Source organism: Rutidosis leptorrhynchoides, chromosome 5, assembly GCF_046630445.1.
Source record: "Rutidosis leptorrhynchoides isolate AG116_Rl617_1_P2 chromosome 5, CSIRO_AGI_Rlap_v1, whole genome shotgun sequence".
NCBI lineage: Eukaryota > Viridiplantae > Streptophyta > Magnoliopsida > Asterales > Asteraceae > Rutidosis > Rutidosis leptorrhynchoides.
This window is the reverse complement of record NC_092337.1, coordinates 7,709,786-7,781,874: the sequence shown is the minus strand read 5'-3', so window position 1 is coordinate 7,781,874 and position 72,089 is coordinate 7,709,786.

Genomic DNA, 72,089 nt, shown 5'->3' with positions numbered 1-72,089 from the left:
CCCCAGTTAGGGCCTGGGCGAAATGTGACTTAATATCAAATAAACCAACATATTATAATATACGAGAACAATACTAAATGATAAAATAAACTTTATTGAGAGTACACAGTGGAAAATGAAATGTCGTTACAATGATGGAAGTAACAATAATGTAAATGTTCAAATGCAAAAGTAAATAATGTGATATCTCTTGATCCTATGTTCAAGTAGCATCACATAAGTAGTAAGTAAGAAAGCTTGAATCAATCAGCACCTGAGACAAAACATGCTAAAGTGTCAACCAAAAAGGTTGAGTGAAGTTCATAGGTTTAACAAATAAGTTTGACCGTTGTTTTAGACCACAAGATTTAGTTTGTAAAGTTGATCTCCCGCAGGATCAAACAGTAGATCTCGTAGATCCAAAAGTTATGCCAGTGCGTGATATTTAGACTAAACGTTCAAGTTTGCCCTAAAGACAAGTTGTGTTTATACTTGTCGGTTTAATTTCATTATTAAGTAATACAATGACTTGGTCAAATGTATCGGGGACGTTACTCCCGATAGGCCTACCCCCAATAACTAAGAATGCATTTAACGAGCAATTAAAAATATCACTGTAGGGACTTAGTCGGACATATCCAGGTATAGCATAGTTTAGTTGGTACTTGTGTCTAAATTGTAAAATGTAAAAGTAGCATGTGTCTCACCCCAATAAAAGTTAAATAAGTTTGCTAGCAATAAAGAGTGGGGCTATGAATTCACCTTAGTATGTAGAGAGAGAGTTATTCCTCGAAATAGAAAGTTGGATGAGTGAGCAGAAAAGTCAACCTATTGACATTTAAGAGTAATAAGTGTTTTTGCCCAAGTTTAAGTAGATGTTTAAGTATGATAGTGTTGTAAGTATAGTTCGTTTTACTAAGTTTCCTTTCCTAGTAAGTTTCTATTTTTAGAAAGTTTCCACTTTTAGTAGATTTCTTATCTTAGTAAGTTTCTATAACTAGAAAGTTTCTACTTTAAGAGTGTTTTCCATTTTAGGATACTTGCCGTATTAGATAAGCTTCCAATCACCCATTTCCCTTCGAATGGCCATTTCAGGTCTAGGGGCTTGAGCTATAGGATCCTTTAAATCGGAAATCCAAACCCTTCCGTCTAGAGTTTCGTAGAAACCATTCGTCAAGAAAGTTCGAAGATCTATACATCTCTAATACATATCCCAAAATGTTTTTATGTGTTATAATATAAGTAGTAGGTTATAGGTGTTAGTAATAGTAATAGTGTATACATGTTAATTAATAGTATAAGTAGTATTAGGGTTTCATTAATTAGGGTTAGTTAATTAAAGTAGTATTTTAATGATTAGGGTTTAGGGTTTTAAGGATCTAAATAATATGAATGTTAAGATCATGCACGAATATGATTATGAATATAAACATGAATTGAAAGAAAGATTTAAAAGTTTTAAGATTTTGGATCATACCTTGTTAATGATGATGAAGATTAATAAGAAACAAGAAGAAAACTTGGTGATGAAGATCAAATAACCCAAATAATAAAGAACACGCTTGAAAATCTTGATGAACACGAAGAACAAGCTTGAAGATCCGAATACCACAAGAGAGGGAGAGGGAGAGATTGTTTTTGAGAGAGGATTTTGGTGTGATTTGTGAATGAGAAACTAGGAGTCTAGGGGTGTTTATATAGTGCAAGTATTAGAGTGTTAGTCAACATAAGGATGTTCTAATTAATGATTTTATTTTATTTTATAATTTTTAGTCAACAATAGGTGGTACTAGTTTATATATATATATTTTATTTTATTTTTTAGTCAACATAATGATGTAATTGTTTAATATTCTTTAGTCTCATTATTATTATTATTATTATTATTATATTATTATTATTATTATTATTATTATTATTATTATTATTATTATTATTATTATTATTATTATTATTATTATTATTATTATTATTATTATTATTATTATTATTATTATTATTATTATTTTTACATTTACTACATGATAAGTATTATTTTCTTTTTACTAATTCATGACTTGTATATATATATATTTTTTATTTAGTTCCCAATTGTTTTATCATTTATATAAATGTCACTTTTTATTTATTACTTATAGGTTATTAGTTATAATATTACATAAATGCATAAATTTTAATTAGCAGTGAGTGTCGACTAACAGTTTATTATTTTCATCTTTTATTAACTTGTCAATTATTGCACAAAGTTAATTAATATGTTTTATAACTCTTAACACTTAACAATTGTTGATTAAAGTTTAATCATTAAGTTTTAATTATATTGCTTGGGCATTTAATATTGGAAAAATATAGAACGGAAAAATGAGGGTCGTTATAGTACCTCCCCGTTATTAGAAACTTCGTCCCGAAGTTTTAAGTAGATTTCTAGTTTACATCAGCAGTTGAGAAGAGATGGGGATATTTCCGTATCATTTGGTCTTTGCGTTCCCAGGTATATTCGGGGCCTCTACGCGAATTCCAACGGACTTTAATGATAGGTATGTTGCTTTTACGCCTTTTTTGACCTCTCCTTCCATGATTTCTATAGGTTCTTCAACGAAGTGCATTTGTTCATCAATGCGGGTATTATCCAAAGGAATAACAAGTGTGTCATCAGCAAGACACCTTTTAAGATTCGAGACATGAAACACATCATGTACTTGGTAAGTTCAGTTGGTAGTTCTAATCGGTACGCCACGGGACCGACTCTTTGAGTGATCGTGAAAGGTCCAACATATCGTGGACTGAGTTTGCTTCGTTTTCCAAAACGGATAACACCTTTCCAAGGGGATACTTTCAACATATCGTGGACTGAGTTTGCTTCGTTTACCGAAACGGATAACACCTTTCCAAGGGGATACTTTCCAACTTGGTATTCTATATCCTTTCGTTTCTTATCGGCATAGCTCTTTTGTCGGCTACGGGTAGTGTCTAATCGTTGCTTAATCTGAGCGATCTTTTCGGTAGTTTCATGAATGATTTCGGGACCAGTTAAATGTCTGTCCTCGAGTTCGTCCCAACACAAAGGGGATCTACATTTCCGTCCATATAAAGCTTCAAAAGGTGCAGCTTTAATGCTGGAGTGATAACTGTTGTTGTAAGAATATTCGACCAAAGGTAGATGTCTATCCCAACCTTTGCCGAAATCGATTGCACAAGCACGTAGCATATCCTCCATGGTTTGGATAGTTCATTCACTCTGACCATCAGTTTGTGGATGATAGGCTGTACTCATGTCGAGTTGAGTTCCAAGAGCAGATTGTAAAGTTTTCCAGAATCTTGAAACGAATCGACTGTCGCGATCAGAAATAATCGAGATAGGAACTCCATGACGTGAGACAATTTCTTTAATATAAAGCTGTGATAATTTCTCCATCTTGTCGGTTTCCTTGATCGGTATGAAATGTGCAGATTTAGTAAGATAATCAACTATGACCCAAATAGTATCGTTACCTTTCGAAGTCTTAGGTAACTTAGTAACGAAGTCCATAGTGATGCACTCCCACTTCCACTGCGGAATACCAGGTTGTGTCAACTGACCAGAAGACTTTTGATGTTTGGCCTTGACTTTCAAACAAGTGAGACACTTGCTAACATAAGTAGCAATGTCGGCTTTCATATTAGGCCACCAGTAGAATTGCTTCACATCGTGATACATCTTACTGGAACCGGGATGAATAGAGTACCTATTCTTATGTGCTTCATCCGAGACTAGTTCGTGGAGATTTCCGAAGCGAGGAACCCAAATTCTGTTGCCAAAGTACCGTATACCATTAGCTTTCACTTGAAGTTGGTTCTCAAAACCTATAGGTCCTTCACCTTCGATAAGTGTCGGTTTAATAGCTTCCAATTGAGCTTCACAGATTCGTGATATAATATTCGATTTGATTTTCAGATTTAGAGCACGAACGCGTTTAACATCATCTGTTCGACTAAGAACATCGGAAACTACATTTGCCTTGTCGGGATGATATTTTAGCTCACAGTGATAATCGTTCAGTAATTCGAGCCATCAGCTTTGCCTCATATTCAGCTGTTTTTGATCAAAGATGTGTCGAAGACTTTTATGGTCATTGTACACCGTAAAGTGAGTGCCATATAGATAATGTCTCCATATCTTCAATTCAAATACCAAGACACCTAACTCAAGGTCATATGTGGTATAGTTCTCTTCATGTTTCTTCAACTGTCTAGATGCGTAGGCAATAACCTTTTCACGTTGCATTAAAACACAACCAAAGCCTTGCTTTGAGGCATCGCAGTAAATAACGAAGTCGTCAGTACCTTCAGGTAAAGATAGAATTGGGGCTGTGGTCAATTTTCCTTCAGAATCTTGAAAGCAGATTCCTGTTCTTCGGACGACTCAAATTTCTTCCCTTTTTGAGTCAGCTTTGTAAGAGGTTTAGCAATGAGATAAAAATCTTTTATGAACCTTCGATAGTAACCGGCAAGTCCCAAAAATTGACGAATATGCTTCGCAGTCTTTGGTATCTCCAAGTTCTGAATAGCTGAAATCTTAGCTGGATCGACATGTATTCCGTTTCTATCAACAACATATCTAAGAAATTGTATGGTTTTGAGCCAAAACTCGCACTTAGAAAATTTAACATAAAGTTTGATCCTTTCGTAAGAGTTCAAGAATCATGCGTAAATGTTGCTCATGCTCTTTCTCACTCTTCGAATAGATCAAGATGTCGTCAATGAACACGATGACAAATTTGTCAAGATACGGTTTGCAAACACGATTCATGAGATCCATGAACACGGCAGGAGCATTAGTTAAACCAAAAGGCATAACACAGAATTCATAGTGCCCATAACGAGTGCAACAAGTAGTCTTAGGAATATCGGATTCCTTGACTTTAAGTTGGTGATAACCTGACCTTAAATCAATCTTTGAATAAACACTTGACCCTTGAAGTTGGTCAAATAGATCATCAATACGTGGCAATGGATAACGGTTCTTGATAGTAAACTTGTTAAGTTCGCGGTAATCAATGCACATCCTTAACGTACTATCCTTCTTTTTAACAAACAAAATAGGAGCTCCCCATGGGGACGAGCTTGGACGAATGAAATCTTTATCCAATAGTTCTTGGAGCTGATTGGAAAGTTCCTTCATTTTGAAAGGTGCTAAACGGTATGGTACTTTAGCAACAGGAGCTGCACAGGGAGCTAAATCAATTTGGAATTCAACTTGTCGAGGAGGTGGAAGACCAGGAAGATCTTTGGGAAACACATCGGGAAAATCTTTAACCACTGGTACATCTTCAATACACTTCTCTTTCAATTCCATCATCTTAACGTGGGCTAGAATAGCTGGATAACCTTTCATAAGGTATTTGCAGGTCTTAATACAGGAGATAATGTTGAGATTTGAACCACTCTTTTCACCTTGGATAATAAGAGTCTCTCCATTTCCCAATGGAACATGAACGGTTTTATCCTAACACATGATTGCAGCTCTTAATGGACATAACCAATCCATTCCAACTACGACATCGAAAGTTCCTAGCTCGACCAGCAAAAGGTCTATCTTAAATTCTTTGTTGGCTAAGATTAGGTTGTAGTTTTTATAGATTTTATCGACTTTCATGATCTTTCCATTGGCTACTTCTACTAATCATTTAGTTTCTAAGGGTTGAGGCTTTTTCAGTAAATAGGGTACAAAATTCATTAGACACGTAACTTCAGTCGGCACCAGTATCGAATAAAATAGTTGCGTAACTGATGTTTGCAGCGGGGTATACGAAATAGCTTATATTTTTACAGGAAATACTATTAAATACGATACAATTTTACACAAGATATTTATTTATTTAGAGAATGGATATACTTAAACCTTGCTACAACACTTATAGGTAGTGTACCTAATCGTACAGTAGTGTAGTTTTTAGTAAGTCCGGTTCGTTCCACATGGAATCTTTTTAAACAAAGCTTAACGCTATATTAGTTTACTTTTATAAAAATACGAATATATATATATAAGTAATATTATTATTATAAAGGGGGGTTTTTACCGTTTAATGACCGGTTTGTCGATTTTAAAACTTTAGTTGCAGTTAAAACCAAATGTAAAATAATAAATAAATACAAGACTTAAATTAAAGCGTAAAGTAAATAACGATAATGAAATTTCGAATAATAAAAGTGCGATAAAATAAACTTGCGATAATTAAAAAGTAAGATAATTAAAAGTGCAATTAAATACAATAACAATAAAAATGCGATAATTAGAAGTGCAATTAAATATAAAATAAAGGAAATTAAATATGAAATAAAAGAATTATGCTTATTTAAACTTCCGTAATCATGATGTTTGACGTGTTGATTTTAGTTTTATGCCCATGATTTAATTGTCCTTTGTCCTGGATTATTTAATATGTCCATACGGATTTTGTCCATAATAGTCCATCAGTCATAAATATAAAGTGCGAGTGTCCTCGTCAAATTATTCTTATTCCCGAAGTCAAATATTCCAACTAATTGGGGATTCGAATTGTAACAAGGTTTTAATACTTTGTTTAATGAATACACCAGGTTATCGACTGCGTGTAAACCAAGGTTTTACTACTTTGTTAACAATTACACCAATTACCCTTGAATGTAATTCACCCATGTTTCAACAAGTCTATTAACTATTAATCCAGTTCCGTATCCGGTAAAATGAATAATTATTGGTATTTATAGATATCCCGCCCACCGTACCCAGTAAAGCGTATGTGGTTATATATAAATACGTCAAATTATAAGTTTGTATATTAAATTAACAAGGTATTGTTTAGTTAATATAAAACCCATTAATAGCCCATAGTCTAATTTCCACAAGTGTCGTTCTTTTGTCCAAACCCCAATTATGGTACAAAGCCCAATTACCCAATTTTAGTAATTAACCCAACATCATGATTACTTCGGATTAAATAAGCATAATAATAACTTAGCTACGAAACATTAAATTAAAAAGGTTGAACATAACTTACAATGATTAAAAATAGCGTAGCGTTACACGGACAGAATTTCGACTTACACCCTTACAACATTCGCTAACATACCCTTATTATTAAGATTAAAAATAAAATTAAAATTAAAATTAAAATATAAATATAAATATATACGATATAGATAGAGAGATGGATATTTTTGGTGATTTTTGCGATCAGAATTCGGTTGCTTTTATAGGGAGTTTCAGAAATTGGGGCTCCGCGACAAGCGGCCCTTTTGGCCTTCAAACTCCGCGAGTCGCGGAGATTGAAATCACAGCTCAGTCCCTTTTGGAGTCTTTCTTGCCGACGGTTTTAAATATTAATATAATATATATATAATTTTTAACAATTATTTATATATTATATTATATTTATGTGCATAGTTGACTTGTAATTTTTAGTCCGTTACGTCGAGCGTTGAGAGTTGACTCTGGTCCCGGTTCCGGATTTTCGAACGTCCTTGCGTACAATTTAATATCTTGTACTTTGCGTTTTGAATCTTGTACTCTTGTAATTTCGAGACGTTTCTTATCAATAATTGGAACCTCTTTGATTGTATTTTGTACTTTTGAGCTTTTTGGTCGTTTGCGTCTTCAATTCGTCGAATCTGTCTTTTGTCTTCACCTTTTATTATTTAAACGAATATCACTTGTAAATAGAACAATTACAACTAAAAGCTTGTCTTTCTTGAGGAATAATGCTATGAAATATATGTTCGTTTTTAGCATTATCAAATATTCCCACACTTGAGCGTTGCTTGTCCTCAAGCAATATCGTCTTGAAATACTAGAATCACTTCTTTATTCTTCACACTTTGTACATCAGTGATTTCTATACGGCGGTATAAACAATGGTAGTAACGATATGGTTTACAGTCCCACATGACTATAAAAATTTAGATCCATTAAGGAAATTGGATCTTTATGAAAACATTTGATCCTTTGAAAATTAAATCTAGTTTTTACCCTAGATAAGTTTTCCGGAATAACCCTTTACCGGTGTTTGCAAAATATTTTTGTGGGTTTGGTGGGTTTCAGATTTGAAAATTTTAGCTCAAAATTTATGGTTTTGTGTCACCCACTTGCTAACCTTGTATTTGGAAAGCAACACATCCAGTTTACTTGTCCCGTATATTACCTTTCGGTAAACTACCGTCCGGTTGTAAAGGAAAGCGTTGAACAAGCAACTGTTAAGGCAATGTCCCCTGACATGCTTTTAATTATGGTCTATAATGTGTCGGACGCAATTACTATCCTTGGTAGGAGCAATAGTAAAGCTCACCCTTATGATTTTTTGGTCTGGCACAAGGTCCTGTCTTTGACCATGCTATGCAACCACCGTTCTTACGGTTGACACCCGATTTAGTTCAGGTGACCTAATGAATTCCAGGTGAATTCCTAGGATTTTACGTTCAATGGTAATGAACGCATTGAAAATAGGGTTTTCAGAAAACAAATCGGTTTGTAATTTTGATCAAAATATTTTCTCGTTCAAGCTCGAGTTTAGATATCATTGAATTTCATGAGTTTGTAATTCTCAATCTTTAAGGTCAATCTCAAGGATTGAGTAATATCAGGCTTAAAAGCTGATTTTTGATCTTTTAAGGAGATTATCCTTTCTGGGGATCTGATTCATTAGTCTTATCAAGCTAATTTGCACGGTGCCCCCCCATTGTACGAGATAAATCCTTCTCGTGGTTAGGATAAATCTGACCACTTGGCGACCCTGTTTAATGCGGAGGTCCGTGGATTTCCTGCTGATTTTAGTGATGACTTTTCTAGATTTTTCGTCAACCTACAGCTGGTCTGGACGACAACTTCTTGACCTAAATCAAGAAGTGCGCGTCTTTTTCGGAAGACTTTACTTCCTTTTAATGATGGAATTGATTCATCGTGTAGATCCATCTCTTATTTTCTTTCTTCGGGTAAAACAGTTTAGTTTAGTCCAAAATAAAAGTATTTTCAGTTATTTGTTACAGATATATGTGACATATGTTTTGGATAACTTGGTAAATTTTCCCACACTTGGCTTTTATTTTCCTTTTTATCGTCCTCTATTCCATTTTAAATGAATTTTAACATTTTAGTTTGTTTCTCAATTTATGTCCTTTCCGAGGTTACAATAATTTCGGTGTTAAAACCTAGTTTTATCGTTCATAAATATGTATAAACATGATTTTGTGTTCATTTAATTGAAAATTTGTAAAAATTTTACTAGAATTGGGTAGTCAGTATATAAGACTAGGGCTGTTCTTTATTATCAGAGAGTACTAGATTCTAATACAACTACTGCTTTACTAGTATTTTTAATGGTAACCAAGTGTTTAAGATTAAAATTTTAAAATCCGAAAGAATTTAACCCCTTCCCACACTTAAGATCTTGCAATGCCCTCATTTGCAAGAAATCAGTAACAATTTAAATTATTGAGGGTGATTTGTGTGAAAATGATTAAATTTTACCAAAGTTTCCAAATATATTGGCGTTTGTTTGCTGAATGATAAATGGTGCACATCATTTGTTCATTCCGTCTTGTTGTTATTTCACATATATTTTGCCTCTTGTCGTCAAAATTAGTTGCTTTTGCTGAACTTAATGCCAGTCTTTGAAAATGCGTTGTTTTACCCTGTTGTGTGCATAAGATAAACTGCAAACATATATACATATTTTTGAAGTTTGGTATATTACCCCACATTCAAAAATTATTAAAATCTAAGAATAAAAGTTAGAAAATTATAAAAACTATTACAATATTAACATAAGTATTAAACGTATCAACATTACAAATTACAAAATAAATAAAACTAAGTAGACTAGGGATGATACTGGTACCAATAGGGGTTCCAGGCATAACCATAGGTGCTATAGAATGCTTCGGTAGGGTTATACGTAGGATACGGTGGTTGCATCTCTATAGACCAGGGAGGGAATATGGGTTTTGGTGTAGGAATATAGTTTCTACCTATATGTTGGCAATGAGCTATGATTTGGTTCTGATGAACTTGCCAATCTTCAAATGCTCTCTGTCTAGCATTTTCGTACTCCTGTGAAGCTATAAACCTTTGCATTTCTTGCATATCATTTCCCCCTCCTACATTACCTTGCTGTTGGTTTCTCTCAACCTGTGGATGTCTACCATGGTATTGTACTACGGCGTTATTTCGCCTCTTCAAAACTTTCGCACCATGGTATACATTTAAACCTATAGTATCGCGGGGTTCTGGTTCTTCGACTAATAATCCCCCCGACTTATATCCACACCGAGATATTCAGCAATCAAAGTAATAAAAATACCACCTCCTATTATGCTATGCGGTCTCATCCCCCTAACCATAGCTGATAAATAATAACCCACACAATAAGGTATACTTACAGCGCTTTGTGGGTCTCGAATACACATATGGTAAAACAAATCCTGTTCATTTACCTTTTCCTTGTTCTTACCTCTTTGTGTAATCGAATTAGCTAAAAACCTATGAATCACTCTTAATTCAGCTCTATCTATATCCAAATAAGAGTAATTTCCCCCTTTGAATCGGTGATGGCTTGTCATTTGACTCCACACACCGTGTGTATCAAAATTTTCATCTATCTTTCTACCATTTAGTATCAACCCTCTACAATCGGCAGATGCTAACTCCTCAGGCGTATATATACGTAAAGCCTGAGCCATGTCTAGTAAAGACATGTGGCGCATCGAACCTCCTAACAAAAATCTAATAAAAGATCGATCGGTTAAACTAGCTACCCGATCATTCAACTCTATACTACACAACAATTCTTCACACCATACTTTATATACAGGTCTACGCATGGTGAATAAACGTACCCAGTCATTAAAAGTAGAATTACCATACCTCTGTACAAGTAATTCTCTAATTGGCCCGGCCAATTCTACAGCTTCTAAGGGTCCCCATTCTATGACCCTAGGTACCTCAACAACTTTAGAATGAAGAGTATGCAAACCCCTTTGGTATTTTGGATAATCTATCCAAAGTCTGTCAAATCTCAGGTTCGGGTGCAACTCTTCCAAGTGCATATCAGAAAATGTCATGACTGGATGAGGTATATCTTGCTTGTAGTAGTTATCCACCTCCTGTTGTTCCGCATTCTCAGCAGGAGCATTGCGAGCTTGGGATGAAGATTCACCCCTTTCAGTCTGCAAAAACACATCAAACACAATTTTTGTGCATCCAAATATGCATTAGTGTCAGCAAAATCATCAATCAAAATAATTACAATGACATGATCAACTTATATCAAACTTAAGCTCATTTTCACATTTTTATCAAATCTACATTTTTTTCAAATAAGCATATACGAAAATGTACGCCAAGTTTATAAGCATTCAACTCAAATAACATGTCAAAATAATCATTACTAGCAATTAAACAAGTTTCAAATGGCATTATCTTTCAAAAATCAAGCTCATGAATTTTAGACATTGAAAAAGTCCACTTTAATTCTCAAAATCATGTTTAGGCTCAAAGTTTGGATCATTTAACTACCTAAACATGTTACACTACTTAATTTAGCAACAATTCATGACAAAAATCGGCCATAACCTGTTTATATCAAAAAGCCCCAAATTTGCTCAAGAACACAAACCCTAGATTACTCAAAATTTGAAGTTTAAGGCTTCTAATCATGTTAAATAGCATCAATCTAGGTTATACAAGCATAATACATAAAAAATTTAAGCATAATTACACTAAAAAGCATCAAAATCAAATTGGGAAAAAAATTGCTCAAGAACACTAATTTTCGAATTAAATGGTGTTTAGGTGTAGAAATTTACCATTTTTCTTGAGTAATTCCTCGATAGCATCCTTCTCAACATGATTTTAGTAAAAGATTTGATGATTAACGGTTAAAAATTGTGATTTTGGGGTGTATTTTTCGGGTTTTTCGTGCAGTATTTTTCGCAGTTTTCTTGTTTGAGGTGTGCAACTGAGCTGTTACAGCTCTTATATTTTTTTCTGTAATTCGATCTTCCCGCGAGTCGCGGCATTTAAGCCTTCAAACTCCGCGAGTCGCGGAGTTTGTTTTTGTTTTTATATATAAAATCATTAACTTATAAAACAATTAAGTAATTAATTTTTAAAATTTTGTTTTCCTTGTTATTTAGGACGAGGTCGTTTCGGATCAATATCCTAGTCCGTCCCTCGACAAAATTTTAAAATTTTTCTTTTTGTAGCGATTGTTTTAAAAGCTAAGATTTTTGGGTTTTTTAATGTTTTTGGCATACTTTGATTCAATAAGATTAAAAATAATGATAATAAAAGTTCTCGTCTCTCCCTCGGGTAAAGCAATTTCGGTTCAAAGACCTAGTCTTCAACTTACGACGAATTTTTAAAAATCATATTTTTAACTTAATGAGATAAAGTAAATTTTTGTTTTTAAATTCACGCAATTTAAATATAAAATTCAAAATTAATATTAAAAATTCACACCAAACTTAATTTAAAAATTCATATTATAAATTCACACCAAACTTATATTAATTTTTCAAATATTTACAATTTTAAAAATATTGTTTTTACAAAGTTTACAATATTAATTTAAGATTTAAATATTAATTTTAAAAACATGGTAAAAATAAAATTAAAAATCTTTTTGGCTTTTTATCCCACTTTAATCAATCAAATATTATCAAAAATATGCGCCCCTCTTTTCGGTAAAGTAATTTCGGTTCCAAGACCTAATTTAACTCATGACGAATTTTTGAAATATTTTGGGTGATTGATTAAAGATATTTATACCTTAAGAATAAACGTTAAATTTCGCAGTGATGTAATAAATTTTTGAATGATATCAATAATTTCGGTCGCCAAACCTAATTTTATTCAATACCAATTTAATACTTTATAGCGAACAAATTAGCGTTTATTATCAAAAGGTTAAAAAAAAAAAAAAAAAAAAAAACTGTACAGACTTACCTGTGAAATAGATTTCTTAGTTATATGATCTATCCCATTCATAAGATAGTCGGTTTAATTGGTTTTCCATAGCTACATAGGCGTAACCTCGAGCATTCAGTGTCTTTTCTTCTAAACATATGAACGGTCCGTCTCTGCATAAAGTAACAAATTCGGTGTTTGAATAGGTTTGATTATTTGAACATTTACCTCCATGTGACCATTTTCCGCATTTGTGACATCTTTCTAGGTGTCGTGCTCTTCTTTTTGCTGCGGATTTTGATTTTCCTTTACCAAATTGTAACTTATTATCTTCGCATCTGGATTCTTTTCTAACTCCGTCCATTCTTTCTCTGATTACTGATACTATTTCACTCGGTAGTGTGTCATTATTATGTTTAGTGATCAAAGCGTGTAGCATTAGACCATAGTTTAATTCACAGGCAGTCTTCATTTCGTAAAAACCTAAAAAAAAATAAAAATTCAGAATGGGGGGAGAAGACTAGTTCTTTAGGGTCTGCTAGGGAAAGACCATTCGGGTTCCATTTTTAAGAACTACACGAAAACAGACAATCTAACTCTAACAGAAATACATAAACCCCTTTAAAGACTTGATTCTCCCCACACTTAGTTAGCTGTGGTGTCGAAATTGTGATTAACTTCGTTGTCGACTTCCATCGGACCATGTATGTAATGTTTAACTCTGTGATCATTAACTTTAAATTCAATCCCATTTGAATTTATTAATTCTATCGTTCCGTATGGGAAAACTCTTTTAACTATGAATGGTCCAGACCATCTTGATTTCAATTTTCCAGGAAATAGCTTGAATCGTGAATTGAAAAGAAGAACTCTGTCTCCTTCCTTAAATTCTTTTGAACTTCTGATTCTTTTATCATGCCATTTCTTCGCTCTTTCTTTATAGATTAACGAATTTTCGTATGCTTCATGTCTTAATTCTTCTAATTCGTTTATTTGACTTAATCGTAGACGTCCGGCTTCATGTCAATCAAGATTACATGTCTTCAAAGCCCAAAATGCTTTGTGTTCAATTTCTACTGGAAGATGACATGCTTTTCCTTAAATAAGTCTAAAAGGTGTGGTTCCAATTGGAGTTTTGTAGGCTGTTCTAAAAGCCCAGAGTGCATCCTCCAATTTAATGGACCATTCCTTCGGATTTGATCCTACGGTTTTCTCTAGAATACGTTTTAAAGCTCGGTTGGTATTTTCAACTTGTCCACTTGTTTGTGGATGATATGCGGTGGAGATTTTATGAGTTACTTCATATCTTTTAAGAACTTTCTCAAGTTGATTATTACAGAAATGAGTACCCCGATCACTTATTAAAGCTTTCGGTGTTCCAAACCTTGCAAAAAGACGTTTTAAAAAGTTGATTACAACTCGTGCATCGTTAGTTGGGAGAGCTTGTGCTTCCACCCATTTAGATACATAATCAATGGCTACGAGTATATATAGATTATTATGAGATTTTGGAAATGGACCCATAAAGTCAATACCCCAAATGTCAAATACTTCACATACTTGGATGACATTTTGTGGCATTTCATCACGTTGACTTATTTTTCCGGCCCTTTGACAAGCATCACAGGATTTGCAAAGAAGGTGTGCGTCTTTATAAATTGTAGGCCAATAGAATCCAGCATCATAAACTTTTCTTGCTGTTAGTTGAGGCCCATAATGCCCTCCTGTTGGTCCTGTGTGACAATGGTTTAATATTTTACTAGCTTCATCTCCAAATACACATCGGCGTATTATTCCATCGGGACAACTTTTAAACAGATGTGGATCTTCCCAAAAATAGTGTTTTATATCACTGAAGAATTTCTTTCGTTTTTGGTACGATAATCCTTTTTCAAGGAATCCACAAACTAAGTAGTTTGCATAGTCTGCAAACCATGGAATTTCTTTATAATCTATCTTCAATAGATATTCATCAGGAAAGTTGTCTTGTATGGCCGATTCATTTAGAACTTCTAATTCGGGATTTTCAAGACGAGAAAGATGATCAGCGGCGAGATTTTCTGCTCCTCTTTTATCTCGGATTTCAATATCAAACTCTTGTAAGAGTAAGATCCAACGGATTAATCTTGGTTTAGCATCTTGTTTCGAAAATAGGTATCTAAGAGCAGAATGGTCGGTATAGACCATCGTTTTTGCTAGAACGAGATATGATCGAAATTTGTCAAAAGCAAAGACAATAGCAAGGAGTTCTTTTTCAGTAGTTGTATAGTTCGTTTGTGCTCCTTGTAATGTCTTACTAGCATAATATATAGGTTGAAATCGTTTTTCAATCCTTTGTCCTAAAACGGCTCCCATTGCAAAATCACTTGCATCGCACATTAATTCAAATGGTAGATTCCAATTTGGTGTTATCATGATCGGCGCATTAGTGAGTTTCTCTTTAAGAATATTAAAAGATTTGATACACTCATCTGAAAAGATGAATGGACCATCCTTTTCTAGGAGTTTATTCATAGGAGTGGCAATTTTAGAAAAATATTTTATGAAACGTCGGTAAAAACCGGCATGCCCTAGAAAACTCCTAATTCCTCTAACATTGGTGGGATGTGGAAGTTTAGCAATTACATCTACTTTAGCTCTATCCACTTCAATTCCTTCTTTTGAAATTTTATGTCCAAGAACGATGCCTTCTTTAACCATGAAATGGCATTTCTCCCAATTAAGTACTAGATTTGATTGTTCGCATCTAATAAGCATTCGTTCCAGATTAACTAGACATGATTCAAATGTATCACCGAAGACTGAAAAGTCATCCATGAAAACTTCCATGCATTCTTCTATCATGTCATGAAAAATCGCCATCATACACCTTTGAAAGGTTGCAGGGGCGTTGCAAAGTCCAAATGGCATGCGTTTGTAAGCAAAAGTACCATAAGGGCACGTGAATGTGGTTTTCTCTTGATCTTCGGGTGCTATTGGAATTTGAAAATATCCGGAAAATCCATCTAGAAAACAATAGTAACTATTTCCGGCTAATCTTTCCAACATTTGATCAATGAAAGGTAAGGGAAAGTGATCTTTTCTGGTGGCGTCATTTAATTTTCTATAATCAATACACACACGCCATCCTGTTACAGTCCTAGTAGGAATAAGCTCATTTTTCTCATTTGTAATGACAGTCATGCCACCCTTCTTAGGCACGCATTGAACTGGGCTTACCCATGGACTATCAGAGATTGGATAAATTAAACCTGCATCTAGCAGTTTAATAATCTCTTTCTTAACTACATCTTGCATATTAGGATTTAGTCTTCGTTGGCGTTGCACATACGTTTTATGACCTTCTTCCATAAGGATTTTATGTGTGCAATACGAAGGACTTATTCCTTTAATATCATGAATCTTCCATGCAATGGCTGGTTTATGAGATTTCAACACAGAAATGAGTTGTGATTTCTCATTTTCAGTAAGAGAAGACGATATTATTACAGGTAATTCAGATTCACCATGTAAATAAGCGTATTCCAAATGGTTTGGAAGTGGCTTTAACTCTAATTTCGGAGGTTCTTCTATCGATGATTTGTATCGATATCTGTCTTCTTCTTTTAGCATTTGAATTTCTTCTGTTGTTGGTTCATATCCATTAGCTATAAGTGTAGCTAACATTTCAGTTTCATCAATTGGTTCATTACCTTCTCCTAAAGAACATTCTCCTGTTCCTTGTAATTCTGGAAATTCTTCTAATAATTCTGCATGTGCATCTATAGTTTGAATATAATAACATGTATCATCTGCAGATTGTGGTTGTTGCATTGCTCTATCAACTGAAAAGGTAACACTCTCATCCTCTATACTTAGGGTCAATTTCTTACCGAACACGTCTATCATTGCTTTAGCCGTGTTTAAGAATGGTCTTCCTAATATGAGAGGAACTTGAGAATCTTCTTCCATGTCCAGAACAACAAAATCTACTGGAAATACTAAAGTACCAACTTTAACTAGCATGTTCTCCATTATCCCTCTAGGATATTTTATTGATCTATCGGCTAGTTGTATGCTTATTCTGGTTGGTTTCAATTCTCCAAGGTGTAGTTTAGCGTATAGTGAATACGGCATTAGATTTATACTAGCACCTAAGTCTGCCAATGCTTCTATTGAACTAAGACTACCCATAAAACATGGAATTGTGAAACTTCCTGGATCAGATAATTTTTCTGGTATCTTATTCAACAGTACTGCTGAACAATTAGCATTCATAGTAACAGCCGAGAGTTCTTCCATTTTCTTTCTATTTGAGATTAGATCTTTCAAGAATTTAGCATATCTAGGCATTCCTGAAATCACATCAATGAAAGGAAGATTTACATTTATCTGTTTAAACATATCCAAGAATTTGGATTGCTCGACTTCAAGTTTCTCTTTCTTCATTTTACTCGGGTAAGGAAGTGGTGGTTGGTATGGTTTAACATAAGGTTTATCCTTAGCTGTGTTATCTTCATTAACCTTTTCAACTACCGGTTCTTTTTCCTTATCTTGATCAGGTTGTGGTTCTTGTGGAGTAGGAATAGCTTCATCAGAAGTTACAGGTATTTCAGGTGGTTTAAGTGTTGTACCACTTCTTGTGGTAATGGCTTTAGCTGTTTCATTCCGGGGGTTAGCATTTGTATCACTAGGTAGACTTCCCGGTTTTCTTTCACCTATTAACCTTGCTAGGTTACTTACTTCTTGTTCCAAATTTTGAATAGAAGCTTGTTGATTTCTAAATGCTTGAGCATTTTGTTCATTGGTTTGTTTTTGAGATGTGAAAAATTGCGTTTGAGTTTCAACTAGCTTCGTCATCATATCTTCTAAATTCGGCTTTTTATCATCGGTTTGTTGTGGTGGTTTGTTTTGAAAATTAGGTCTTTGCTGATTGTAAGTATTATTGGATACTTGTTGATTGCTAGGACCTTGTTGGTTGTTGTATGGAATATTTCTGTTATAATTCTGGTTTTGATTGTAAATCGGTCTTGGCGGTTGATAATTATTTCCAGGCCTTTGGTTTATGTATGAAATATTCTCTCTTTGTTCCATTGTTAATTCAATACTGAGACAATCTTTTGTCAAATGTGGTCCTCTAAACTGCTCACAACTAATTCGTATTGAGTGAATATCTTTAGTCATCTTTTCCATTCGTCTCTCCACAGCATCTATCTTTGCGGAAATGGAATCTAAGTCATGGCTAGAATCGGCTCTAGCTGCTTTAGATGATCTAACGATATCTTTTTCTTGGTGCCACTCATGTGAGTGGGAAGCAGTGTTATCAATAATTTTGTAAGCATCAGTTTCGGTTTTCTTCATAATAGAACCACCAGCTGCTATATCTATGTCTTTCCTTGTAGTGATGTCGCATCCTTGGTAGAATATTTGTACTATTTGACAGGTGTCTAAACCATGTTGCGGACATCCTCTTAATAACTTTCCATATCTAGTCCATGCCTCATATAGAGTTTCATTCGGCTTCTGTGTGAACGTAACAATTTCTGCTTGAAGTCTTACGGCTTTAGATGCAGGAAAGAATTGTTTAAGAAATTTTTCAACTAAAACGTCCCATGTATCAATCGCCCCTTCAGGTAACGATTCCAACCAATCTTTGGCTTCTCCCTTTAAAGTCCAGGAAAATAACATGAGATATATCTGTTCATCCTCCACTTCTCTTATTTTAAATAGTGTGCAGATCCTATTAAAGGTACGTAGATGTTCATTTGGATCTTCCTTCGGCGCACCACTAAATTGGCATTGATTAGTCACCATGTGTAGAATTTGTCCTTTGATTTCATAATCTGGCGCATTAATGTCTGGATGAGTAATTGCGTGACCTTGGCCAGTGCGTTTAGCTCTCATTCGGTCTTCCATACTTAAAGGTTCCAGATTCTCCATGATTGAATTTGTTGAATCGGAATCACTAGAGGATTCTGATTTAATTGTTCGTTCCTCAACAATCTATGTTTGAATGATTGGTGGTTCCGGAGGAAAGTTTAGTGGTTCAGGATCTACGAATCGTTCCTGAATATTCTCCGGATTCTCAATTGTGAGGTCGGGTTCAAAAAATGGATTATCGGAAATTTGAACTGGAGTACTTGGTCGACTGGATGACGATTCTAAAGAAAAATCAACGGCAATAATATTTGCTAAATATCTTGATCTAGTTACAGGTGGTAAACGTACAAAAGGGGGTGAACGTCTTGCTCGGTGCATTCACTGAATATCCTATTAGTTTTTAAAAGAAAAGAAAAATTATAATAAGTTATCCAATCAATAGACTTTTCTGATTTTGCCCACGTTTCGAATAGCCAAAAGATGCAGCAGAGGGGCAGGATTCGTTTGGTCTCAATATAATTGAGGACTGTTTGGCTCCAATAACCCGGTCCACGTACAAATCCAACTATTACTACGAACCAGAAAATTTTGATGTCTATCAATTTAACCACTTAAAATAGATTTTCGTAATTTTAAGAAATTTAGATAAGAAGTAGAATAAAAATCTATGTCCTAAAAACTAGAATAGCGAGAAATAAGAAAGAAAAAGAGTTCGTCGGAAAAAGGTCGAAAAAGAAAAATGGTTGAAAAATAAAAGGTGACGGAAAAATAAAAGAAACTTATAAAACTTAAAAATACTTGACTAACCTATCCTTATTACTACAATAACTTAAAATTATAATCGCAAATTGAAATTACTAATTGGAATGATAATTGATACATAGGTAAAAGTCGTCTAAAAATATTAAAGCTTACAGGAAAAACTAAATCCCAAATGGAAATAACTTAAAAAGAAACTAAAATTTAAAAAGGCGTCGCAAAATTCTAAAGCACCTAAATCTTAGTCTAAAGAAAAAGCACTTAAGGAATTCTACGGCAAAGCCTAAAAATCTAGAAATAAAAATAACTATGGCAAAAACTAAGTTTAAAACTAAATATGAGCGAAAAAATACAAATATTACGCTAAAACAATTAAAAAGGGATAAAATATAAAAATACACAAAAAGTTGTAAAAAGTACAATTTTTATAAAAATATTATTTTATATTATTTATTTAATAAAACTACTAATTTTACAATTTAATTAAACTAATTTAACTAAATATACAAATAATAAATAAAAAGTAAAACTAATTATAATAAAACTAATTATAATAATAATAATAATTAGGGTTAAATAATAATAATAATAATTAATTACCCGTAATTAATGCCTGATTAGGGCTTCTGTCGGCGTGTCAGGTTAGCTCCGCGACTTGCGGTATTCCAAGCAGCAAACCCCGCGACTCGCGGGGTTCTAAAATTCAACTGACAGGTTTAAAATTCGACGCGTTTTTAATTTTTTTTTATTTTCTATTTTCTATTTTTTTATTTTCTGTTTTAAAATCTAATTAAAATATTTATATAATTTAAATAAAACTTATCTTTAATAACTAAGATAAAAATAAAATACTTTATAACAATCTAAAAAAAAATAGATTTATATATATTTATATTATTTTTTTCGGTCTTTTATATTTATAAAATATATTTATAAAATAAATTAAATAAAACTTATATTTTTACAAACTAAAATAAAAATAAAAAAAACTTATAAAACTTTTAACAAACTCTTAAAAATATATAAATTTTTGTTTTTGTTTTTATATTTTCGAATATTTAAAACGTACTTTTATAAAAACGAATTTCAATAAAAGTAAACTAAAAATCTTTTTTTTTATATATTAGCATTGCGCTTCCGGCTTTTAAGCGAGTCACCGGCAGCAGCGCCAAAAATACTTGATGTTTGCAGCGGGGTATACGAAATAGCTTATATTTTTACAGGAAATACTATTAAATACGATACAATTTTACACAAGATATTTATTTATTTAGAGAATGGATATACTTAAACCTTGCTACAACACTTATAGGCAGTGTACCTAATCGTACAGTAGTGTAGTTTTTAGTAAGTCCGGTTCGTTCCACAGGGAATCTTTTTAAACAAAGCTTAACGCTATATTAGTTTACTTTTATAAAAATACAAATATATATATAAGTAATATTATTATTATAAAGGGGAGTTTTTACCGTTTAATGACCGGTTTGTCGATTTTAAAACTTTAGTCGCAGTTAAAACCAAATGTAAAATAATAAATAAATACAAGACTTAAATTAAAGCGTAAAGTAAATAACGAAAATGAAATTTCGAATAATAAAAGTGCGATAAAATAAACTTGCGATAATTAAAAAGTACGATAATTAAAAGTGCAATTAAATACAATAACAATAAAAATGCGATAATTAGAAGTGCAATTAAATATAAAATAAAGGAAATTAAATATGAAATAAAAGAATTATGCTTATTTAAACTTCCGTAATCATGATGTTTGACGTGTTGATTTTAGTTTTATGCCCATGGGTTAATTGTCCTTTGTCCTGGATTATTTGATATGTCCATACGGATTTTGTCCATAATAGTCCATCAGTCATAAATATAAAGTGCGAGTGTCCTCGTCAAATTATTCTTATTCCCGAAGTCAAATATTCCAACTAATTGGGGATTCGAATTGTAACAAGGTTTTAATACTTTGTTTAATGAATACACCAGGTTATCGACTGCGTGTAAACCAAGGTTTTACTACTTTGTTAACAATTACACCAATTACCCTTGATTGTAATTCACCCTTGTTTCAACAAGTCTATTAACTATTAATCCAGTTCCGTATCCGGTAAAATGAATAATTATTGGTATTTATAGATATCCCGCCCACCGTACCCAGTAAAGCGTATGTGGTTATATATAAATACGTCAAATTATAAGTTTGTATATTAAATTAACAAGGTATTGTTTAGTTAATATAAAACCCATTAATAGCCCATAGTCTAATTTCCACAAGTGTCGTTCTTTTGTCCAAACCCCAATTATGGTACAAAGCCCAATTACCCAATTTTAGTAATTAACCCAACATCATGATTACTTCGGATTAAATAAGCATAATAATAACTTAGCTACGAGACATTAAATTAAAAAGGTTGAACATAACTTATAATGATTAAAAATAGCGTAGCGTTACACGAACAGAATTTCGACTTACACCCTTACAACATTCGCTAACATACCCTTATTATTAAGATTAAGATTAAAATTAAAATTAAAATTAAAATTAAAATATAAATATAAATATATACGATATAGATAGAGAGATGGATATTTTTGGTGATTTTTGCGATCAGAATTCGGTTGCTTTTATAGGGAGTTTCAGAAATTGGGGCTCCGCGACTCGCGGCCCTTTTGGCCTTCAAACTCCGCGAGTCGCGGAGATTGAAATTACAGCTCAGTCCCTTTTGGAGTCTTTCTTGCCGACGGTTTTAAATATTAATATAATATATATATAATTTTTAAGAATTATTTATATATTATATTATATTTATGTGCATAGTTGACTTGTAATTTTTAGTCCGTTACGTCGAGCGTTGAGAGTTGACTCTGGTCCCGGTTCTGGATTTTCGAACGTCCTTGCGTACAATTTAATATCTTGTACTTTGCGTTTTGAATCTTGTACTCTTGTAATTTCGAGACGTTTCTTATCAATAATTGGAACCTCTTTGATTGTATTTTGTACTTTTGAGCTTTTTGGTCGTTTGCGTCTTCAATTCGTCGAATCTGTCTTTTGTCTTCACCTTTTATTATTTAAACGAATATCACTTGTAAATAGAACAATTGCAACTAAAAGCTTGTCTTTCTTGAGGAATAATGCTATGAAATATATGTTCGTTTTTAGCATTATCAGTAACAATTATTGACAAGATACGTACCCATGATGACCTCATCTTCATCTCGGGCTTTAGCAGCAGTAATAACAAATGCACGACCCTTTGCAGCAGTAGTATTGGCTCCAGTAGTGGGATTATCTCTCTTCTTAGGACAATTTGGGCTAATGTGTCTCTATTCCCCACAAGTATAACAAGTAGGAGGAGCTTTGGCAGGAACAATAGCTTTATCCTTTAGAGGAGTCTTACACGTCTTAGCTACGTGTCCCACTTTCTTACACAACAAACAAGTGGCAGTACACTTCCCCTGGTGATGCCTCTCACAACGAACACAGAAAGGATAGGTACCCTTATAATTCGACCTTGTACTATCCGTAGGCTTCTTACTAACATTCTGAGTTGAACCTTGAGACGGCTTAAACTTCCTTTTACCTTCATTACTCATAGTATCAATCTGCTTACTAGCCGACACTCTTCTTCTCTTGGCCAACATCAGATTTTGTGCCATGAGAATCACAGCATCAAGAGTAACATTCTCGACAGCAATAACATTCCCCTGAACATCCTCGGGGAGACCTTCAATATATCTTTCAATCCTTCTAGCTTCGGTAGGAAACATCTCGGGACACAAAGTAGTAAGCTCAAGAAAACGGTTGGTGTAGTTTTCAATATCAGTACCCTTCACCTTGAGCTTCCAGAACTCAGCTTCAAGTTTCTGAACTTGACTTCGAGGGCAGAATTTATTAATCATCATGCTTTTGAGTTCGTCCCATGGAATTGCATTAGCATTGTCAATCCCTACGGACTTGGCATGAGCAGACCACCAAGTTAAAGCATTACCACCTAATGAGCTAGTGGCATACTTTACTCGATCGTCATCACCACAGTTGCAAATACGAAAAATGGACTCCATCTTCTCGAACCAATGAAATAGTTCGACAGCTTCTTCATTTCCCTTGAATGTGGGAGGGTGACAGTTTGTAAAGTCCTTGTATGAATAAGGTTTCAGTTGAGAATTAACATTATTAACTTGAGCGTTGCCTTGTGCGGCAGTGAGTAACTGTTGTAATTGCTCAGTGGTCAACACTATGTTGTTAACGGTAGGTGCAGCTGGACGACCCATGATGTCACTACATAGAAGTGAACATAAGTTTGATAAGTTGACAAGTTACATGTTTGACCAATTTCAAGTATGAATAAAGTATTGATATCACATGATATAAATGAAGCACTCGATATTATTAGAAATGAGGCATTAAATAAGCCTTTATTACACGAGAATGAAAAAAGGAAATAGTTTAAGGCATAGCCTTTACATCGATGGAAAATGGAAAAATAACTAAGAAATATTAAGATTGAAGTAGTCTTCATATTTCTTCTTCTCGTCCTCAAACTGCTTCATCACTTTTTCCATATTATCCTTCACAAGTTTCTCTAGCCTTTCAGTTTGAGAGTCGAGAGACTCTTTCATAAACTTCTCATATCGCTCGTTCTTTTCTTTTTGCTTTTCGTAGAGGTACTCGAGATTGTCGTAAAGGTTGGTAACACGACTGTTAACGGTATTGGTGTCGTACTCTCTTAAAGCAAGCTGTTTGTCGACTCGACTTGTCTCCGTTTTCATTCAGACGTCAATATCCTCCTTGAGGTAAGCAATGGATTGCTTCCCCCAACGGGCGTTGCGTTCTTCTTCACACCTTAGCATCATTAACTCTTTTCTTAGCTTGACATTTTCTTCCATAAGTTTCTCCATTTTAACCTCCACTCTCACCACGTGGCGAAGCAAACCTCCAATGTTCCTCTCGGTATCATTTCGTAGAGTCATGATTTTATACTTAGCACCATCATAAAAAGGAGATCGGGCTCTCTTTCTTGACGGACCAACCTCTTCATGACGTTTTCCTTTATCTTCGATTCTCGAAGTTGGGTAGTATTGAGGATACCCATTAGGAATAATATTTGGGCTATAGTTTGGTGACGGTGAGGCAGGACTGTAGAAAGGACTTCGAACAGGTCTCGAAGTTGAAGAGTGTCCAACACCTACTTCGGTGGTAGGGTTGTGAGTTGCCTTGTTTGCCTTGTTAACACTTGAGCTTGACATCCTATCATTAGGAAAGAGACTTTGATTAGAATCTTTAAGTCAAGTTTAGTAAAGCATAAGTGTTAAGATTATAGGGCAATCCTAAGTGCTTTAAGTCTAAGGCAGGAAAGGTTATAGTTTCTTAGATTGCTAAGGCACCCTAGCTAACAAGTAAGGCACACATAAAAATGCAATCCTGGTTCTCTATAATAGCCTGGTTATGCTCTGATACCGATCTATCACACCCCCAGTTAGGGCCTGAGCGAAATGTGACTTAATATCAAATAAACCAACATATTATAATATACGAGAACAATACTAAATGATAAAGTAAACTTTATTGAGAGTACGCAGCGGAAAATGAAATGTCGTTACAATGATGGAAGTAACAATAATGTAAATGTTCAAATGCAAAAGTAAATAATGTGATATCTCTTGATCCTATGTCCAAGTAGCATCACATAAGTAGTAAGTAAGAAAGCTTGAATCAATCAGCATCTGAGACAAAACATGCTAAAATGTCAACCAAAAAGGTTGAGTGAAGTTCATAGGTTTAACAAATAAGTTTGACCGTTGTTTTAGACCACATGATTTAGTTTGTAAAGTTGATCTCCCGCAGGATCAAAAAGTAGACCTCGCAGATCCAAAAGTTATGCCAGTGCGTGATATTTAGACTAAACGTTCAAGTTTGCCCCAAAGACAAGTTGTGTTTATACTTGTCAGTTTAAATTTATTATTAAGTAATACAATGACTTGGTCAAATGTATCGGGGACGTTACTCCCGATAGGTCTACCCCCAATAACTAAGAATGCATTTAACGAGTAATTAAAAATATCACTGTAGGGACTTAGTCGGACATAGCCGGGTATAGCATGGTTTAGTTGGTACTTGTGTCTAAATTGTAAAATGTAAAAGTAGCATGTATCTCACCCCAATAAAAGTTAAATAAGTTTGCTAGCAATAAAGAGTGGGGCTATGAATTCACCTTAATAAGTAGAGAGAGAGAGAGAGAGAGAGAGAGAGAGTTATTCCTCGGAATAGAAAGTTGGATGAGTGAGCAGAACAGTCAACCTATTGACATTTAAGAGTAGTAAGTGTTTTTGCCCAAATTTAAGTAGATGTTTAAGTATGATAGTGTTGTAAGTATAGTTCGTTTTACAAAGTTTCCTTTCCTAGTAAGTTTCTATTTTTAGAAAGTTTCCACTTTTAGTAGATTTCTTATCTTAGTAAGTTTCTATAACTAGAAAGTTTCTACTTTAAGTGTGTTTTCCATTTTAGGATACTTGCCGTATTAGATAAGCTTCCAATCACCCATTTCCCTTCGAATGGCCATTTCAGGTCTAGGGGCTTGAGCTATAGGATCCTTTAAATCGGAAATCCAAACCCTTCCATCTAAAGTTTTGTAGAAACTATTCGTCAAGAAAGTTCGAAGATCTATACATCTCTAATACATATCCCAAAATGTTTTTATATGTTATAATATAAGTAGTAGGTTATAGGTGTTAGTAATAGTAATAGTGTATACATGTTAATTAATAGTATAAGTAGTATTAGGGTTTCATTAATTAGGATTAGTTAATTAAAGTAGTATTTTAATGATTAGGGTTTAGGGTTTTGAGGATCTAAATAATATGAATGTTAAGATCATGCACGAATATGATTATGAATATAAATATGAATTGAAAGAAAGATTTAAAAGTTTTAAGATTTTGGATCATACCTTGTTAATGATGATGAAGATTAACAAGAAACAAGAAGAAAACTTGGTGATGAAGATCAAATAACCCAAATAATGAAGAACACGCTTGAAAATCTTGATGAACACGAAGAACAAGCTTGAAGATCTGAATACCACAAGAGAGGGAGAGGGAGAGATTGTTTTTGAGAGAGGATTTTGGTGTGATTTGTGAATGAGAAACTAGGAGTCTAGGGGTGTTTATATAGTGCAAGTATTAGAGTGTTAGTCAACATAAGGATGTTCTAATTAATGATTTTATTTTATTTTATAATTTTTAGTCAACAATAGGTGGTACTAGTTTATATATATATTTTATTTTATTTTTTAGTCAACATAAGGATGTAATTGTTTAATATTCTTTAGTCTCATTATTATTATTATTATTATTATTATTATTATTATTATTATTATTATTATTATTATTATTATTATTATTATTAATATTATTATTATTATTATTATTATTATTTTTTACATTTACTACATGATAAGTATTATTTTCTTTTTACTAATTCATGACTTGTATATATATATATATATATATATATATATATATATATATATATATATATATATATATATATATATATTTATTTAGTTCCCAATTGTTTTATTATTTATATAAATGTCACTTTTTATTTATTACTTATAGGTTATTAGTTATAATATTACATAAATGCATAAATTTTAATTAGCAGTGAGTGTCGACTAACAGTTTATTATTTTCAACTTTAATTAACTTGTCAATTATTGCACAAAGTTAATTAATATGTTTTATAACTCTTAACACTTAACAATTGTTGATTAAAGTTTAGTCATTAAGTTTTAATTATATTGTTTGGGCATTTAATATTGGAAAAATATAGAATGGAAAAATGAGGGTCGTTATAACTTTATATTATTGACCTCAATGATGCACCCTCACATGCAACCATGTGTTTGGTTACTCGTTCAACAAAGGAAAATTCATGGTTATGGCATCACCGGATGTTACACCTTAATTATAAGGGTATTAATCGATTGGTCTCTAAAGACTTAGTTGATGGTATTCCATGCTTTCAATATGATAAGCATCATGTGTCCATCATGTGCGATGGGTAAGCTGAAATGGACTAATCATCCACTTAAGTAAAACCCCAGTACTTCATCGTCCTTGCAATTATTACATATGGACTTATGTGGACCCATGCGTATTTCTAGCCTTGGTGGCCGAAAACATGTGCTTGTCATTGTAGATGACTATACCCGATTTACATGGATTTTCCTTCTAAGGACTAAGTCAGAAACCCCCGTCATTATCATTGAGTTCATCAAAAAGACTCAACGCTCTTTTAACAAACATGTTAAGAGTATACGAACTGATAATGGGACGGAATTTAAGAATGACCTGCTTGATAGTTATTTGAAAGACCAAGGCATTGAACATTAGTTCTCTGCTGCACGAACCCCTCAACAGAATGGAGTAGTCGAATGACGTAATTGTATGTTGTGTGAAGCAGCTCGAACGATGCTTTCTTACTCCAAACTACCTCCGAAAATGTAGGGGGAGGCCATTTCCACTGCATTTTCAAAGTCAAACTTTCTCTCACTTTACTCTAATTGCATACCGAATCTGAACTAATCTACCGAGTCTACCTAATCTATCGAATCCGTCTCTCTGTATCTTCAAATCTTTGGTATATTCTTGTTTTAATCAAATTTAAGTATCACATGTTGTAGATCTGAGATGATTTAACATTTGTAAACTAGAAAATAATGCAAATAACATGATTGTGACACTTAATTTTGAAAAAGTGTTGATTATACCGAATCTGAGTCGAGTTTCTTAATTCTTAGATTAAACTCATCTGATTTGGTTAATTAACATAAATTCTTGTCAAATCTATGTTAAATTAGTTGATCTACCAATTGACCGAGTCTGATTACATGTTTAATTGAGTATTTGATAGATTCTGTACATACCGAATGTGTTCTTGCTACAGTACCGAGTCTGTGCAAATGATTAACTAGGGATGGCACCCGCGGGCGACGGCCACGGATCCTTGGTACCCATGACCCGCCCGTCAGGATTTTTTTTTACCTGCGGGTACCCGTTTACCCGCCAACGGGTAAACTTTTCTGCCCGTACCTGCAACCCGCGGGTACCCGTGACCCGCGAGTTTACAAAATGTACACTTTAATTAATTTTTACTTAAGCTTCAACCCATATCAGGTGCAAATTATTAATTATTTATACTACCTAATGATTTTAATAAGAGCACAACGATTGAGGCTCTCACTCAAATAGAAGTACAAATTACTCAACTCTCCTACCTTTTTTTTTAAGGCTTTCTTTTCTAATGTAAATCTTACTCCCATTATGAAGTGATACTGTATGTAAATAAGAAAATATACAATATTTATTAATTAATCAATAAACATTTAGCTTAAATTATGGTCCCATTGATGATCTGCAACTGCTATTTTTCTTCATTTTTGTAGTTCCCTTAGGTTTCATGTGGATAGTTTCTTGTCAGTGGGCTATTAAGCCTTTTTCGTCGGCTCATTTACACCCCTAATTTTAGTAACGGATACCCATTACCCGCGAGTTTTACCCGCGAATAATTATAAAAATACATTAAAAAATTAATTTATATAATATATAATCAAGTATATGTATAAGGGTAAACGGGTATACCCGCGGGTAGCTCAAACGGGCAACACGGATTCACGGGTCGGGTTTTACTCGCAGCGGGTATGAAATACCCGCGAACCGCCCGCAACCCGCCCGCAACCTGCCAACAGGTAAAAATTTTTACCCGACCTGTGCCCGCGGGTACATTTTTTCATAAATACCCGCCCGTCACGGGCACGGGTACCCGCGGGTCACGGGTTTTTTCCCGCCCATTGCCATCCCTATGATTAACATGTTTTTTTGCTTTGATTGAGTTGTTAATTGGTTATGATCATATTTTTACATGATAGAAGACTGAATATGCATGTTTGGATGATTATGTGTGATTTTTGAAGATACCGAATCTGTTCTTGGCATTTTACCGAGTCTGTAATTACTTTAAAAATAATGTGTTTTTCAACTTGATAAATCTTGCATGCTTTATTTAAGTCTTTGGTATGAAAACTCAAGCTTATTTGGTTACAGAATTTCAAGTTTTCATGACTACCGAATCTGCTTGATTTGTGCTTAAATATGACTAAGTGTTGTTCTGATTCTTTGTGTTATATAATTGGCTTTGCATGATGATTTTTTACTGTAATGAATATCATATGAATGTCATGTTTGTCAATCACTTGTTCATATTTGGAATAAATGATTTTTATAACTTAGAAAAACCATAAAAATTATAAAACTTGAGAAATACAAAGGATTTCAAAAGGCAAATAAGAATAGAGATATGTGCTTTATGTTAAGCATCTTGTGGTCTTTTATTTCTCATTTATACAGCTAAATGGCGAACAATCACTTTATCAACTCTGAAACCAACATTCCCTGCAATTACTGGACTGCAATACTAGAGAGGCATACACTGTGGCCTGCTGTAAGCTTGTGACGACCCGGAAATTTTTGACCAAATTTAAACTTTATCTTTAAATGATTTAATGTTTCTAACATGATAAGCAAAGTCTGTAATGTTGAAATCTCAAAATCTTTGAACTGTGTCCATGTATTCATTTACCCTTCGAATGTTCTCGACGATTCACGAACAATAATGTGTAAATAGATATATATGTATGTATATATATATATATATATATATATATATATATATATATATATATATATATATATATATATATATATATAATATTTTGAATTAGTTAAGTGAACGATAGTAACACGTGTTTATTGATTCGACTGATAATTAAATATATTAATTAGAATGTTTGAGAAATTAAAATAAACATTGACGCATAAAGGAATTTTATCAATTTAAGCTTTAAAGTGTAAACGTGACGTGTTATAATAATTTCTATTATTTAAACGATTTTGAAATAAACTTTGAAATATAACTGATTTTGAAAAACTAAATATTATTATTAAATAAATATTTCAATCATATGTACAAATTTATTACTAAATGAAAATATATTTATATTTTATAAAGTGATAAAATATAATATTAACTTAGTCATAAAACGTTTGATTTAAAATAATATATTTTAGTAAACAACGAGACATTGATTTATAGAAGCAAATGATCAAAACACTCAAAAGTTCAAGATACACTTTGAGTAATATAGTTTATTGATAATTTAAGACTACATTTTGACAAAGGTACGAGTCACGAAACGTAAAGTACAAGTTTTCTAAGCGTACGAGATAACGTTCGAAAAACCAGAACCAGGACATAAGTTGAGTGACAACGTACGAGTCATCGGAACAAAAATTACAATTTAACTATGCACGTAAATATAATATAATATATAATTAATTATATAGATTAAATATTAATTTATATATAATAATAACTAATAAATATGTCGACGATGGAAAACAAAACTATGTTCCAATAATTCTAGTATCATGCGTTCGCATGATCATAGTTGGTGAGAAAAGTCTATAAAAGGCACTCATTTCTGGTTCTCTGATCAATCCATCTATCTTTCTCACGTATCTATATCTATATATATTTATATTATTATTATTATTATTATTATTATTATTATTATTATTATTATTATTATTATTATTATTATTATTATTATTATTATATTATTATTATTATTATTATTATTATTATTCTTAGTATTAGTATTAGTAGTATTAGGTATTATTAGTAATATTATACCTAAAATACTATGACGAGGTCATGATCGACTTATTTTCAAAACTGGTTTTTAAGAGGGATAGAGCTAAGGAAATTATGGGTTATAGCTATGGAGGTTATGGGTATGGTTCATGGGTATTGCTCATGAGGTCAATCTAGTTTTTATCATCTCCGTTGCGTCTACGTACTTTCCTACAATATTGAATCACAATATTGATATGTGAGCATTCATATCTTATCTTTTATATATTAATAGTGTATCCATGTTTAGTGCTCGAGTATATATGTTTATGCATGCTTGTATGCTTTAATTTTGTCGTTAGATAGTTTATGATGAATCACGAATTTGATACAGATGTTACAGATATAAAATATATGATATGCATGTTTTTGGAAAGCTGACGAAAAATTATTAACTTTTCATTTAGAAATCGCGTGATTTCGATGAACGGATTAAAAGATATGGTCAACTGAATTATGTTTGACGTTAATTGAAATTGTGTTTGAAACTGTAAATTAATATTTAAGCAACTTGTCTATGAGATTGATAAATTGGATTTTTAAATATTACTAATCGAGTAAATGAATTTCTATATAAAGCACGTCTCGCTTTTTTGAACAATTATTAAAGTTGACTGTCTTATCATGTTTTAAAGCTTTATAAACACTATAATCTGATTTTACAAGTATTCAAAAGCTATGTGAAATAATAAAATATTTTTGATTGCCATGATAATTCAAATATAATATAGCTCCTGAAATAAATAATATTTTGAGTTGATAAACTATAAATTCGTTCAATTATCAAGACTTATACTATGTTAATGAACATGTATAGATTTAAAGATCATATAGGGTCAGGTTGACTTTTGAGATAACTTTTATTAACTTTTGCATGTCGGTCTCGAGCATTAGGATTGTGATACACTATGACCCGACCAAGCTTGTTAAACATTTATTGACCAACATATGTTCTCTAGGTTGAGATCTACGATTACTTTGCATTCCGAGTTTCGGTCACATTTCGGTGAATGACCTAATGTGCTGCTAAGGTGACTTTCATTTGCTCCCTCTTTAAATGCTTTTGCAATATATATTTTTGGGCTGAGAATACATGCACTCTATTTTAAACAATGGACACAAGTACATACTAAATTCTATACTGAGTTTGAACCGAAAATCCCTTAGCTTTGGTAACTAGTAACTGCCGGTTATAAGAACTGGTGGGCGCAAGTAGTAGTATATGGATCCATAGGGCTTGATATCCCCGTTCGAGCTAGAGCACTAGCCTTTTAACGAACGTATGCTATTTGAGAAGCGTACACGTTGGTTTGCATGTATTATTAAGATGATTATACAAAGGGTATAAATTATATATACGTTAAGTTTAGTTACCAGGGTGCTCAATTTCGTAGAATATTTAGATAAACGTTTCTGGATGAAACAACTGAAAACTTGTGATCCACCTTTATATACTGATTATGCGCAACATTAAAACTATGAACTCACCAACCTTTGTGTTGACACTTTTAAGCATGTTTATTCTCAGGTTCCTAGAAGTCTTCCGCTGTTTGCTTATACGTTATACAAGCTATGTGCATGGAGTCATACATGCTTTATTCGAGAAAACTTTGCATTCACAAAATCATCACCATGTATCTTATTTAACTATATTTTCAACGGATGTATTGTTAAAAACTATTATATACGATGATTGTCTATACGTAGAAATCATCAGATGTCGAAAACCTTGGATTTATATATTCATTTATGGTGTACCTTTTCAAAAGAATGCAATGTTTACAAAACGTATCATATAGAGGTCAAAACCTCACTATGAAATAAATGAATGGTGTATTCGTCCAAGTGGATTCGGATGGGTCATCACAGTTGGCATCAGAGCTTGAGGTCATAGGGAACCAGAATTTACATTAGTGTGTTTAACTGGTAATTGTTAGGCTGCATTAGTGAGTCTGGACTATGACCGTATCTGTTTTTACCAAGTTTTACTTATTATTTCTTGTCAGAAATTACATGCTTATCATTCTTAAGCCTAGACACGTTTCCTGCATTTATTGCATACATAGTGTACAGACGAATTCGTATCTTAGCGTATCTATTACTGTAAACTTTGCTTGACATCTTCCGAAAATTCCTCCGTTATTTATGGAATTTTGGTATTATATATACATATGTAAATTATGTATTGAAGAGTACCAATCTAAATTCTATAATCTATTTCATATCAAAAATCATCTCCCTAATTATACAAGATGGATCCCGTATCTATTTCAAATTCCTTAAACTTCGACAGCTATTCCGATATGGATATTCACCTGAACTCCGAAGACAGTATAACGGGAATGGATCAACCAATCAGCCATCACCTATTCTGTATGAATTGGGGATGGGTTCGTAACCTACTTAGTCATTGGAGACAAGAAGAAGGTGATCCCTTCCATCCACCACATTCACCTCTTGGCGAAGAACCTGAAGCACTTACCGGCGAACCTGTTCATAATACCATTTTCTCTCTCATGTCCAGAGTATCTCGTCATGATTATATACTATCTACAATTCTGGATCTTATTCATTCGCTCGTTCGAACCGCCAATCATCCCGGTGTAGTAGAAGAAGTCAACGAGCTTCGCGCTCGGGTAGTAGCTTTGGAGAATATGGTGCAAAGATTACAAGCACCAGCAGCATCACCGGCATCAACAGTACCACCATCATCAACACCAACAATATCATTACCACCACCACCAACAACATCCGCATCCCACACCTCAACATCACAATCTGTACCTCGAACATCAACGTCATACGCACCATAGATACCAAGGAATACCAACAACAACAAACGATGAAGTATTGATTCATAACTTCATCGAAGAAATATTCTGCAGAGAATATGTAGTGTCTAAAAGTTTTAGAGATTACTTATTCTAGTTCTAATTGTAAACCAGATGAGTGAGCGAATAGAAATGATGAAATAAAACCCTGATCGGAATGGTGCACGATTTACAAGCTAGATCTGTTTTACCAGCAGCATCAACGGTACCGTCAGCATCACCAGCACCATCAGTACCATCAGCATCATCAGCATCAGCAGCATCTACAACATCACAAGCTCCGTCAGATCCATAATCACAGCAAACATCATCACTAATCAACAACGCGTATATTGTATCAACGAGTTATGAAGTATTAACTCATTCCCTCTGAAGAAATTATATGTATATTTTATATATATATATGAATTTTGAGATCATAATAAATCTTTTCGTACTAAGCTATTACGTGTGAATCTTAACTACTCAGTTAGTTCATGTTATTAATATGCTATGATGTACATCCTTCATTAATGACTTAACAATCGTTAACTATAATCTCTGCTTCGACTTAATAGATTCTATTTCATAATAAATCAAGTGTATTATTCAAATACATGTTTGATTTTACACTTTCATTTTCGATGTACTTGAAACTTTCAAGAAAACATCATTCGTACCTTGCGAAGTTAGCAAGAGTTCCATAAGCACCAACATGATTCACCGAGGAAATATCAATAAAACTGAATAACGAAGTATTGATCACATTAGTGAAATACTCCGAGAAGATTATGAAATCTTTAATGTTTTAGAGATTATTCATTTCTAATCCATCGAAAATCAAATGAGCTTAATATGATATTAACTCATTAAATCTGTATTACAACTGAAAAAAATATACATACATATATTTTCATAAAGATTGTAATAAAATTCTCTGGTACAAAATATTACTTGTGAAACTTTTAACGGGTAGGTAATACCCGAGAAATATATAAATTCACAATTAGTATGTTACATTCTTCGATTCTGATTCAGCAAGTCATCAATTATACTCACTACTTTCACAACGATATACATTCTTTCCTAAAAATCAAAACAACCATTCGCATCCAAATTTGATTACATATTCTGATTTTGAAAAATCAGAATCCAAGCAAGATTTAACAGAAAACATCACTCTTAGATTCTTACATCTTTCAAATGCCATACTTTGAATTCAAAACTGTACTAGAGCATCATATGTATACATATAACATTCATCTCTTAGAATTATGAGCTTTCATTCTAAAAATTTGAAAAGCAACCAGTCTACGAATCAATACTCTGAATGTTGAAAAAGCTGATGGAGCAGCAAAAACTGTAAACGACCTTAACAGTCAAAAGTTTGACGATAAAGAATAGCGTGTTGGCAAAACTCAGAAAAAGAGAAAATTTGGTACTGAAAAACGAATTGAGCAAACTATGAAGGAGGCTGTGGATAAATCACAAAGACTGAACCTGCCTTCAAAGAATCCAAATGATTCAGTGTCTGCTGAAGCCATTAACGAATACCTTGCTCCTGACTCTAAACCTTTACGGACAAATTTTCTTTATCATCTTTCGATATTATAAATTCAAAGATATCATCGTATCTTTCATTATAAATATCCTCGATATTTCTGAAGATATTTTCATAACTATTCTTATCTGAAATCATTTAACTCTTCGCGATATATGCGTTACATCATAAAGGAAACTATTTTAGTTTCTAATTTCTGAAAAATTCGAATTTAAAATATGAATGTTTTGAAGTAGTGTTGGGAACTGAAGTATGAGTTAGTATAATATAATGACACTTGATCAACGTGATTATATTACAATAAGTCATGCTGAGTTTCTAATGAGTCATCATGAACCATGTTACATAACTCTTTCATTCTATTTAACCTCTAAACATATTAAGAAAATATTTTTCTTTATGATTCGGTCTTTTCCGGATATTCTGGTAATTTGACAAATCAAATCGTGCTATTATCTTTCCTTTCTACTTTGTATATTATGATCATTCGAAGCTCCATACCTACGAATTCTGGACCATTATTCGCTTGACTTGAAGTCGGGAAGAAGAAGAAAACAAAAGCATGATGCTCCAAAATAGAAATGGGAGTATAAATCGCAGCAAATAGAAGAGAACATTAACTGTGGATGTCAATGATTATAGAAAGACAGAAGCAGAGACATTGAAATATAAGGGAAGATATAAAGCTTGACAACAACATAGAAATTACAAACCATGTATATCGATGCATATAGCAATATAAAGACACGGGAGAACTAAAAACACTATAAAACCAAGAGTATAGTAGAAGTAAATAGATTCTTCCGGCGGCAGATGAAAAAGAAAAATGACAGATATGAAAGTTAGGAGTATATCAAGAATCAGAACTGGATGGAGCATATTAACGAATACTTTAAAGTATGAATTGAGGGAGAAAGAATAGAAGATGTGAGCTGTGGAAATAACGAAACGAAGGGAGTGGATTTATAGTAAAATATCCGACAGAGCAATCGAAACAGATTATTGCATTTAACCAAAGAAGATCCTAATTTCCTTAATTACCGAAGAACTAAATCTTATTACCAAGATTTTCCTCTAAATCCCTTGAAATCCGGAAATCCACCGTGACTACGTCCAAAGTTAAATCTTTATCTCAACCTTTTGTGACAGCTTCACTCGTACTCTTCACATAATCGAATTGTTTTATCTATATTAGTCAACAATGACAAAACTCTATTTATCCACTCATATTCGTCATAAAAACATTTTTATTGTTAGCCATGACGACCTCACTCAAATTTCGAGACTAAATTTATTTAACGGGTAGGTACTGTGACGACCTGGAAATTTTTGACCAAATTTAAACATTATCTTTAAATGATTTAATGTTTCCAACACGATAAGCAAAGTCTGTAATGTTGAAATCTCAAAAACTTGAACTGTGTCCATGTATTCATTTACCCTTTGAATGTTCTCGACGATTCACGAACAATAATGTGTAAATAGATATGTATGTATGTATGTATATATATATATATATATATATATATATATATATATATATATATATAATATTTTGAATTAGTTAAGGGAACGATAGTAACACTTGTTTATTGATTCAACTGATAATTAAATATATTAATTAGAACGTTTGAGAAATTAAAATAAACATTGACGCATAAAGGAATTTTATCAATTTAAGCTTTAAAGTGTAAAAGTGACGTGTTATAATAATTTCTATTATTTAAACGATTTTGAAATAATCTTTGAAATATAACTGATTTTGAAAAACTAAATATTATTAAATAAATATTTCAATCATATGTATAAATTTATTACTAAATGAAAATATATTTATATTTTACAAAGTGATAAAATATAATATTAACTTAGTCATAAAATGTTTGATTTAAAATAATATATTTTAGTAAACAACGAGACTTTGATTTATAGAAGCAAATGACCAAAACACTCAAAAGTTCAAGATACACTTTGAGTAATATAGTTTATTGATAATTTAAGACTACATTTTGACAAAGGTACGAGTCACGAAACATAAAGTACAAGTTTTTTAAGCGTACGAGATAGCGTTCGAAAAACCAGAAGCATGACATAAGTTGAGTGACAACGTACGAGTCATCGGAACAAAAATTACAATTTAACTATGCACGTAAATATAATATAATATATAATTAATTATATAGATTAAATATTAATTTATATATAATAATAACTAATAAATATGTTGACGATGGAACACAAAACTATGTTCCAATAATTCTAGTATCATGCGTTCGCATGATCATAGTTGGTGAGAAAAGTCTATAAAAGGCACTCATTTCTGGTTCTCTGATCAATCCATCTATCTTTCTCACGTATCTATATCTATATTTATATTTATATTATTATTATTATTATTATTATTATTATTATTATTATTATTATTATTATTATTATTATTATTATTATTATTATTATTATTATTATATTATTATTATTATTATTATTATTATTATTATTATTATTATTATTATTATTATTATTAGTAGTAGTATTAGGTATTGTTAGTAATATTATACCTAAAATACTACGACGAGGTCATGATCAACTTATTTTCAAAACTGGTTTTTAAGAGGGATAGAGCTAAGAAAATTATGGGTTATAGTTATGGAGGTTATGGGTATTGTTCATGAGGTCAATCTAGTTTTTATCATCTTCGTTGCGTCTACGTACTTTCCTACAATATTGAATCACAATATTGATACATGAGCATTCACATCTTATATTTTATATATTAATAGTGTATCCATGTCTAGTGCTCGAGTATATATGTTTATACATGCTTGTATGCTTTAATTTTGTCGTTAGATAGTTTATGATGAATCACGAATTTGATACATATGTTACAGATATAAAATATATGATATGCATATTTTTGGAAAGCTGACGAAAAATTATTAACTTTTCATTTAGAAATCGCGTGATTTCGATGAACGGATTAAAAAATACGGTCAACTGAATTATGTTTGACGTTAATTGAAATTGTGTTTGAAACTGTAAATTAATATTTAAACAACTTGTCTATGAGATTGATAAATTGGATTTTTAAATATTACTAATCGAGTAAATGAATTTCTATATAAAGCACGTCTCGCTTTGTTGAACAATTGTCAAAGTTGACTGTCTTATCATGTTTTAAAGCTTTATAAACACTATAGTCTGATTTTACAAGTATTGGAAAGCTATGTGAAATAATAAAATATTTTTGATTGCCATGATAATTCAAATATAATATAGCTCCTGAAATAAATAATATTTTGAGTTGATAAACTATAAATTCGTTCAATTATCAAGAATTATACTATGTTAATGAACATGTATAGATTTAAAGATCATATAGGGTCAGGTTGACTTTTGAGATGACTTTATTAACTTTTACATGTCGGTCTCGAGCATTAGGATTGTGATACACTATGACCCGACCTAGCTTGTTAAACATTTATTGACCAAAATATGTTCTCTAGGTTGAGATCTATGATTACTTTGCATTCCGAGTTTCGGTCACATTTCGGTGAATGACCTTATGTGCTGCTAAGGTGAGTTTCATTTGCTCCCTTTTTAAATGCTTTTTCAATATATATTTTTGGGCTGAGAATACATGCACTTTATTTTAAACAATGGACACAAGTACATACTAAATTCTATACTGAGTTTGATCCGAAAATCCCTTAGCTTTGGTAACTAGTAACAGCCGGTTATAAGAACTGGTGGCAAGAGTAGTAGTATATGGATCCATAGGGCTTGATATCCCCGTCCGAGCTAGAGCACTAGCCTTTTAACGGGCGTATGCTATTTGAGAAGCGTACACGTTGGTTTGCGTGCATTATTAAGATGATTATACAAAGGGTATAAATTATATATACGTTAAGTTTAGTTACCAGGGTGCTCAATTTCGTAGAATATTTTGATAAACGTTTCTGGATGAAACAACTGAAAACTTGTGATCCACCTTTATATACAGATTATGCGCAACATTAAAACTATGAACTCACCAACCTTTGTGTTGACACTTTTAAGCATGTTTATTCTCAGGTTTCTAGAAGTCTTTTGCTGTTTGCTTATACGTTATACAAGCTATGTGCATGGAGTCATACATGCTTTATTCGAGAAAACTTTGCATTCACAAAATCATCACCATGTATCTTATTTAACTGTATTGTCAATGGATGTATTGTTAAAAACTATTATATACGGTGATTTTCTATACGTAGAAATCATCAGACGTAGAAAACCTTGGATTTATATATTCATTTATGGTGTACTTTTTCAAAAGAATGCAATGTTTACAAAACGTATCATATAGAGGTCAAAACCTCACTATGAAATCAATGAATGGTGTATTCGTCCAAGTGGATTCTGGTGGGTCATCACAAAGCTCCACTGTCAGTGTACCTGTAACAGATCTGGAGCTACTGAACAGAACTATTAGGTTTGTGGAAGCTACACAACCTACTGCTGCAAATCCAGAGGGTACACAAGCTCGATTTGAGTTTGAGCTAAGAGGAGTTCAAGGGATGAGGAGTATTACAATGACTGATTTCAGGAGGATCTTTCAGCTTCCTCTTGTTCAAAATGCTCCTGCTTTCCCTGCTACTCAGCAGATGATGTCTTCAATTTTTGATCTTGGTTATGTTAGAGCTACCAATGTTCCACCGGCTAAGTTTCAGAAGAAATACTTGCACTCAAGGTGGTATGTGATCTTCTCAATCATCAATAGATGCTTGTTGATGACAAGGAGTGGATCAGACAGCTTGATGGTGCCAATGCTGAGGCTGTTCTACTCATTCACAAGAGTAGAGACTCCTGACTATGCAGAGCTTCTATGGGATTTGGTTCAGGCCCAAGTTGATAAGCCAAGGGGTTCATACATCCCTTGTGAAAGGTTTTTCTATATCTTTATCCATGATGCTATAAATGCTTGCAGAAATGCAAATATATTTGTACCAGGTACACATGGATTACAGATGAAAAGATTTGGGGAGCTGAAGATGAATACCCCGATGGTATCTGACAATCAATTCACTGCGCTGATTCCAAATTGGCTTGTGAGGCTAGCTGCACCCAAGACGCTAGAATGCGTTCATATTTTGAGGCTGTAGGAATACCTCTTCCGAACCCGGTACAACAAGCACAAGTTGAACCCGCTGCGGTTCCAGCCCCAGAGGTTGTAGAGGAACCTGTAGTACAACCACCCGGGCCAGCTAATCCTTCACTTAGGGTGAACCTCAAAAGTTCTAGGGTAGCACAACATGCTTAACCCGTGAGGATCAGGGAACCTAGATCATCTAGGATTGAACCTACCCTTTCAACAACACCCGAAGAGAGCAGTGACACTGATTCTTCAGCAACTGAATCATCTCCTGAACATTTTCCTAAGAGAACTCGATTTATGCCTGATGAGATGATTCAGACTCCGCCAACCCAACGAGTAACTAGATCTAGAACTTCGACACCCATCGTCTGCCAAACAGTTACTCCAACCATTGGTGATACGGACTAAGACCTAGAGACGATTAGGTCACCCTCACCCATTTTCGTATCACATCCAATAATAACAGTAAGCCTTACGCTAAATAAAGCACAAGCTTCAGTAGGCAAGAGAGCTAAACGCACGGATGGTAAAAAGACCAATAAGCCCATCCAATCTAAACACGACTTAATAATAAATCCTACACAGCAAGATGCTTCGGCGTCTAAGGAAGTAAAGTCTTCCTCTGCAGTAAAGTCTGCGTTGACTCAATCGATTGAGGAAACTCAATCATTGAGTCCAGAACGGCCGAAGGGGAGCCGAAAAACTTGAAAAGGCACCCTGCGTATCGGCTAGAAATCCTCCTTTGCCTCAATGTACAACAGGGCCTCGAGGTCCGGCTTATCTTGATGAGGGAGATTTGCCACATCCCATGGAAACAAGTCAACATGACAATCCTTCGGGATATTTATCAGACTTCCAGCAGACTGATCCCTTGGTTCATGAAAGTGATCCATTGGTTCAAACCACTTCTCTTCCGGATTCTGAATCTCAGGGTCTGGAGGAAGAGTCGTTAACTGAAAGATATGTATCACCTCATGGTATATCAATGATTTCAAGAGTCGGAGATAGCAATATCTCTGCGAGATTTAAACCGACGGGTAGTTCTACTACTTTGTCAGAGTCCTATGAGACTAAAGTCATGGAGGCGGATGCTTAGAAAGAAACTTCGTCGGCGACAACTCCGGTTGTTGCCCAACCTCCATCAGAAGGGGATATCACGAATCTGACTAGTAGTATGTACATCCCTACATATAAGTATAATACCGCACGTATATCCTTACCTGGCCTCACGGCAAATCAAACACTTCCACCGACATCGCCTTCAACAGTTGCTGATGATGCTGATGTTGTTCATGGTTACACCGTTGTTTCACCAACTGGGTCACCTTCTCGGATTTTGAATAGATATGGATTAAGAAATCTCTCTGAAAATAAGGTGGATGAACTATATCTTGCTGAGTTTACTAAACGAACTGATCTTGATGAAGTTCGCAAGAGTATGATGATTTATCTTGAGCAAGCAAGGATAGTGTATCCTTTATCTCCATGCAAGTCACCTGGACCAATTCACATGCCTGATCATGATGATTTCGATCCAGACAATCTTCATGAGTAGGAGAATAGACAAAGTGGTTATCGGTCCTGCAGTTTTCAAAGATCAACTTATGAAACTGGTGCATCTAGTCAACATAAAGATCAAGATGTTGTTGATATATCTGATTCTGAAAGTGATGAAATTGAGGAAATCCAGTGTGAAAGTTTTCTAGATGAATCGGAAGGTCAGAGACAGGGTGAATCAGGGATGCTTATGATTATAGATTCAGCTGATCAAGTAGAGAATAAGTCAGCTCAAGTGGATAATCAAAACTTTGACAATATTGAAGATATTTTGAAGGGGTCGTCGAGTGTCGCCAATGAATTCAATGATCATCAATTTGTTAACTTGTCATCTCCAACTGCAATTTGTTAACTTGTCATCTCCAACTGATGAATTTAGGATACACTTTGAAAAGGAGATTTTCTCTAATGGCAAGGATGATACTACGACTCCTCCTGATCTGAATGTTCCATTTCAAATTGCAGAGATTGTTCTTGAGTGTAATGTTGATTTCCAACTAAGTGAGAAAGAAGAGAAGATAATTCTTCGTTCGCCATTTATTGAACAACAAGCGTATAGAATATATGGAGATTCTGATCTCGTATGTGATGCCCCGTATAAAACCATCGTGTACGAATCATCAACAACAGGATCATTACAAGGTTAAGTACTATATGCGATTTCAAAAAGAGTTTGCATTCATAAATAAAGTGATGTCTAAACCAACATCGAATGTTTTACAATCCAAAAGCATGCTTCACTAAGTGGAAGCAAATAATAAGTGTATGTGACCACAATGGTCGTTACAAGTCATAGTTCAAAAGTACGAATGTTTGAATGCAAAATAAAGTAGTTCATGCGATAGCAACTCTAAGCAGTTGGTGTCTACAGCACGACTAGTACACAGCGAAAGCTAACCTCAAGCACCTGAGAAAAACATGCTTGAAAACGTCAACACAAAGGTTGGTGAGCTATAGTTTAAGTATAACAGTATGTAAGGTAGGCCACGAGATTTCAGTGCTACAAAGAGCGTTTCAAAATAGTATGATAAAGTATATGTTAACCGTGGGCACTTGGTAACTAGCTTAACGTTTATACCCCCTGAAAGTAAACTTGGCGAGTATTTATGTCAACGAAGTATTAAACACTCGTTAAATACTAGCGCGACTAGCCCGAGTGGGGATGTCAAACCATATGGATCCATATCTAAGATTCGCGTTCACGGTTCAAAAACCAATGATTAAACGTTACAGAGCTAAAGGGAATGTTTATGCCGTTATATAACCCACACATATATAAGTTTAAGTACTCATGCCTAGTATGTAAAACATAAAATCCGCATGTATTCTCAGTTCCCAAAATAAGTTAAAGTAAAAAGGGAATGCTATAACTCACAATGATAATGTAGTCGTAAAGTCGGTTCGGAAAAGGTGTGCAAGTAATCGGTCCGAAGGTTCTTAACCTAAGGAAAATAGTACTAAGTCAGTAAATCATATTAATAGGTTTAAAAGTATGTAAATTAGGTCTTAAGGGTCATCATCATCATCATCAAACAAAAGGCGTAAAGTAGGTTTCGTTCATGAAAGTAGTTTAAACAAAAGCTGACTTTGATCAGTCACCACGGCCTCTACCCTTACTGAATTAAGGTGAGACTAGTGGCCATGGCTCTGTATATGAGTCCCTTAAGTGTGGTAAAATTTACAGAAGCAAAATCGTCTTGGTTTGACCGTGGCGACGGTCTAAGTGCGAGTAGGTCAGAAATTTCTGCACAACGTTAAAGGACATAGTGACGATCGGAGGGCCATAAATCCTAAACCGTAACTCGGATTAAAACGAGTCCTATATGAAAAGTTATCTACTCGAAAAGTTCTATCTAAAAATAATGGTCTCAGTAACCCAGGTCTAATGTTCTGTTACAGAAACAGCAGGTCAGTAGGGTTTGGACAGAAACAGTAAGTTTAAGTGAGTTCCGGTGGCCTTGGTGCTTGATGTTCATCATGGTTCTCATCCTTGATGCATATAGCTTCAAGTGTACAACTCATTGATGTGTCTACATCATCTCAACCAAATCTTGACCATCATAACACTAGTGCAAGTCTAAGACATGAAGCACAACTCACTTAAGAGTTGCATGTAGTTTGATGAACCAAAGTTACATCAAAGTCTTAGGTTTGACACTTACATGAACTATAAAAGAAATATTGAACTATAAACTTGAAAGTTAACTAACTAATCAAGATCATGAGTAGTAGAACATAGTTCTTAGTTAGATCTTGAAGATCCAAGACTCAAAAGTCTAGATCAAGCATAAGTATACAAAGTTATATTTAAAGAAAACTTATTTGTGTGTTCTTGAACTTTCAAGGTTGACTTTTAGTTCAAGATTAATGAGATCAAGGCTAACTTGTAGTTCTTGACCATTTAAACTAATTACATGAAATTAAAGTGCAAGAATGAAGAAGTAAACTAAGTAAACATGTAATTTGTTCATGGTTGTTCATACTTTAAAGATTCAAACCAAAGTTTGATCTTTAAAAAGTAAACTTTAAAGTTTACTTCATGAACTTCAAGTATGAGTTTAATCAACACATGAACTTGCAATCTTTTAAGAAAGTATATGTAGAATCATAACTAGTAAGCTATGTTCTTGAGTGTTCTTGTAATTACAAGATAAAAGAAGAATCTAACTAGAAAGTTGATTCTTGTAACAAGTAAAGAACAACTAACAACTAAAAACAAGTAACAATCAATCAAAGACAAGTGATGAATGATGATTAAAGTGTGGATATAATTCGGTTTTTGCAAAGAAAAGAGAAAGAAAAGAAGTCTTGTAACTTACAAAGTTTAGAGAGAAAAGAGAGAAAAAGTTTTGAGAGAAATTGCAGGTAAGGTGTGTGTGTGAAATGTAAATGAAACTAGTGAATGAAGTAATGAAAAATGAACATAAAAACACCCCTAAAAGGGTCTCCTAAACTGTGGCCAGCTGCAGCAATAGAGGGGAGGGATTTGTTCAAAGGTTACTTGCAAGTAAAGCTTCAAAAGTTGGTTAAAAGGATGGTTTACATGGGTATTAAGTGCCAACTAGATTCCAATTGTTAAAACTAACTAGTTACAAGGTCTAAGTACTACTTACATGTGGAAGAGTGGGCTAGTTGGTCCACTTAAAAGGTAGGGTGGGCTTGGAAGCCCAACATCAAGAGTTCATTACACTAATAAAGCCCAAGTTCAATTAATTCACAAGTTAAACCAATTAAAAGCCCAAGTAACTAACTAATAACCTTAGTTAATTAAAATGATTAATAAAACTAATCATGAATGTAAATAATATCTAAAAATATTATTTGTGAAAGTTCCGGGTGTCACAAAGACGTTTGGGGCAATTAAAGTCAAGTACGGGCAATTATGGCAACATGTAAATGTAATAACATACATTCGTTTTATCACACGTATTAATAATAATAATTATTAATAAATAAACGTTGGAAATTCCAGGATCGTTACATTACCCACCTGTTAAAGAAAATTTCGTCCCGAAATTTAAGCTGAGGTAGATGGAGAAGTTGGGAAAAGGTGAGGATACTTCCGCATCATTTGATCCTCTCGCTCCCAAGTAAACTCAGGTCCTCGTTTGGCATTCCATCGTACTCGAACGATCGGAATCTTGTTGCGTTTCAAAGTTTTGATCTCACGATCCATAATCTCAACTGGTTCTTCCACAAAGTGGAGTTTGTCGTCAATTGTAAGTTCTTCCAATGGTATGATAAGTTCCGGTGCCGCAAGGCACTTCTTCAAGTTCGACACGTGGAAGGTAGGATGAACTGAGCTCAATTGTGCTGGTAGATCCAAACGGTAAGCAACGGGTCCAACACGTTCTAAGATTTCAAAAGGACCAATATATCGTGGGTTTAACTTTCCACGTTTTCCAAAACGGATCACACCTTTCCAAGGCGCAACCTTCAACATTACACGATCACCAACGTTGAATTCAAAGTCTTTACATTTAAGATCGGCATAACTCTTTTGGCGATCGCGGGCAGTCTTAAGTCTCGCTTGTATCTGAGCAATCTTCTCCGTGGTTTCGTGGACTACCTCGGGTCCGGTGATTTGCTTCTTTCCTACTTCGGCCCAACAAATAGGAGATCGGCACTTACGGCCATACAATGCTTCAAAAGGTGCAGCATTAATGCTAGAGTGATAACTGTTGTTGTACGAGAATTCGGCTAGTGGCAAATGTCTTTCCCAGGCCTTTCCAAAATCAATGACACATGCGCGCAACATGTCCTCCAAGGTCTGAATTATTCGTTCACTTTGCCCGTCAGTCTGAGGGTGATAAGCAGTACTCATGTCGAGACGGGTTCCCATGGCTTCTTGTAAAGAACGCCAAAATCTAGAAGCAAAACGGGGGTCACGATCGGAGATGATCGATAAAGGTACACCATGTCGTGATACAACCTCCTTGATGTATAGATGATCAAGTCTTTCCATTGTATCAGTTTCCTTCATTGCTAGGAAGTGTGCAGATTTGGTAAGGCGGTCAACAATAACCCAAATAGTATCGTATCCTCCCACCGTCTTCGGCAGCTTAGTAATGAAATCCATTGTGATCCTTTCCCACTTCCATTGTGGGATCTCTGGTTGCTGAAGTAACCCAGAAGGTCTCTGATGATCGGCTTTAACCTTCGAGCAAGTCAAACAATTACCAACATAAGTCGCAATGTCCTTCTTAAGATTCGACCACCAATACTGTTCTTTAAGGTCGTGGTACATCTTGCCCGCTCTAGGATGAATCGAATATCTCGATTTGTGTGCTTCATCAAGTATAAGGTTCCGCAGATCTCCATAACAAGGTACCCAAATTTTTTCGGCATAACATCGGAGTCCAGACTCCCTAACCTCAAATCGAGAGACAAGTATGTTCAAATATTCATGAGATATATTCTCCTCCTTGAGAGCCTCATCTTGGGCTACTCTGATATGACTGTTGAGGTTAGAATGGATGGTGATGTTCAGAGCCCTAACACGAAGAGGTGCCGTCCTTTCCTTTCGGCTTAAAGCGTCAGCTACAACATTGGCCTTGCCAGGGTGATAGCGAAGTTCACAATTGTAGTCGTTGAGCATCTCGATCCATCGACGCTATCTCATATTCAGTTGCTTCTGGTTGAAGATGTGCTGGAGACTCTTGTGATCGGTGAAGATAGTACTCTTAGTTCCATACAAATAATGTCTCCACAATTTGAGTGCAAATACAACGGCTCCATGTTCAAGATCATACGTAGTGTAGTTCTGCTCGTGAGTCTTCAGTTGGCGGGAGGCATAGGCAATAACCTTTGATCGTTGCATCAGTACACAACCAAAACCACTCTTCGATGCATCACAATAAACAACGAAATCGTCACTGCCTTCGGGAAGTGATAGAATAGGTGCGGAGGTTAACTTCTTCTTCAAAGTTTGGAATGCTGATTCGTGTGCGGGTTCCCAAATGAACTTCTTGCCCTTGTGAGTCAGTGCGGTCAAAGGACGCGCAATCAGAGAAAATCCTTCGATGAATCTTCGGTAGTAACCGGCGAGACCTAGGAATTGGTGAATATGAGTCGGAGTAGTGGGGGTCTCCCACTTGCTGATAGCTTCAATCTTGGCGGGGTCAACTTTGATACCCTGGTCGCTCACAACATGACCCAGAAATTGAACTTCCTTCAACCAAAATTCACACTTGGAGAATTTGGTGTAAAGTTGCTCTTGTCTTAAGAGTTCAAGCACTAATCGGAGGTGTTGCTCATGTTCTTCTTCGCTCTTTGAGTAGATGAGGATATCATCTATGAAGATGATAACAAACTTGTCCAAGTACGGCTTGCAGACACGATTCATAAGGTCCATGAACACGTCAGGTGCATTTGTTAATCCGAATGGCATCACGAGAAACTCATAATGACCATAACGAGTTCTAAATGCAGTCTTCTTTACATCGCTTTCTTTCACCCTCAACTGGTGATAATCGGATCGCAAATCGATCTTTGAGTAGATGCTCGATCCTTGTAGTTGGTCAAAAAGATCATCAATTCGTGGAAGAGGATACCAATTTTTGATAGTCAATTTGTTGAGTTCACGGTAGTCGATACACATACAGAAGGATCCATCCTTCTTCTTCACAAACAACACAGGTGCGCCCCAAGGCAAGAAGCTTGGTTGGATAAATCCTCGATCAAGTAGTTCTTGTAGTTGACTCTGTAATTCTTGCATCTCAGAAGGTGCGAGTCTATAAGGTGCGCGAGCTACAGGTGCAACTCCTGGCACTAAATCAATCTGAAACTCTACTGCTCTCTGCGGCGGCAATCCAGGCAATTCCTCTGGGAAGACATCGGAAAATTCGTTCACAATTCGAACGTCGTTCATGCTCTTCACCTCAGTTTCTACCGCTTTCACATGTGCTAGGACAATAAAACGTCCCTTCTTCATAATCTTTTGCGCTTTCACGCAACTAATGAGGTTTAACTTCGAGGTACATCTCTCTCCATAGATGACCAGTGGTTCGTCATCTCCTTGTGGTATGCGAAGTGCTTTATCTCCACAGATAATATCAGCCCTTATCTTGCTCAACCAATCCATACCGACGATCACGTCAAAACTTCCCAGTTTGATAGGTATCAAATCAATTTCGAAATCTGCACCAGCTATGTTGATAATAGCTCCTCGACTAATGTGGTCAACTTTTTCAAGTTTACCGTTGGCGACCTCGACAAGCATACTCTCTTTTAACGGGACTAATGACCAATTAATCTTATCGCAAAAATGTCTACATACATAACTTCTATCCGCACCAGTATCAAACAAGACAGAAGCTAAAAGATTGTTGATTTTGAATATACCTGTCACCAAGTCGGGGTTATCGTGTGCATCCCTTGCATTAACATTAAAAGCTCTACCATAGGGTGGCCCGCCATCTTTTCGCTTGTTGGGGCATGCATTTCTGAAATGGCCCGTTTGTCTACATTCGTAGCACTTCTTCGGCCCATTGGTGTTTGGCTTCCCATTCAAAGTGGTGACCTTGCAGTCTTTCCCGATATGCCCAGCCCGTTGACACTTCTCGCAGACAACATTGCAATACCCAGTATGGTGTTTCTAACACCTCTTGCATTGTGGTAAGGTTCCTTTGTAGTTCGGGTTGGAGTTGGTGTTATTGTTAGGGTTGGGGTTTCCACCGTTATTGTGCCTCTTGGCGGGGGTCTGGTCATAGGTTCTCCCCCTGTTGTTGTGGTGGTGGTTGTTGTTGTTGTTGTCCCACTTTCGCTTTTCGCTACTACCAGCTTCAAACTTAGCCTTCTCCGGCTCATCAATAATGATTTGGTTCATGAGAGTATGCGCCATGCGCATTGCTTCAGGAACATTAGGTGGTTTGGACGATGTGACGTTTCCTTTGATGGACTTAGGAAGTCCCCAGAAGTATCTCTCCATACGCTTGAATTTCGGGGTGACCATTGTCGGACACATAAGAGCTAGTTCCAAAAATCTCCTGTTGTAACCATCAAGGTCGTTTCCAATGGCCTTTAACTGCATGAATTCCATTTCCATCTTCTGAATTTCGGTTCTCGGACAATACTCATCAATCATAGCCGCTTTGAATTCCTCCCTTGGTGTAGCATACGCCTCATCAATGCCTTTCGCTTGAGCTAACGTGTTCCACCACGTTAGTGCGCCGTCAGATAGCGTGCACGAAGAAAACTTGGTCTTGTTGTCCTCCGAACAGTTGCTAACTCGGAATATTGATTCAAGTTTCTCGAACCATCTGGTGAGACCAACCGGTCCCTCGGTTCCACTGAAGTTGTGTGGTTTACAGCTCTGGAATTCCTTGTAAGTACACCCATTTCGAACGGGTGGGATAACCGGTGGTGGTGGCGGTGGAGCTTGGATCATCTCTTCAATTTGAGCAGCAGTAGATGTGGATCGACCGTTAGCAATGATGTTCTAAACAAAAATTTTGACTCAAGTCAAAATCCAGTATGCAAGTAGTAATAATACAGTATATAGTAACCAACATGGAATCAAAACATCACATGTTGTTAAATAACGCATCTAGGTACAAATACCACAGAATCATCGTACAGTAATGTAAATAGAACATCGTGCAAGAATTAAATAACGCAAAGTTCCATTCATTAATAATAATAATAAGTTTCATACATCTGAATAAGTTCGTACAATACATAAGTGAAATATGAACTACAACTAGATTACATCATGAAACCTAATACAATAGTCCTACGATGAAGGTGGGTGTAGGATGTCTAAAACCTGAGCCAACTACTCCTCGAGCTCAGTAACCCGAGCTCGGAGGATTCCCACCTCCCTTGTCAATTCCTCGACAGTGGGTGTTGGTGGGGCAGGCGGTGCTGGTGGTGCAGGTGGTGCCAGTGGTGCAGGTGGTGCCGATGGAGCGGATGGTGCTGGTGGAGCGGGTGGTGCTAGTGGAGCGGGTGGTGCAGACCGCACGAAGCGGGGTGCAGATGTCCCGGCTCCAGAAATAGTCAGCACGTAACGAGGTGCCTTACGTATGAGTGGGTCGGCAGGGTACGGCACAAGCCGCTTTCGAGCAGTAACCCTCCGACGCCGACCAAAAGCGTCAGTGAAAGCATGACCCCCATTCACCCCTGTAATGACGGTGCGGTCAGGACGGTACCGCTTCTTCGGCGGGGTGGAGGGTGCCTGTATAGGTATATCAGCAGGGTCCTCGTCGTCACAGGAGTCATCCGAAGAGGTGTCGTCTGATGGAGCATCAGTGGAAGACCCGTTGTCTGAATCATGTGGTGGCGACACGGGTGGCTCAACTGGAAGTCCGAAGGCGGCCAACATCTGTCTGTGTCTGCCTGGAAGAATCGGCACTAAACGTCCGTCGGGAGTGCGTCGGCAAGGCGTGCGCATATGGTTACGAAATGGCCCTTCCCCGAACTCCGCGGGAATCTCAATCCCACCGATGCGGGGCTGTGACCCCGAGGGTCTGGGAGCAGACGGAGCTGGAATCTCCGTAGGGCCTACGTGTCCATCGGAAGCAGCCACTGGGGCAGGTGTACTACTACTGGCTCCGGAAGTAGAAGCGCCGGGATCACTAATGGGTAGCGGGACCGGTGTATCGGTAGCAGCAGCAAGTGGGGCGACGGGGTCTGAGTCTGAACTGCCCAAAATGCTAGCAGGTGGTACATCCGACATCTGAACAAGGAAAAATAAATTTTCCATGTCAGTAAGTCATAAAGCAAGCACGTATTAGGCCAACAGTTTAAATCATGTATAACAATAAGTAGCATGGTAATAACCGCAAATCGTACGAAGGTAGCATGCAATCGAAAGCAAGTAATATTATACAGCAGTGAAATCATGTAGTAGCATACGACATATAGCAGTAAAAGCAAGCAGTAGCATGCAGTAAGTTCAGCGGAAACAAGTAAACTAGCAAGTTGTAGATTAGTCCTATTAGTGAATCCTAATTGGGTCAGTCTTAGACTCACTAATGCAACCTAATTCCCTACAACCAATGCTCTGATACCAAATGTGATGCCCCATACAAAACCATCGTGTACGAATCATCAACAACAGGATCATTACAAGGTTAAGTACTATATGCGATTTTAAAAAGAGTTTGCATTCATAAATAAAGTGATGTCTAAACCAACATCGAATGTTTTACAATCCAAAAGCATGCTTCACTAAGTGGAAGCAAATAATAAGTGTATGTGACCACAATGGTCGTTACAAGTCATAGTTCAAAAGTACGAATGTTTGAATGCAAAATAAAGTAGTTCATGCGATAGCAACTCTAAGCAGCGGGTGTCTACATCACGACTAGTACACAACGGAAGCTAACCTCAAGCACCTGAGAAAAATATGCTTGAAAACGTCAACACAAAGGTTGGTGAGCTATAGTTTAAGTATAACAGTATGTAAGGTAGGCCACAAGATTTCAGTGCTACAAAGAGCGTTTCAAAACAGTATGATAAAGTATATGTTAACCGTGGGCACTTGGTAACTAACTTAACGTTTATACCCCCTGAAAGTACACTTGGCGAGTGTGTATGTATACGAAGTATTAAACACTCGTTAAATGCTAGCACGACTAGCCCGAGTGGGGATGTCAAACCCTATGGATCCATATCTAAGATTCGCGTTCACGGTTCAAAAACCAATGATTAAACGTTACCGAGCTAAAGGGAATGTTTATACCGTTGTATAACCCACACATACATAAGTTTAAGTACTCGTGCCTAGTATGTAAAACATAAAATCCGCATGTATTCTCAGTTCCCAAAATAAGTTAAAGTAAAAAGGGAAAGCTATAACTCACAATGATAATGTAGTCGTAAAGTCGGTTCGGAAAAGGTGTGCAAGTAATCGGTCCGAAGGTCCTCAACCTAAGGCAAATAGTACTAAGTCAGTAAATTGTCTTAATAGGTTTAAAAGTATGTAAATTAGGTCTTAAGGGTCATCATCATCATCATCAAACAAAAGGCGTAAAGTAGGTTTCGTTCATGAAAGTAGTTTAAACAAAAGCTGAATTTGATCAGTCACCACGGCCTCTACCCTTACTGAATTAAGATTGAGACTAGTGGCCATGGCTCCGTATATGAGTCTCTTAAGTGTGGTAAAATTTACAGAAGCAAACTCATCTTGGTTTGACCGTGGCGACGGTCTAAGTGCGAGTAGGTCAGAAATTTCTGCACAACGTTAAAGGACATAGTGACGATCGGAGGGCCATAAATCCTAAACCGTAACTCGGATTAAAAAGAGTCATATATGAAAAGTTATCTACTCAAAAAGTTACATCTGAAAATCATGGTCTCAGTAGCCCAGGTCTACTGGTTTGTTACATAAACAGCAGGTCAGTAGGGTTTGGACAGAAATAGTAAGTTTAAGTGAGTTCCGGTGGTCTTGGTGCTTGATGTTCATCATGGTTCTCATCCTTGATGCATATAGCTTCAAGTGTACAACTCATTGATATGTCTACATCATCTCAACTAAGTCTTGACCATCATAACACTAGTGCAAGTCTAAGACATGAAGCACAACTCACTTAAGAGTTGCATGTAGTTTGATGAACCAAAGTTACATCAAAGTCTTAGGTTTGACACTTACATGAACTATAAAAGAAATATTGAACTATAAACTTGAAAGTTAACTAACTAATCAAGATCATGAGTAGTAGAACATAGTTCTTAGTTAGATCTTGAAGATCCAAGACCCAAAAGTCTAGAACAAGCATAAGTATACAAAGTTATATTTAAAGAAAACTTATTTGTGTGTTCTTGAACTTTCAAGGTTGACTTTTAGTTCAAGATTAATGAGATCAAGGATAACTTGTAGTTCTTGACCATTTAAACTAATTACATGAAATTAAAGTGCAAGAATGAAGAAGTAAACTAAGTAAACATGTAATTTGTTCATGGTTGTTCATACTTTAAAGATTCAAACCAAAGTTTGATCTTTAGAAAGTAAACTTTAAAGTTTACTTCATGACCTTCAAGTATGAGTTTAATCAACACATGAACTTGCAATCTTTTAAGAAAGTATATGTAGAATCATAACTAGTAAGCTATGTTCTTGAGTGTTCTTGTAATTACAAGATAAAAGAAGAATCTAACTAGAAAGTTGATTCTTGTAACAAGTAAAGAACAACTAACAACTAAAAACAAGTAACAATCAATCAAAGACAAGTGATGAATGATGATTAGAGTGTGGATATAATTCGGTTTTTGCAAAGAAAAGAGAAAGAAAAGAAGTCTTGTAACTTACAAAGTTTATAGAGAAAAGAGAGAAAAAGTTTTGAGAGAAATTGCAAGTAAGGGGTGTGTGTGAAATGTAAATGAAACTAGTGAATGAAGTAATGAAAAATGAACACAAAAATACCCCTAAAAGGGTCTCCTAAACCGTGGTCAGCTGCAGTAAAAGAGGGGAGGGATTTGTTCAAAGGTTACTTACAAGTAAAGCTTCAAAAGTTGATTAAAAGGATGGTTTACATGGGGATTAAGTGCCAACTAGATTCCAATTGTTAAAACTAACTAGTTATAAGGTCTAAGTACTACTTACATGTGGAAGAGTGGGCTAGTTGGTCCACTTAAAAGGTAGGGTGGGCTTGGAAGCCCAACATCAAGAGTTCATTACACTAATAAGGCCCAAGTTCAATTAATTCACAAGTTAAACCAATTAAAAGCCCAAGTAACTAACTAACAAACTTAGTTAATTAAAATGATTAATAAAACTAATCATGAATGTAAATAATATCTAAAAATATTATTCGTGAAAGTTCCGGGTGTCACAAAGACGTTTCGGGCAATTAAAGTCAAGTACGGGCAATTATGGAAACATGTAAATGTAATAACATACATTCATTTTATCACACGTATTAATAATAATAATTATTAATAAATAAACGTTGGAAATTTTAGGGTCGTTACATCGTCCTTTCTGCATCGATGAGTGTTCTGGGTGCATGGATATATCATAAGAATCCAGAATATCTCAAAGCTTATCTGAGTATTCGCAACAAATTTAAATTGAAGAATGAAGAAAAACTTTAAGAGCAGCGGAATTCAGAGATCAAAAGCATAAATATGGTTTTGATGATTAATAAGGATGGAGTGAAGATGCTAGTGTTTCAGGTAACAAGAATGGATGATGATGATTATCAGTTCTCTGAAGCAGATTTTGATAAACTAAAGATGGACGACATTATTTTCATCTATAATTACTTGATTGACTTGAATGAATCTGCAACAATTTATCATGCTACTGCGATGAACGCCCTACAGATGTATTCTTGACTAGATGAGATGGATGTCTGTTCACGATTTTTAGATGGGGTTAGAATCTGGACACAAAAAGCTCAGAATCAAATCGCCAAATCAAGTAATCGAAGAGCTAAGATATATTTCCTTACTTGAAGTGAGTGACTGTCCTTATGGGTTTGTGTTTGTCAATTCTCACTATACAAAGATCTTCATCAGAGTCTCAGATTTCAGAAGATACTTAGACAGAACGTTGATGTTTGCTTTCAAATACTTGAGATGGAGATTGATCAATAATTACTCTTCAACTGAAGATAATGAGATTGTTAAATACATTCTCAAAAGATTGAAAATTCGTCTAAAGACAAGAGTGAACATACGAAGATATGAGAATCTCAAGGGATTCAAAACCAAAGTTCACTTCAGAGGAACAAAGTTCCTTTAGTTGTTTTAAACAGGATTATATTGTAAAGTTCACATTTAACACTAAGGGGGAGATTGTTAGGACCCCGAAGTTGTATAGTGTTAATGTGAAATAAGCTTAAATGATGGTTTCTTAGAAGAGGGCTATATAAGGAACCTAAGTAGTCCTAATTAGATAGCCATTGCATTGTAACTGAGTTCTAGAAGCTGTAGAATGTAAATCTTATTGATTCTCTCTCATACCGAGTCTCCTTTACACTTACCGAATCTCATTCTAACTTGTCTTTTCTTCTAATCTCAACATGATCTGACCTATCAATAATACCAAAATTCCATAAATCACGGAGGAATTTTCGGAAGATGTCAAGCAAAGTTACAGTAACAGATATGCTAAGATATGAATTAGCAGATACGCTAAGATATGATTTTTGTCTATACACTATTCATGCAGTCAATGCAGTAAGATGTGTCTAGACTTAAGAATGATAAGCAGGTAATTTCCTAAGGATAGTAAGCAGGTAATTTTTGACAAGGAATGATAAGTAAAAATCGATAAAAACAGATACGGTCATAGTCCAGACTCACTAATGCATCCTAACAATTACCAGTTAAACACACTAATGCAAATTCCCTATGACCTCAAGCTCTGATACCAACTGTGATGATCCATCCGAATCCCTTTGTATGAATAAATCATTCATCGATTTCACAGTGAGGTACTGACCTCTAGATGATACGTTTTGTAAACATTGCATTCTTTTGAAAAGGCACACCATAATTGAATATCAAATTCCAAGGTTTTTGATGTTTGATGATTTCTACATATAGACAATCACCGTAATTAATAGTTTACAATACTACATCTGTTGATAATGCAGTCAAAATAAGATACATGGTGATGATTTTGTGAATGCAACGTTTTCTTGAATAAAGCATGTATGACTCCATGCACATAGCTTGTATCACATATAAGCAAACAGCAGAAGACTTCTAGGAACCTGAGAATAAACATGCTTTCAAGTGTCAACACAAAGGTTGGTGAGTTCATAGTTTTAATGTTGCGCACAATTCGTATATAAAGGTGGATCACAAGATTTCAGTTGTTTCATCCAGAAACGTTTATCAAAATATTCTACAAGATTGAGCACCCTGGTAACTAAGCTTTAACGTTATAATAAGTACTCATGTTTTAACATACATGCAACCTACATGTACAATACATGCAATCCAACGTGTACCAACCTCAAATAGCATACGTCTATTTTATAGTTCAGGTTAGGGTTTCTATACCTGGAACAGACGGGGATGTCAAGCCCTATGGTTCCATATACAACTACTCACGCCCATCAGTTCTTATAACTGGCAGTTACTAGTTACCAAAGCTAAGGAATTTTAGGTTCAAACTCGTTGTAGAATTTAGTATGTACTTGTATCCATTGCGTTTGAAATAAAGTGCATGTATTCTCAGCCCAAAAATATAGATTGCAAAAGCAATTAAAAAGGGATCTATAAACTCACCTTAGCAGCACATAAGGTCATTCACCGAAATGTGACCGAAACTTGAAATGCAAAATAACCGTAGATCTCAACGTATCAATATTGTGATTTAATATTGCAGGAAAGTACGTAAACGCAATGGAGATGATAAATGCTAGGTTGGCCTCACGAACAAAATCCATGAGCCATACCCATAACCTCCATAGCTATAACTCGTAATTTCCTTAGCTCTATCCCGTTCGAAAAGCTTGTTTTGAAATAATTTGGGCATATCCTCGTTGTAATATTTTATGTGATAATAATAATAATACTAATACCACTACTACTACTACTAATAATAATAATAATAATAATAATAATAATAATAATAATAATAATAATAATAATAATAATAATAATAATAATAATAATCTTAATAATAATAATAATAATAATAATAATAATAATAATGATAATAATAACAATAATAAGATTAATAATAATAATCTTAATAATAATAATAATAATAATAATAATAATAATAATAATAATAATAATAATATAAATAATATAAATAAATAAATGATTACGGAGTATATGAAATGAATGAGACCAGAGCAGAATTCGATCAATTTATAGAACCTGGCCTCACCAACCCTGCCATGCGATTGCATGGCTTGAAGGGTAAATCCCATGCGATCGCATGGGTGCCCATGACAGCTCACATGTTTTTGTTTCATAGCTCGTCGACATATTATTAAATTATATATAATATATATAATTTATATTAATTATATATATATATTATATTATATTCTTGTATATAGGTGACTTATAATTTTAGTTCCGATAACTTGTACGTTTACGTTCGACTTATGTCCCGGTTCCGGTTTTTCGAACGTCATTTCGTACGTTTAGAAAACTTGTACTATACATTTCGTTACTCGTACCCTTACCAAAATATAGACTTACATTATCAATAACTATGTTACCCGAAGTGTATCTTGAACGATCGAGTGTTTTGGTCATTTGCTTCTTTAAATCAACTTCTCATTGTTTATTAATATATAATATTATCTAAACGTTCTATAACTAGGTTAATATTTATCATTTTTGTAAAATATATATATTTAATACATTGTTAACGTTTTCAAGTTATAATATATATATATATATATATATATATATATATATATATATATATATATATATATATATATATATATATATATATATATATATATATATATATATATATATATATACATATACATATATATACATATATATTCATAACCAGTTCGTGAATCATCGGAATCTGGTCGAGGTTAAATGAATACATGAATATAGTTCAAAATATTTGAGATTTAACCTGACAGATTTTGCTTATCGTGTCGGAATCATATAAAGATTAAGTTTAAATTCGGTCAAAAATTTCCGGGTTGTCACAAAAATCTTCGAAATCTAAATAAGATTTGATTCTTCGTTGATTAAGGAAATTAGGATTTTCTCTGATTCAATGCGTAAGCCATCTTGCTTGCTATGTCTGATATTTACCTATAAATTAACCCCTTTCATTTCATTATTCTCACCACTCCTATAATCTTCTTCCTCATTTCATATTTTCCAATAGATTGTGAAAATGTTAAATCCAGTCCCGATTCTTGATATTTTCCTGGCTATCGTATCCTTCATTCTTCTTTTTCATCTGCCACCAGAGAAAATTACTTTCTTCTACTATTACCTTGGGGTTATAATGTTTTTAATTCTCCAGTGTCTTTACGTTGCAATACGTATTGATATACACGGTTTGTAATTTATGTGTTGTTGTCAGATTTTATGTTTTCCCTTATATTTAGGAGCTCCATGCTTTTGTTTTTCCTTCCCAACTTCAAGTCAAGCGAATAATGGTCCAGAATTCGTAGGTATGGAGTTTCGAATGATCATAATATACAAAGCAGAAAGGAAAGGTAATAACACGATTTGATTTGTCAAATTACCAGAATATCTGGAAAAGACCGAATCATCAAGAAAAATATTTTCTTGATATGTTTAGAGGTTAAATAGAATGAAAGAGTTATGTCACATGGTTCATGATGAGGGTATAATCTGTGAACCTTTATCACGTTCCATTAGAAACTCAGCATAACTTACTGTAATATAATCACGTTGATCAAGTGTCATTATATTATACTAACTCATGCTTCAATTCCCAACACTACTTCAAAAACATTCATATTTTAAATTCGAATTTTTCAGATTTTAGAAACTACAACAGTTTCCTTTATGATGTAACACTGATAGTGCGAAGAGATAAATGATTTCAAATAAGAATGGTTATGAAAATATCTTCAGAAATATCGAGGATCTTTATAATGAAAGATATGATGATATCTTAAAATTTCTAATATCGAAAGATGATAAAAAAGATTTGTCCATAAAGATTTAGAGTCAAGAGCAAGGTATTTGTTAATGACTTCAGTAGATACTGAATCATTTGGATTCTTTGAAGTCAGGTTTAGTCTTTGTGATTTGTCCACAGCCTCCTTCATGGTTTGCTCAATCCGTTTTCCAGTTCCAAACCTTCTATTTTTCTGAGCTTTACCAACACATTATTCTTTATCATCAAACTTTTGACTGTTAAGGTCGATTACAGTTTTTGCTGCTTCATCAGCATTTTTCCAAAATTCGGAGAACTAGTTCGCAGTTTAGGGTGTTTTTCAGAAACTTCACATTCGAAGTGTGTAAGTCTAGGAGATAGACGTTATATGTACATATATAACTATTGGCGTAGAATTGTCGAGAAATTTGAGAATAATGATTGAAGCATTTTGGTATGACAATTACCGTTACAAGATACAGATGAGTACATGATAGGGTTTCAATGAATATAATGATTTTTCGGAAAGTTAAAGATCAATGATGTTGCTGGTAAGTTTACTGTTAATGTGGTGGAATATAAACGGTTCCCCGGTAACGATGACGAAAAGAGGAAACATATATATCACAGTTATAATAAGGCTTATTCGGATGAAAAGTCGAAGTTGATTTGCTGAATCATAATCGAAGAATGTAACATATTAATTGTGAATTTATATATCTCTCGGGTATTACCTACCCGTTAAAAGTTTTACAAGTAATATTTTGTACCAGATAATTTTATTACAGTCTTTATGAAAATATATGTATGTATATTTTCTTCAGATATAATACAGATTTAATGAGTTAATATCATATTAAGCTCATTTAATTTTTGACTGGATTAGAAATGAATAGTCTCTAAAACCTTAAAGATTTCATAATCTTTGCGGAGTATTTCACTAATGTAATCAATACTTCATTATTCAGTTTTATTGATATTTCTTTAGTGAATCATGTTGGTGCTCATGGAACTTTTGTTAACTTCGCAAGATACGAATGATGTTTTCTAGAAAGTTTCGAGTACATCGAAAATGAAAGTGTAAAATCAAACGTGTAATTGAATAATACACTTAGTTTATTATGAAAAGAAATTCATTGAATTTGAAATAGTGATTGTAGTTAACGATGATTATGTCATTAATGAAGGATGTATATCATTGCATACTAGTAATATGAACTAACCGAGTAGTACCTACCAGTTAAGATTCACACGTAATAGCTTAGTACGAAAAGATTTATTTTGATTTCAAAATTCATATATATATATATATATATATATATATATATATATATATATATATATATATATATATATATATATATATATATATATATATATATATATATATATATATATATAAAATATACATATAATTTCTTCAGGGGAAATGAGTTAATACTTCATAACTTGTTGATACAATATACGCGTTGTTGATTTGTGATGATGTTGGTGATTATGGAATTGGCGGACTTATAGTGCTACAGGTTTTGCCGGTGTTGGTGATACTGATGGTACTGTTGATGCTGCTGGTAAAACAAGTCTAGCATGTAAATCGTGCACCATTCTGGTCAGGGTTTCTACTCTTCCTTCTATCGTTTCGGTCCACTTATCTGATTTACGGTAACGGCTGGAATAGATAATCTCTAAGACTTTAGAGATTACATAATCGCCGCAGAATATTTCTCCAATAAAGTTATGAATCAATACTTCATCGGTTATTGTTGTTGGTACTCCTTGGTATATATGGTGAGTATAACGTTAATGCTCGAGGTACAGATTGTGATGTTGAGGTGTGGGATGCGGATGTTGTTTTTGGTGGTGGTAATGATACTGTTGGTGTTGATGATGGTGGTACTGTTGATGCCGGTGATGCTGCTGGTGCTTGTAACCTTTGCACCATATTCTCTAAAGCCACTACCCGAGCGCGAAGCTCGTTGACTTCTTCTATTACACCGGGGTGATTGTCGGTTTATACGAGCGGACGAATAAGATCTAGAATTCGAGATAGTATATAATCATGACGAGATACTCTGGAAATGAGAGAGAAAATGGTATTATGAACAGGTTCGCCGGTAAGTGCTTCAGGTTCTTCGCCAAGAGGGAAATGTGGTGGATGGAAGGGATCACCTTCTTCTTGTCTCCAATGATTAAGTAGGCTACGAACCCATCCTCAATTCATCCAGAATAGATGATGGCAAATTGGTTGATCCATTCCGGTCACACTGCTTTCGGAGTTCGAGTGGAAATCCATATCAGAATAGTTGTCGGAATCTAAGAAATTTGAACTAGATGCGGGATCCATCTTGTATAATCAGGGGAATGATTTTTGATATCAAATAGATTATAGGATTTAGATTGGTATTCTTCAATACATAATTTACATATGTATATATAATACCAAAATTCCATAAATCACGGAGGAATCTTCAGAAGATGTCAGACAAAGTTTACAGTAACAGATATGCTAAGATATGAATTCGTCTGTACATTATCTATGCAATAAATGCAGGAAAATGTGTCTATACTTAAGAATGATAAGCAAATAATTTCTGACAAAAAATGATAACCAAAACTCGGTAAAAATAGATACGGTCATAGTCCAGACTCACTAATGCATCCTAATAATTATTATTTAAACACACTAATGTAAATTCTGGTTCCCTATGACCTCAAGCTCTGATACCAAATGTGAAGACCCGTCCAATGAAATGTCCCGTTCTTATTGATTAAAAACGTTCCATATTAATTGATTTCGTTGCGAGGTTTTGACCTCTATATGAGACGTTTTTCAAAGACTGCATTCATTTTTAAACAAACCATAACCTTTATTTCATCAATAAAGGTTTAAAAAGCTTTATGTAGATTATCAAATAATGATAATCTAAAATATCCTGTTTACACACGACCATTACATAATGGTTTACAATACAAATATGTTACAACAAAATAAGTTTCTTGAATGCAGTTTTTACACAATATCATACAAGCATGGACTCCAAATCTTGTCCTTATTTAAGTATGCGACAGCGGAAGCTCTTAATAATCACCTGAGAATAAACATGCTTAAAACGTCAACAAAAATGTTGGTGAGTTATAGGTTTAACCTATATATATCAAATCGTAACAATAGACCACAAGATTTCATATTTCAATACACATCCCATACATAGAGATAAAAATCATTCATATGGTGAACACCTGGTAACCGACAATAACAAGATGCATATATAAGAATATCCCCATCATTCCGGGACACCCTTCGGATATGATATAAATTTCGAAGTACTAAAGCATCCGGTACTTTGGATGGGGTTTGTTAGGCCCAATAGATCTATCTTTAGGATTCGCGTCAATTAGGGTGTCTGTTCCCTAATTCTTAGATTACCAGACTTAATAAAAAGGGGCATATTCGATTTCGATAATTCAACCATAGAATGTAGTTTCACGTACTTGTGTCTATTTTGTAAATCATTTATAAAACCTGCATGTATTCTCATCCCAAAAATATTAGATTTTAAAAGTGGGACTATAACTCACTTTCACAGATTTTTACTTCGTCGGGAAGTAAGACTTGGCCACTGGTTGATTCACGAACCTATAACAATATATACATATATATCAAAGTATGTTCAAAATATATTTACAACACTTTTAATATATTTTGATGTTTTAAGTTTATTAAGTCAGCTGTCCTCGTTAGTAACCTACAACTAGTTGTCCACAGTTAGATGTACAGAAATAAATCGATAAATATTATCTTGAATCAATCCACGACCCAGTGTATACGTATCTCAGTATTGATCACAACTCAAACTATATATATTTTGGAATCAACCTCAACCCTGTATAGCTAACTCCAACATTCACATATAGAGTGTCTATGGTTGTTCCGAAATATATATAGATGTGTCGACATGATAGGTCGAAACATTGTATACGTGTCTATGGTATCTCAAGATTACATAATATATAATACAAGTTGATTAAGTTATGGTTGGAATAGATTTGTTACCAATTTTCACGTAGCTAAAATGAGAAAAATTATCCAATCTTGTTTTACCCATAACTTCTTCATTTTAAATCCGTTTTGAGTGAATCAAATTGCTATGGCTTCATATTGAACTCTATTTTATGAATCTAAACAAAAAAAGTATAGGTTTCTAGTCGGAAAAATAAGTTACAAGTCGTTTTTGTAAAGGTAGTCATTTCAGTCGAAAGAACAACGTCTAGATGACCATTTTAGAAAACATACTTCCACTTTGAGTTTAACCATAATTTTTGGATATAGTTTCATGTTCATAATAAAAATCATTTTCTCAGAATAACAACTTTTAAATCAAAGTTTATCATAGTTTTTAATTAACTAACCCAAAACAGCCCGCGGTGTTACTACGACGGCGTAAATCCGGTTTTACGGTGTTTTTCGTGTTTCCAGGTTTTAAATCATTAAGTTAGCATATCATATAGATATAGAACATGTGTTTAGTTGATTTTAAAAGTCAAGTTAGAAGGATTAACTTTTGTTTGCGAACAAGTTTAGAATTAACTAAACTATGTTCTAGTGATTACAAGTTTAAACCTTCGAATAAGATAGCTTTATATGTATGAATCGAATGATGTTATGAACATCATTACTACCTTAAGTTCCTTGGATGAACCTACTGGAAAAGAGAAAAATGGATCTAGCTTCAATGGATCCTTGGATGGCTCAAAGTTCTTGAAGCAAAATCATGACACGAAAACAAGTTCAAGTAAGATCATCACTTGAAATAAGATTGTTATAGTTATAGAAATTGAACCAAAGTTTGAATATGATTATTACCTTGTATTAGAATGATAACCTACTGTAAGAAACAAAGATTTCTTGAGGTTGGATGATCACCTTACAAGATTGGAAGTGAGCTAGCAAACTTGAAAGTATTCTTGATTTTATGAAACTAGAACTTTTGGAATTTATGAAGAACACTTAGAACTTGAAGATAGAACTTGAGAGAGTTCAATTAGATGAAGAAAATTGAAGAATGAAAGTGTTTGTAGGTGTTTTTGGTCGTTGGTGTATGGATTAGATATAAAGGATATGTAATTTTGTTTTCATGTAAATAAGTCATGAATGATTACTCATATTTTTGTAATCTTATGAGATATTTCATGCTAGTTGCCAAATGATGGTTCCCACATGTGTTAGGTGACTCACATGGGCTGCTAAGAGCTGATCATTGGAGTGTATATACCAATAGTACATACATCTAAAAGCTGTGTATTGTACGAGTACGAATACGGGTGCATACGAGTAGAATTGTTGATGAAACTGAACGAGAATGTAATTGTAAGCATTTTTGTTAAGTAGAAGTATTTTGATAAGTGTATTGAAGTCTTTCAAAAGTGTATAAATACATATTAAAACACTACATGTATATACATTTTAACTGAGTCGTTAAGTCATCGTTAGTCGTTACATGTAAGTGTTGTTTTGAAACCTTTAGGTTAACGATCTTGTTAAATGTTGTTAACCCAATGTTTATAATATCAAAAGAGATTTTAAATTATTATATTATCATGATATTATGATGTACGAATATCTCTTAATATGATATATATACATTAAATGTCGTTACAACGATAAACGTTACATATATGTCTCGTTTCAAAATCATTAAGTTAGTAGTCTTGTTTTTACATATGTAGTTCATTGTTAATATAATTAATGATATGTTTACTTATCATAATATCATGTTAACTATATATATAACCATATATATGTCATCATATAGTTTTTTTTACAAGTTTTAACGTTCGTGAATCACCGGTCAACTTGGGTGGTCAATTGTCTATATGAAACCTATTTCAATTAATCAAGTCTTAACAAGTTTGATTGCTTAACATGTTGGAAACATTTAATCATGTAAACATCAATCTCAATTAATATATATAAACATGGAAAAGTTCGGGTCACTACAGTACCTACCCGTTAAATAAATTTCGTCCCGAAATTTTAAGCTGTTGAAGGTGTTGACGAATCTTCTGAAAATAGATGCGGGTATTTCTTCTTCATCTGATCTTCACGCTCCCAGGTGAACTCGGGTCCTCTACGAGCATTCCTTCGAACCTTAATAATTGGTATCTTGTTTTGCTTAAGTCTTTTAACCTCACGATCCATTATTTCGACGGGTTCTTCGATGAATTGGAGTTTTTCGTTGATTTGGATTTCATCTAACGGAATAGTGAGATCTTCTTTAGCAAAACATTTCTTCAAATTCGAGACGTGGAAAGTGTTATGTACAGCCGCGAGTTGTTGAGGTAACTCAAGTCGGTAAGCTACTGGTCCGACACGATCAATAATCTTGAATGGTCCAATATACCTTGGATTTAATTTCCCTCGTTTACCAAATCGAACAACGCCTTTCCAAGGTGAAACTTTAAGCATGACCATCTCTCCAATTTCAAATTCTATATCTTTTCTTTTAATGTCAGCGTAGCTCTTTTGTCGACTTTGGGCGGTTTTCAACCGTTGTTGAATTTGGATGATCTTCTCGGTAGTTTCTTGTATAATCTCCGGACCCGTAATCTGTCTATCCCCCACCTCACTCCAACAAATCGGAGACCTGCACTTTCTACCATAAAGTGCTTCAAACGGCGCCATCTCAATGCTTGAATGGTAGCTGTTGTTGTAGGAAAATTCTGCTAACGGTAGATGTCGATCCCAACTGTTTCCGAAATCAATAACACATGCTCGTAGCATGTCTTCAAGCGTTTGTATCGTCCTTTCGCTCTGCCCATCAGTTTGTGGATGATAGGCAGTACTCATGTCTAGACGAGTTCCTAATGCTTGCTGTAATGTCTGCCAGAATCTTGAAATAAATCTGCCATCCCTATCAGAGATAATAGAGATTGGTATTCCATGTCTGGAGACGACTTCCTTCAAATACAGTCGTGCTAACTTCTCCATCTTGTCATTTTCTCTTATTGGTAGGAAGTGTGCTGATTTGGTGAGACGATCAACTATTACCCAAATAGTATCAAAACCACTTGCAGTCCTTGGCAATTTAGTGATGAAATCCATGGTAATGTTTTCCCATTTCCATTCCGGGATTTCGGGTTGTTGAAGTAGACCTGATGGTTTCTGATGCTCAGCTTTGACCTTAGAACACGTCAAACATTCTCCTACGTATTTAGCAACATCGTCTTTCATACCCGGCCACCAAAAATGTTTCTTGAGATCCTTGTACATCTTCCCCGTTCCAGGATGTATTGAGTATCGGGTTTTATGAGCTTCTCTAAGTACCATTTCTCTCATATCTCCAAATTTTGGTACCCAAATCCTTTCAGCCCTATACCGGGTTCCGTCTTCCCGAATATTAAGATGCTTCTCCGATCCTTTGGGTATTTCATCCTTTAAATTTCCCTCTTTTAAAACTCCTTGTTGCGCCTCCTTTATTTGAGTAGTAATGTTATTATGAATCATTATATTCATAGATTTTACTCGAATGGGTTCTCTATCCTTCCTGCTCAAGGCATCGGCTACCACATTTGCCTTCCCCGGGTGGTAACGAATCTCAAAATCGTAATCATTCAATAATTCAATCCACCTACGCTGCCTCATATTCAGTTGTTTCTGATTAAATATGTGTTGAAGACTTTTGTGGTCGGTATATATAATACTTTTGACCCCATATAAGTAGTGCCTCCAAGTCTTTAATGCAAAAACAACCGCGCCTAATTCCAAATCATGCGTCGTATAATTTTGTTCGTGAATCTTCAATTGTCTAGACGCATAAGCAATCACCTTCGTTCGTTGCATTAATACACAACCGAGACCTTGCTTTGATGCGTCACAATAAATCACAAAATCATCATTCCCTTCAGGCAATGACAATATAGGTGCCGTAGTTAGCTTTTTCTTCAATAACTGAAACGCTTTCTCTTGTTCATCATTCCATTCAAATTTCTTCCCTTTATGCGTTAATGCAGTCAAGGGTTTTGCTATTCTGGAAAAGTCTTGGATGAACCTTCTGTAGTAACCAGCTAGTCCTAAAAACTGGCGTATGTGTTTCGGAGTTTTCGGGGTTTCCCACTTTTCAACAGTTTCTATCTTTGCCGGATCCACCTTAATACCTTCTTTGTTCACTATGTGACCGAGGAATTGAACTTCTTCCAACCAAAATGCACACTTTGAAAACTTAGCGTACAATTCTTCCTTCCTCAATACTTCTAACACCTTTCTCAAATGTTCACCGTGTTCTTGGTCATTCTTTGAGTAAATAAGTATGTCATCAATGAAAACAATGACAAACTTGTCAAGGTATGGTCCACACACTCGGTTCATAAGGTCCATGAACACAGCTGGTGCATTAGTTAAACCAAACGGCATGACCATAAACTCGTAATGACCGTAACGTGTTCTGAAAGCAGTCTTTGGAATATCATCTTCTTTCACCCGCATGTGATGATACCCGGAACGTAAGTCAATCTTTGAATAAACAGACGAGCCTTGTAGTTGATCAAATAAGTCGTCGATTCTCGGTAGTGGGTAGCGGTTCTTGATGGTAAGTTTGTTCAACTCTCGGTAGTCGATACACAACCTGAATGTACCATCTTTCTTCTTGACAAACAAAACAGGAGCTCCCCACGGTGATGTGCTTGGTCGAATGAAACCACGCTCTAAAAGTTCTTGTAATTGGCTTTGCAGTTCTTTCATCTCGCTGGGTGCGAGTCTGTAAGGAGCTCGAGCTATTGGTGCAGCTCCTGGTACAAGATCTATTTGAAATTCAACGGATCGATGTGGGGGTAATCCCGGTAATTCTTTCGGAAATACATCGGGAAATTCTTTTGCAATGGGAACATCATTGATGCTCTTTTCTTCAGTTTGTACTTTCTCGACGTGTGCTAGAACAGCATAGCAACCTTTTCTTATTAGTTTTTGTGCCTTCAAATTACTAATAAGATGTAGCTTCGTGTTGCCCTTTTCTCCGTACACCATTAAGGGTTTTCCTTTTTCTCGTATAATGCGAATTGCATTTTTGTAACAAACGATCTCCGCTTTCACTTCTTTCAACCAGTCCATACCGATTATCACATCAAAACTCCCTAACTCTACTGGTATCAAATCAATCTTAAATGTTTCGCTAACCAGTTTAATTTCTCGATTCCAACATATATTATCTGCTGAAATTAATTTACCATTTGCTAATTCGAGTAAAAATTTACTATCCAAAGGCGTCAATGGACAACTTAATTTAGCACAAAAATCTCTACTCATATAGCTTCTATCCGCACCCGAATCAAATAAAACGTAAGCAGATTTATTGTCAATAAGAAACGTACCCGTAACAAGCTCCGGGTCTTCCTGTGCCTCTACCGCATTAATATTGAAAACTCTTCCACGGCCTTGTCCATTCGTGTTCTCCTGGTTCGGGCAATTTCTAATAATGTGGCCTGGTTTTCCACATTTATAACAAACTACATTGGCATAACTTGCTCCGACACTACTTGCTCCGCCATTACTCGTTCCGACACCATTTGTTCCTTTCGTTCTATTAACCCCTGGTCCGTAGACCTCACACTTCGCCGCGCTATGACCATTTCTTTTACACTTGTTGCAAAATTTGGTGCAGAACCCCGAGTGATTCTTTTCACACCTTTGGCATAGTTGCTTCTGATTGTTGTTGTTGTTGCGGTTATTATTGTTGTTGGGATGATTGTTGTAGTTGCTGTTGTTGTTGTTGTTGTTGTTGGGCCGTTTGTTGTAGTTGCGATTGATGTTGCGATTGTTGGGATAATTGTTGCGATTATTGTTGTAATTGCTGTTGTTGTTGTATTGGTGATTCTTATCACCGTTTTCCTCCCACTTTCTTTTGACTTGCTTCACATTGGCCTCTTCAGCAGTCTGTTCTTTAATTCTTTCTTCAATCTGGTTCACTAGTTTGTGAGCCATTCTACATGCCTGTTGTATGGAGGCGGGCTCGTGTGAACTTATATCTTCTTGGATTCTTTCCGGTAATCCTTTCACAAACGCGTCGATCTTCTCTTCCTCATCTTCGAATGCTCCCGGACACAATAGGCACAATTCTGTGAATCGTCTTTCGTACGTGGTAATATCAAATCCTTGGGTTCGTAACCCTCTAAGTTCTGTCTTGAGCTTATTGACCTCGGTTCTGGGACGGTACTTCTCGTTCATCAAGTGCTTGAATGCTGACCACGGTAGTGCGTACGCATCATCTTGTCCCACTTGCTCTAGATAGGTATTCCACCATGTTAACGCAGAACCTGTGAAGGTATGCGTAGCGTACTTCACTTTGTCCTCTTCAGTACACTTACTTATGGCAAACACCGATTCAACCTTCTCGGTCCACCGTTTCAATCCGATCGGTCCTTCGGTTCCATCAAATTCCAAAGGTTTGCAGGCAGTGAATTCTTTGTAGGTGCATCCTACACGATTTCCTGTACTGCTAGATCCAAGGTTATTGTTGGTATGTAGCGCAGCCTGTACTGCGGCTATGTTTGAAGCTAGAAAAGTACGGAATTCCTCTTCATTCATATTCACGGTGTGTCGAGTAGTCGGTGCCATTTCCTTCAAAATAGTTAAATGGAACAAGTTAATCATACAGAATATTAAGAGTAGTTAATAGTATTTCGTAGCATAATATGAACTCATTTATAAAAGCTTTTTCTTCATATTAGCGTTTTATAAGTTTAAATTCGGGTAGTACCTACCCGTTAAGTTCATACTTAGTAGCTAATATACAATTCAACTACTACAATTCTATATGAAAAACTGATTATAATAATATTTCGCGTTCAAACTTTTATACAATATTTTACAAACTTACAATACCGCTTATTTTACATAAAGCATGAAATATAGCACACAATAACTTTGATACAAGATAGTTGTGAAGACAATTCTAGCTAGTACACAAGTCGTTCAGCAAAGGCAATAAAGACACGTAATTCATACGTCCAGAAACAAGTCATGCATTCTGGTTTTACTAGGACTACTTCCCATCCTTGGTCTTGTGCAACATAACCGTTATGGCCGTTGATAAGACAGCGTGTTGTAACGTCATCAAAGGGACGAGGGTTACGTAATGTCCAACAGTCCCGTAATAATCTAAAAACCTCATTTCTTACCCCAATTACCGACTCCGTCACTTGTGGAAACGTTTTGTTTAATAGTTTTAGCCCGATGTTCTTGTTCTCACTTTGGTGAGAAGCGAACATTACTAATCCGTAAGCATAACATGCTTCTTTATGTTGCATGTTAGCCGCTTTTTCTAAATCACGAAGTCCAATATTCGGATATATTGAGTCAAAATAATTTCTTAACCCGTTGCGTAAAATAGCATTTGGGTTCCCCGCAATATATGCGTCAAAGTAAACACATCGTAACTTATGGGTTTCCCAATGTGATATCCCCCATCTTTCAAACGAAAGTCTCTTATAAACCAAGACATTCTTGGAACGTTCTTCGAATGTCTTACAAACTGATCTCGCCTTAAATAGTTGTGCCGAAGAATTCTGGCCGACTCTAGACAAGATTTCATCAATCATGTCTCCGGGTAGGTCTCTTAAAATATTGGGTTGTCTATCCATTTTGTGTTTTTAAACTGTAAAATAGACAAGAGTTAGATTCATAAAAAAAATACTTATTAATACAAGCAATTTTTACATATATCATAAAGCATAAGAACACTATATTCCATATATTACACCACACGAATACAACTATCTTATTCCGACTCGCTCGTTTCTTCTTCTTCGGTTTTGGTTCGTTTTGCCAAGTTTCTAGGGATATATGATGTTCCCCTAATACGAGCCGTCGTTGTCCACATTGGTTTAGAAAAACCTGGTGGTTTAGAGGTTCCCGGGTCATTGTTACAACTTAAGGACTTCGGGGGTTGACGATACATATAAAGTTCATCGGGGTTGGAATTAGATTTATCTATTTTTATGCCCTTTCCCTTATTATTTTCTTTTGCCTTTTTAAATTCAGTTGGGGTAATTTCTATAACATCATCGGAATTCTCGTCGGAATCCGATTCATCGGAGAATTGGTAATCCTCCCAATATTTTGCTTCCTTGGCGGAAACACCATTGACCATAATTAACTTTGGTCGGTTGGTTGAGGATTTTCTTTTACTTAACCGTTTTATTATTTCCCCCACCGGTTCTATTTCTTCATCCGGTTCCGATTCTTCTTCCGGTTCCGATTCTTCTTCCGGTTCCGACTCTTCTTCCGGTTCCTCTTCGGGAACTTGTGAATCAGTCCACAAATCATTCCAATTTACATTTGACTCTTCATTATTATTAGGTGAGTCAATGGGACTTGTTCTAGAGGTAGACATCTATCACATAATATCAAACACATTAAGAGATTAATATATCACATAATATTCATATGTTAAAAATATATAGTTTCCAACAAAAATGTTAAGCAATCATTTTTAAAGAAAACACGGTCGAAGTCCAGACTCACTAATGCATCCTAACAAACTCGATAAGGCACACTAATGCAAATTTTCTGGTTCTCTAAGACCAACGCTCGGATACCAACTGAAATGTCCCGTTCTTATTGATTAAAAACGTTCCATATTAATTGATTTCGTTGCGAGGTTTTGACCTCTATATGAGACGTTTTTCAAAGACTGCATTCATTTTTAAACAAACCATAACCTTTATTTCATCAATAAAGGTTTAA